Raw genomic sequence first — 71537 nt, 5'->3', positions numbered from 1 at the left:
GAGGGAGGAATTTCTTCCCAGTATCCCACCTAACCCTGCCCTCTGTCTGATCCAAGCCACTTTTCCTTGTCCTGGCACTCCAGCTCCTGATGAACAGTCCCTCTCTGGCTCCCTGTGGGTCCCTTCAGATGCTGCTCTGAGCCTTCCAAGCAGGGATTGGGGAGAGCAGAACAAAGTCCTGGAGGGGAATTGCAGCTTTGTAATCTACAAGGGGAAAGAAAAGCCTATCAAACCCAGCTTGTAAGATTAAATGAGGTAAAATATGCTGTGGGCCTTTGTTGTTTTACAATCCCTTTCCCTCTGCTGTATTGTTTCACCTAATGAAGAAACATGATTTCATTCCAAGCAGGCTGTTACTCCCCACCACTTACCTGGGCTCCCAGGGGGCAGCCTGGATTCCAGGGACACAGGGAAATCTGTGGCTCTGGTCTCTGGGAGAGCTCTGGAGAGGGAAAACTCAGTCCAGAACAGGCTCTAAAGGAGCCACTACTTCAGTCCAAGGCAACACCCAGGTATTGAGACCTAAGGGATGAGCTTGGAGAGTCAGAGCTGAACAGCCTTCATCAGGTCCCAGAGCATCCCACAGCCCCTGAGCTCTGCCCCAGGAAAAGCCTCATTCATCCTTATTTCCCCCTGGACGTCTGTACAGTTGTTAAACCCTGCATACAGCAATGCAGAGCTGTTCACAGTCATCATTCCTTACAATTATGGAATGTCCTGAGCTGGAAGGGACCCACAGGGATCATCCAGTCCTGCCCAGGACATCCCAACAAATCCCACCCTGTGCCTCCATGGAAGTGTTTTCCCAAAGTTCCTGGAGCTGTGGCAGCCTTGTGGCTGTGCCCATTCCCTGGGGAGCCTGTTCAGTGCCCCACCACCCTCTGGAGAAGAAACTTTTCCTGATATCCAACCTAAACCCCCCTGACAGAGCTCCATCCTGATTCTGTCATCACTGGGCATCACCATCCCTGGTCACAGAGAGCAAAGACTGGAGCTGCTCCTCAAGAGGAAACTGCCGACCCAGTGAGGCCTCACTGATGGGGTTTTGTGGTGTCTCTGCAGGGCCAGGAGTTGAACTTGATGATCTTTGTAGCTCCCTTCCAACTCAGGATATTCCACGATTCTGTGATTCCACCCTTGGGATGGCAAAGTCTGATCCACCTTCCCACCTCCCCTCCTCACCCCACAGCCCACCTGAGTAGGTGCCAAAAGCTGAGATGTGCTTCAGCTTCTCCCTAAAGCAATTCCCCACAGCAAACCCAGCACTTTCAGGGAGTCTAAGCTGCTGCTCCTGCTGGACTCACACAGCCAAGCCCTTTGTGGGGGCTGCCACATCCACACGGAAAATCCCCTCCGTGCCAAACTCAGGCAAAACCACAGCCAGGCAGTGCTGCCTTCCCAAGCCAAGGAGCACAGCCCAGCTCCATGAAACCATGGATTATTTGTGCTGCATTGAAGAAGTCCTGGCTGATCCAGCAGTGGCCACAGGCTCATGCATAATGCACTTGCAGCCGCCGATGGCAATAATGGATGGCTGCCATCGGAGCCGCTGGAGCGCAGCGCGGGGCACGCGGGATCATTGATGGAATTTCTTTATTGTTCCACGGCTGCTGCTGCCTTGTGTTTCCCTCGCTCAAGGTTAAATCATTTCTGTTTGGAGCAATCACTGCACTCTGCATTACATGGCGGCAAAATTAATGGGCCCCCCTGGGCCAGCAAACTTCACCCGCCTCTCCTGAGGATTCCCTCAGTTCCTCTCTCTGTTCAACCCTCAGTTTCTCCTCAGTTCCTCCCTCAGTTTCTCCCTCAGTTTCTCCTCAGTTCCTCTTCAGTTTCTCCCTCAGTTTCTCCTCAGTTCCTCCCTCAGTTGCTCCTCAGTTCCTCCCTCAGTTGCTCCTCAGTTTCTCCTCAGTTCCTCCCTCAGTTTCTCCTCAGTTCCTCCTTTAGTTCCTCCCTTGGTTCCTGCTCTGTTCATCTCTCAGTTCCTCCTCATTTCCTCCCTCAGTTCCCTCCTCAGTTCCTCCCTCAATTCCCTCTCAGTTCCCCCCTCAGTTCCTCCTTCCATTCCTCCTCTGTTTGTCCCTCAGTTCCTCCTTCCATTCCTCCTCTGTTTGTCCCTCAGTTCCTCCTTCCATTCCTCCTCTGTTTGTCCCTCAGTTCCTCCCTCATTTCCTCCCTCAGTTCCCCCTCTGTTCCTCCCTCTGTTCCTCCTCAGTTTCTCCCTCAGTTCCTCCTCTGTTCCTCCCTCAGTTCCTCCTGCAGGTGATTCCTACACCCTAGGCCTCTCACTAATTTGGGAACATCCTGGCAATCAAATCAGGTGTTTGGCCCATTAACTACTGGGTAGAAAAGCCTGATAAGTGGGAATTTCTTTCTCTTTCTGGAAGCATTTCCCAGCAGAAGGAAAGGTTGCTGTCCTGGGAAGGGTGACAGGCTGTAGCTTTCCTACTGCAGAGATTTCCAGCAGCCCATCAGAGAGGAGGCAATAGCTGTCCTTGGCAGGCTTAGCTGCTGATGGAGGGATGGGATGTGCCCTGGTCTCAGCACCAGAGACAAATCCCAGCTTCATGTTGGATGGCTGTTTGTTGTTATTTGCTTTCAGGAGCTGTGTGCCTCTCCCCACTGCCTTTGATCTCAGAACAGGCTTTTATCTTCCAACTGAAGGCTTCAACCACTGCCTCTGTCTCCCCTCAGCTTCATTTACTGCCCCCACCACTACACAACTCATCAGCTGGATGTTGTTCTCCTTCAAGGCTGGGTACCAATTCCAAATATCCAACTCCAGGTCAAAAACAACCAGGATCGTGAGGGGATATGGAAGTACATCAGCTCCAGCTGAGGAGCATGAGCATGAGAAGCATTTGATGGATCAGCAGACAACCAAAACTGGGTGTATATTCACCTTAAACCTGAAGCTGGGCCCAAATCCCCCTCAGCTCAGTGGCAGAAATTCCTTCTCTCCCATGTAGCTCAAGCAAAAAGTGCAGATGTTTCTCTCCTCAGAGAGAAGACAAAGATCAGTGTGTCAAAGCCTGGCTTAGGGGGTCCTGGACTAACAGGGCAAGCACAGCAGGACCTTTGGCCCTGGGAGGAGGAGAGGAGGCTGCAGCAGCATCCCCAGCTCGAGCAATGTCACCCAGAACCTGTTCCTGTGCAGCTGCATCGTTTCCCACCTCATCCCCCCTGCTCTGCTCCACTGGTGGCTGAAATGATGTGGGGCTCCTCAGAGGGTGAAGCTCTGCCCTCAGGTGTCCCCTCCCTGCTCTAACAGAGCCCTCTCCTCCTTGAACTCCGGGGTCAGCTTTGTTATCCTGGCAGGATCAGCAGCTCCCAAAGCTCTGAACGTGCTCAGCCATGGGAGAGGGCAGGGAAGAGCTGCAGAGCCTGGCTCTGGAAGAATTCCCTCTGGATAAAGCAGAACAAGAAAGCACTCTCAGTCTCTGGATTTATGTTACTGGCAGGAAAGCTTGAGAACAGCCAGGATGATGTTTCTTTTCATTACTTTTAATCTAGCTGAGATTTTACTTAGAAAAATCCTTTCCAAGATTAGTTTTGAAACTGATTTGAAAACATCTTTTCCACTGTGATCCTTAGCCATTTTTCCAAGGCTGCCAGAGCTCAAGGAATATTTGGACAATGCTCTCAGGCATTGGGAGATTGTTGGGGTGTTCTGTGTAGGGCCAGGAGCTGGAACTTTGTGATGGGTCCCTTCCAGCTCAGAATATTCTGTGATTCTATGGTTCATAATTTCAATGGGAAAAGTATTATTTAGATTGTTCTGAAGTCATTCCATGAGCTTTTTAATGGGGACAAATAATCAAAGAGGGAAATGACTCAGTAATTTGCACAGCTCTTTTATGTGTGAGCTATGCCTGAAGTCTCCTTCTCCCCAGTTTGAAAAGAGCTATGAAATAGTTCTCAGCAAAGCTGCTGCATCCAGAAGATCCCAAAAAGCTCTGTCCCAGCTCCCCCACCTGAGCCCACATGAAGGGATTGCACTTTGAATCCCTGCCAGCCTTTGGGTGTCCATCAGCCCTGCAGGGTTGGGATGCTGTGAGCAGAGGGCCCTCCAAATCCCAGAGGGATGGGGGGACATGGAGATGGCCCAGGAATGTCACAGGAGGCCTGCAGGGAGCCCAGCTCAGCCCCACAGTGCTCCTGCAGCTGCTGAAGAGCCTTGGGACCAAACCATCCCCACAGCCTTGGGATGCAGCGTGAAAACATTGGAGGGGAGCTCCTCCTTCTCCCTGAACCCAAACAAACCCAATGGAGAAGATTTGGGACATACATGTCTGTGACTTTTCCCTCTAACTCACCAACCTCTCCTTCCAACCCATTTGTTCCAACTTCTATGATGCAGGGGGTTGGAACTGGAAAATCTTTAAGGTCCCTTCCAATCCAAACCATCCATAATTCCTGGGAAATCAAGACCTTCATGGGCTCAAAAATGGCAAGGAACAGCCAGACAGCATCAGGTCAGACTTGAACAGAGAACATGGATATAAACCTTGGTACCTGGGGCAAATTCCTGCAAATTTCCAAGGACCGGGGTGGGGAAGAACAACAAACCTTCTGTGCAATGAGGGGGAAGCAGGAGTGAACCTTTCCTAGTGTCAAAGCAAGACAAAAAATAAATATGGTGTCAAAGCCTAAAAGCAGCAGCACAATAAAGGCAGCAATAACTCCTGCTCGGTGACACCAGGCAGCCAAGCTCCACTGGGATAAATGACAGAGAACTTCCTCTGATAAACTAATAAAAGAGATTTCTAGGAGTAATCATTGATTTGACAGGAAGTCAAACAAATCTATCCATCACTGCTGACATGTGTCTACAACCTTCCAAACAAAGCGGCATCGGGAGGCAGAGCTGGAGCCAGCTGCCCACACTGTCTCAAATGCCACATAAAGACAGCCAGCAGCAGGCTCCTGGATCGAACACCCCCTGCCACTCACCCCTGGCTCCTCTCTGATCCTTCTGGATCCGCTTCTGAAGCCTCCAGACATCAGACAAAGCCTGCTTCTCCTCCCACATCCTGCCCCTGCGTGAGGCACTGTCTCCATCTCCACCAGAGATAAGGAGAACAAGGCCCTGGAGTGGTTCCATCCCACGCCTCTCCTGCTCAGTGGTTGCTGGTGATCTTCTCCAGGCCCTCTACTGGGGGGTCTGTCTGCTCAGACTCTGATCTCTGAGGCTCTGTGCACCCCCAGCTCTGGCTGTGGAGCTTTGGCCATGACCTAAATGCCAGCAGAACAAGCCTTGGCCACCTCCTTTGGGTCTGGGAATGGATCAGCCAGCAGCAAGCAAAGCAAACCATCTCCCAGTTAAAGAGCCATCCCACTGGGCTCCCTGGGAGGGGAGCAATGTGGAGCTCAGCACGTCCCTGCAGCCCCAGCAGGGCGAGACATCGTCACCTTGCTCAGGCCCTGTGTCACTGAGGTGTGGCAGAAGCTCAAGGCACCCCAAAACCAGTGCCCTACCCAGACCAGCTCTCCAAGGGCTCTACGTGCACTGCCTGCAGAGGTGCTGAGCCCCTTCAGAAGGGCCTGTTTGAGCAGGCACAGCACACACCCAGCCAGCACAGCAGAGCAGGCAGATGATGGGATTTTGGGATATCCACAGGTCTTCCTTGCCCTCCTAGGAGCTCTTCACCTGCACTCTGCCCAGCAGAGCTTTACACAAGAACAGTCTGAGTGCTCAAGTGATTGATGTCCCAAGCCTCCTTTGCCATTTGTCTTCTTCTGAACATCCCAGGAGCCCTGTGAGATCCCAGACTGGTTTGGAATGGGAGGCACCCCAAAGTTCATCTCATTCTACCCCAACCTTGCACCAGGCCAGACTGCTCAGAGCTCCATCCAGCCTGACCTTAAGGAGCAGCCCCATGTTGTCACTGTGCCAGAGAGCCCAAGGCCAGGTTTTCCCAGCAGGACCTGGAAGCTGGGGCACAGCTCCCATCTTTGACCTGGCAGCAAGAATTTTGCAGGGACAGCACAGCCTGAGTTGATTGGAGCAGTTTGGTTCTGCCCCAGCCTGAGTTAGGATCCCTTCTTGCACTGGGAACCCAAAATCCTCCCCAGAACAAAGTTCAGAGTCCTTTTCTCTTTTCACCCTGGCTTTCTGAGGTTCTTTAATCATCCCAAATCAGCCCCTCCACGCTGCTCTCCCTGGGCTGTCCTGGGCATCTGTGCTGGCACAGGACACAGCAGCAGCAGGGCTGCAGCACTCACTTCAGTCAGCACATCAAAAAGAAGGGAGAAAATCCTGCTTCCAGCTCCTCCTCCAGCTCTGTTGGAGCACACAGCACTAACAGGCTGCCATTGGCAGACAGGGCTGGGTTGGTGTTTTAATTGTAGGTTTTATTTCTAATTTCAAAAGCAGTGTTTGATCCTGGAGTCGTCGAGGCTCAGATATTTATGACAGACTCAAACCCAACCCAGAGCACACACCTTTCTTCAAAACCACCCTGCTGGTAGACGCCTCTCCTTTTAAACACAGCAAATTTGGAACATTTATACACCATTTCTCAAGAACATGAGGTGATTTGAAGCAAAACATTAAGTGTTTGCACAAAATTTGCAAGCCACCCTCCTAAAAGAAACAAGTCAACCAAGTGAAACCCCCAAAGCAGCACCATTTTTGAGAGTGTTGCTCTGCCAAACCCCTTTTTGTTTGTTTTCCTTTAAAAAACAGACAAAACAGCTCGTAATATTTTTATTTTGTTTTAATTGCTAAGAAGAAAAGGAACTGAAAGCTTTCTGGGAAGCTGTGCTGCTAAAGATAAAAGGCATTCTGAGGATTCCCACTGAGCTCTCCTGCATTGCTGACACCAGGTGCCATCTCCATGCTGGGAACTCTCCCCTCCTCAGCAAAATTCCCTTTTCCTGCTGGCAACAGGCTCAGCATGCCCTGGGCTCTGGGAATGGGATTCATCTGGGCATGTCACACCAGCTCTCCCATTCCTGAGATGTGGGAATGGGGGACAGAAATGGTGCAGCTCTGAGAGGAATGAAGGGAGGGTGGGGGACATTATGGAAGAACATCTTCCTCAGGGAATTGGAGCCAGCAGAGGTTGTTCCATCCAAAGATCCACTTGTTTCTTGGCTCCTCCATTGTCTCTTGTCCTCATCTCACCTAAATCTAACAGTGGAGAAGGAGACTCTGCTCCATGCCTCCCATCTTCATTAATCCAGCAACATCTGGGAAACAGGGTTTGTATCCTCCTCCATCCTTCAGTGTGGCTTCCCTGGTTTCTCTGGTGTTTCCTGCTCCCTGCTCCAGGCTGTCAGCACCCCCACAGCTCTGTGCTAGGACCACAAAAGGTCCTGGAATCAGAAACTCCAAAATTACTGCAATCTCTGCATCCTGGACTCATCAGTTGAAAGCACTCAGGCAATCAATGGAAAAGGACTGTTCATGCTCCCTGAATGCAGTGGGGAATGGATGAAACATTCTTGTGCCAAGAGAAATGGGTGATCCAAAGGCTCCTGTGCTCAGCATAGCCACCAGACACTGAGGGAGGAAATTCCCAGGAATGCTGCAGCCCTGCCAAGGAGCAGTGATTGAAATCCCCAGCAAGCAGAGGGATTGGAAACTCCAGCTGCTGCTGGAACCACAGCTGATCCCTGAACTGCAGTGAAGGTTTCCCAACACCTTGTGATGTTTTGGGATCAATCCCTCTGACACAAGGGGGCTGCCAAGATGCAAAGTGCAACAGCAGCAGGTGACAGCAGGATATGGAAAAAGGAAATGCAAATATTTGGGAGAGCAGCCCAGAAGAGAGAGGAAAAGGCTGTTTGAGGCTTGGAACCTCCAGGCTGCCAGGGACAGCAGCTCATGGAAATGCACATTAACAGGGGACTTCCAGCAGCCACCTGGGAGTGGGGGTGTCAGGACCTGAGACCTTGGATAAACACAGTTTGGATGTGGATGGGAACATCCTGGTGCCTGGCTGGAAGGAAAAAGGAAAAGTGAATATCCACATCCCAGCCTTGCTCAGGGGAAGACATGAGAGACAGAAGGCAATGGAGAGAGAATCTCCTGAAATTAGGTGCTAATTCCCTGGAACAGGTGATTGGCACACTCCCACCACACAGGAAACCACCCCAGGATGGTTCACAGAATTCACAGAATTCACAGAATGACTGGGTTGGAAGAGACCTTAAAGACCATTGAGCCCAACCCATGCCCTGACACCTCAACTAAACCATGGCACTGAGTGCCACATCCAATTCTTTTTAAACCCCATCCAGGGATGCTGACTCCACCACCTCCCTGGGCAAACCACTCCAGAACTTTATCACCCTTTCTTTAAAAAACATCTTCCTAATATCCAACCTATATTTCCCTTGGAATACAGGTTCTGTTCCTCTGAGCCACTGGAAGGCAGGAATTGCCTCCCAAGGGAAGGTGCTGCTGGCACGGGTGCCCAAGTGGCTGTTCCATGTGAGGGAGGGGAGCAGGCTGAGGTCCTAATTGGCACAGAGGGAAGGAGGGGGAATGTTGGAGTTCTGGGTTCCTCCTCCACTGTTCTGAAATCGGGAAATGCCAAATGTTGATATTCTCCACAAATATCTATTTAAAACCATTGCTTCCCCCAGCGTTCCCACCCCCGCCCGTGGATGAGCACAAACCCTGGCTCAGCACAAAACCCAGCCCAGTTCAGGAACTGACCTTCAGCTTGGCTGGTTTTATCTACTCTGTGCTCTCGTGTGCCTCCTCCCCATGGAAGTGAGCAAGAACCCCGGGGAAATGTTCTGAGGAGCCATGTGCAGGAAAGGGCAGCCAACCTCCCACTCCCAAAATCCTGACACTCAGTGCGCATTCAGAACCAAAAAATTGGTGTTGGAAAGGTCTCTACACACACTCACCAAACCCAGAAAATGCAGCTCCTAAATGCCAGGAATTACTATCAGTGTTTCTTTGGTTAATATTAAAATCAGGATATTGGATGCAGGAGGGGTTTGAGCATCTTCATGTTGAATTTACAACTCAGATAATCACTTGTAGGATCTCTCTGCTGACTAAAACCCCTCTCCCTCCACACCTAAGGAATAAGTGCCTCCAGCTGTGCCAAAAATTGGATAAGGTCTAATGAAAACTCAGAATTTCTTTGCTAAGGAGCTACAGGAAGCCACCAGGAATGGGGGGAACTGTGGGACTCCTCTTTCCAGCTGAATGGGAAACAGAAGGAAGGTCTCCAAAAGGAGTCCATACACACAGAAGAGTGATCCTAGAAGGGAGGGGGCTGAATCCCACCAAAGGACACCAAGAAGTCTCCAGTGGGGAGAGGGATCAAAGTGGAAAACCAGCAGAGAAATGGAAATAGTCCCTTAGGAAAGTAGGAGTGAGGGAAAGGTATCAGGGTGAGAGTGTCCCAGCTGGAATCCTCACTCCATTCCTGCAGCATTCATTCTCTTCTTTAGCAGGAGGGAGATGTTAGTGAAACCAAGAGACTCCAAAGCTGTCACCAAAGGCAATCTGTGCCAAGGAAAAGCTGCAGGAAGCAGAGAGGGAGCGAGTGTGGCATTTCCCAGAGGAGCTCTGTAGAGAGCAGCAGCCAAGGAAAGGCTTTCAGTGCCTGGCAGGAGAGGATGAGGAGTCTGTTAGCACAATGCCTCTCAACAGGAATTCTGGCCTCACCCAAAACCACAGCTTGGGAGCCAAGGTTGAGCTTTGGATTTTGATTTCACTTTGGTGAGGTGTGGATTAGTTCTTTAAAACCCCTGAGCTCTGAAATATTGGGATTAATGTCTCTTACAAAGAGAAAACACCAGAAATTGGCTGGGTTTTCACTCACGAATTCTCCCTCAAATCCTGAGCTTTGCAGAAGAGCTTCACCCTCCAGGGTGGCCAGTGAGCTGCCCCAGGGATCCAGTGGGAGATGCATCCCAAAAATTTGCAAAAGACATGATTTCTCCAGCTGGTCCATCTGAGCTGGCACCTGTGGTGCCTGCCAGGATTTCCAGCTGGAAACATCAAGCTCTCAAAGTAATTTGGGACATCTGGTTACTTGTCACCACCATCAGAGGTGTTCCCATCCTCGGAATCCTTTCCTCAGAATGTTTTCATAAAGGCTTCATTTGCCTTGGTTCAATAAAGCCACACATTTAAGCAGAGTAATTTAGATATTGATTCTGGTAACATTTAATGGGGATAATTTTGGCAGATGGAACATTTTGGCTGGAAGGAAATGTTTCACTTACAGAACAAACTTCAAGCAGTCAAAAAAAGAAACGTTCTCCAGAGCTGCGCTGGGCTGTACCTGAATATCCCACACGAAAACACGCTCAGATCTGAGTGTGATTCTGTGATTTACAGCCACCAAACTGCTCAGTTCCACCCTCTTGCCGTGAAAAATGGGAGCAGAACCATCTCCTGACTCAGGGAATTCCTTCACAGCCTCAGCTCATCTCTCTGTGGCTCCTCACCAGGGTGCTGCTGCGGGATGCGCGTGGCTCATCAAGATCCAGAGCTGCCCTTCTCCAGAAGTCTTTTCACTCCCTGGAACCTCACCTCCTTGGAATGCAGAGGGTCCCCAAAACCCCCCTGGCTTCTCCCACCTTTCCCCTGGGAGTGTCTCTCCCTGAGAAGCCTTTGGGCAGGAGCATCCTTTGTGGAGCTGTGGTTGTTCCAGCAGAGAGCAAAGAGAAGCTATTTTCTGATAGCAAAGATAGTTTATCTCCCTTGACAGATTTCAAGGCAGCTTTAAAACTCCCAGCAAAATGCTGGATTTCCCCCATTCCAGCCCTGATGGCGGAGGAGAGATAAGAGACATCAGTGTTATTAACCTGAAAATGGGACAGAACTGGGGAGATAGAACCCACAGCCCATTAAAATTCTCCTTGTCCCCCAAGGGTCACAAAAATGAAGTGGAACATTTTAATGATGCCGTGCTGGGAGTGAAGTTCCCTCCCTCCTGACACCCTTCACAGCCACACCCCACACATACAGAGTGTGTGATGAGCCCCTGGTAAGACAAATGATGCCAGATTTCCCATCCCAAGAGGATTCTTCCCTGTGCCTGACCCTGGCAGCCGGCCAGGGCTCTGGCAGGAGCTGCCCCACAAATCACACCTAAATGGTTCTTTGAACGTGCTGAAGTGAAGAACATCCTTTCTCTAAAGCACTCTTGCCTGGGTTGGAAGGGAGATAATTTTTCAGGCATCAATTCACCCTTCCTGGGAACACACAGGCCATTTTCCAAAGTAATTCCAGATTTCCAAGGCCCTCCTTTAGCACAACAGTGCCTTGAAGAGAGGAGCAGACAAAGAACAGGAGCAAATGCCTCTCCAAGCCCTTTCTGCTTCCTAATGAAAATTCACCGTGGTAATTCCTTGCCCTGGGGGAGGACATGCCTAAAAAGCTTCTAGAAAGTGGGGATTCAGGTCTCAGCCCTCCAATATCTCAGGATATTTAGAATTTAGTCTATCCCGCTTCTTTAGCTGTGGCAGGTGGGATGCTGGGTGGAAGAAGGGCAAGGGAGGCAAACCCAAATCCCTTTCTGGCCTCGAGGCGCTCACAGAGCCTGATTCCAAAAGCTGAGCATTTCCTTTCTAGCTGGAACAGGAGCAACATCAAAGACCAGGTAAAGCTTAAATACCTGCAAGGTCTGGTACCACGATGAACGAGGTCCCAGCTGGGGGAGAGGCAGGAACAATAACCTGGAGACAGAGGGATCCATGCTCCAGCAGAATCAGTTGCTGCTGCCTCGATTACCATAAGTAGGACAGACAGCTCTGAAGGTTAATAATGTTTAGCTGCAAAAAAAGAAGCTATGAAAGAATTGGAAATAGATTTCAGGAAGATGAGGAGGTACATGGGGTCTGCACACATGTAAAAACTGCTGGAGGTTTATTTTAATATTACAGAGTATTACTGGGACTCTGACATCAGCTTAAGGGTGGTTCAGGTTACCCTGGATTTCTAACCTTGAGGTTAATTGACAATTGTCATTGAGAATGTCTCCACTAATTGGTGAGCTTGATTAGACTTAAAAATGTTGGCACTCTGTCTCCATATTTGGGTAGAAAAAAAGGCTTCCCAGACTCATCACATACAATCAAGTGAAGTGAAATGACCTTCCTGCACCACTTTGATTGCTGTGCTTTATAAGCTGAATTTGACCATTTTTTTCCTCCTCTCCTTCAATGTCCCAGTGTCCTGGGTTTGGTTTTTGTTATCCAGCCTCAATCTTTGCATTGTGTTCAGTTGATGCCATGAATTAGGAAAGAGATCTCAGCTCTGTTGCCAGCTCAGATTTGTGCAGATTTCCACAGGCAAGGCTGGAAAAGAGGAGAATGCCCTGCCCAGGGCTCTCCAGGCTCTGCTAGGCCAGGCCTTGGTGGATTTTCACTGTTTGTTTTCCCTCGCTCTCCTGTTTGCTTTTCCAGCAGGTATCAGATCTCCTGTTTGGATAAGTCCAGCACAAGCTGGCACTGATCTCAGCAGAAGCTTTTTGAGTCCTGGGATCATCAAAACACCAACAAATGCAGAATGTGCTGAAAATCACTTAGCTCCCTTGTTTTGCATTAAACCAGATCCAGTTAATGAAAAAATGGGAAGCAAGCATGGAGCTGGGGCTGGTTCCTCTATACATTATTCAGCCTGGCACTGCCACACTGCCTTGGCTGGGCTAAACATTTAATTACAGATTCATTTGCTTTTTGGGCTCCCTGATGACATTTAATCCTTTCAGCTGTAATAAATGACTCTGATGCTGGGTGCTCTTTAACCAAAGCACAAGGTTTTTTTTTCATAACTGCTTTTTTATTGAAACATTTGGGGCTGGCTGACTTTTTTTAATCAAAGCTCGGGGTCGGATTGCCTGGCTGGCATCAGCAACCCTGCACTGACAATGGCAGAGTTATGTTCATTGAATATTCTGCCTTCATCCTGTGCCTTGGAGAAATCCAAAGAATGGCTCTGTTCTTGCCAAGCCCCGTTTTACCAACAAAGAGAGGAGATTTTCCTCACTTCTTTTCCCCTCCAATCTTTGCCCACCAGGACTGGCTTTTATTTTCCCACGCTCTGTCATCTCCACTTGTGGAAAGCACCAAAAGTAAATATTTCACTCTCCTCCTCCTTTTTATTTTTTTTTTCCTAAAGAACAGCTGAAATCCAGCCAGACTTGTACGATTGGATTATCCTCATCCAAGGATACAGACATTCATCATCTGCTGACTCCTAAAGTCAGGCAAGTTATGCAGAGCTCTGTGCAGAGCTGCTTGAGTCACTCAGGGGGTGAATGGGGAGTGACAATGACAGAGATAAATTTGGGACCATTTCTAGATGCTGCCTGTGAATGGACATTCCCAGCACAGTGCAGTTCCCTGGCTCTGTCCCAGAAATTCCCCCAAGGTCTGGGACACATACAGATGCACAAATCCTGTAGTGGGTCACAGTCCTGGCAAGGTTTGGGTTGGAGGGATCTTAAAGCTCATCCTATTCCAGCCATGGGCAGGGACACCTTCCACTATCCCTGGCTGCTCCAAACCCTTTCCAGCCTGGCCTTGGACACTTCCAGGGATTGAGCAGCCACAGCTTCTGTGGGCACCCTGTAAGGGTTTCCCTATCCTCTACAGGGAAGGATTTCTCCCTAATCTACCACCTAGGTCTTGGGCAGGGCATGCTCTTCCCATAGGATTCAGATGATAAACTCCTACTCTTTTAGTTTAAAGCCATTCCCCTCGTCCCAGCACTGTCTGAGTACAAAGTCACTGTTCCTCTTTTTTATGAACTCCCTGGAAGTACTGAAAGGTCACAAATTGGATTTGACTTCCTCACTCCTCTTGGGTCACTGGGCAATGCAGAAGTGCTGCAGAAGTGCTCCTGGAAAAGTGGAACATGGATGAGCTGAGAAATTGATGTGAGAGGTTGGAGATTGCAAAGGCACAGCCAGGGGAGAAAATCCTGCTCCAACCTCTGCTCTCATCTCAGCAGGAACATCCAATGGCAACAGAGGCACAAGCTGTAGGTGTCAGCTGGAACAAAGCGGGGGTTTAAGGCCCCTGCCAACCCAAAGCATTCCAGGATTCCATGATTCCCCCCCTTGCACAGGGCTGAGCCCTCAGTGGCTGGATCTGAGCTCCTGCACAGAGTTTATCCTCTGAATCCTTTGGGAAGGGCAGGCCCTGCCCAAAGGCAAGCAGTGCCAAGGATGGGAAGCCAAGGATGGCAAACACTGCTCAGAATATCCCCAACACCCTTTGTTTCCTCTCCTCCTGTCCTGCCCTGCTGACACCCCCAGTTCTCTGCTGTGTTTCTGTTTATTATAGAAATTATTTTATATATATATTATTATAGATAATATATATAATTATAGATTATATATGTATATGTATATTATAGATAAATATATATATCTATTATATATCTATTATAGAATTATTATATATATATATTATTATTATAAAAGCCAGGCTTTTCCTCCACAATCCACAGCAGCACTTTGCTTTCCAGCAGGTGAGAGGGACAAAGGACACCATCCACACTTCCCAGGAAAGGGATTTATTCTGCAGAAACTCCTTTCCTGCTGTCTGTACAACTGCTGGTCCATCTGAGCAGCAGATTCCTACCTCTAGGAACTTAAACTTCCCCCAGACTGACAGAAGGCTGGGAGATAATTAAATACTGAGAAACCCTGGGAAAAAATATGGTGGGAATGGGGAAGAGACAGAGCCAAATGAGTGCCTTGGCTGTGATGTGAGCTGAGAAAACTGCTCCACGTGGCAACCTGTGAGTGCCAAGAGTGAAAGGACATGGAGGAAGGGGACAGGGACACATTGGCTCTCTGGGAAGAGATAATATTATGAAGGGGGAGGCAGAGGTCAAGAAAGTGGGATACAAATCCAGGGGCTCATTAGTTCTGCTGCTTATGGAACAACTGCCTGGAATCACCTTCATTGCTGGCTGCTGAAACAGCAAAGTTTAGCTCAAAATGTCACAAAGCTCTCCAACACCCTGGGAAAGCAAAACACCCTTTTAACAAGCAACAAGGCAGGGAAAGGGCCCAAAAAGCAGGAACAATGTCCTTCACCAAGAGCTGGGGGGAGAACCAGCAAGGGCAGAGTGTCACCACTCGATGTTTAGGGGCTCTGCCAATTTCAGGGACATGTTCAACACCCTGCAGCTGTGACCTGCAGCCACCACCCTGCAGTGCCTCGAGCTCAGAACCTCAGACAGGACCTGGCCCTGGCCCAGCTGCTGCTACAAACCCAAAATTACCCAACTTACTCAGGCTGCAAACACAGAGATGCTCAACAAGGAATATGAGCTCTGGGGGGACCAGAATTAAGGGATACAACAATGAGATGAGGCAGCCTGGCCTTTGTGAAAGAGAAGATTAGAAAGAAGCAACATTCCAGGTCCCACCATTCCATGTTCCACAAATGTTTGGCACATTCACTCCCAATATATCATAGAATATTGGAATAGACTGGGTTGGGAGGGACCTTGAAGCCCATCCAGTTCCACCCCCAGCCATGGGCAGGGACACCTTCTGTAGACCAGGGTGCTCCAAGCCCTGTCCAACCTGGCCTTGGACAATTCCAGGGATCCAGGAGCAGTCAGAGCTGCTGTGGGCAATTGTGCCAGGGCCTCATCACCCTCACAGGAACAATTCCTTCCCAATATCCAACCTAACCCTGCCCTCTGGCAGTGGAGGCCATTCCCCTTGTCCTGCCACCCCATCCCTTGGAAAGAGTCTCTCTCCATGCTTCTTGTAGCTCCTTCAGGCACTGAAGGCCACAATGAGACCATCCCAGAGGTTCTCCAGGCTGAGCAATCCCAGCTCTCCCAGCCTTTCCTCCCAGCAGAGCTGCTCCATCCCTCTGATCATCCTGGTGCCTCCTCTGGACTCTCTCCAGCACTTGAGTTGTGCTTTGAGAACAGCTTTCTCCTCTGCCAATCCTCCTACTCTTTTCTGTCATTTCCCTGTTTCCCACTGTTTCCAGCCACCCATTTTGAACCTCACTGGCTTCTCCTCCCTGTCTCTCTGTGAGTTTTTTGGGCAATAAATATTCCTGGCTGCTCCTTCTCCTTGCTGGTCTCCCAAACACCGAAGAGCTGCGTCTGTCAGCTGAGCAGCCTCTCCCAGCCCCCTGCCAGGCCTGACACAGCCTGTTCCCACTGACAGGGAATGTCTGGCAGCTCCCTGGGAGCCACCTGCCTGTGCAAACAGCCCAGCAACCACAGCATTCCCTGCACAATCCAGAGTGCACTGGGGAGGGCCATCGGCTGGGATCACTGTGGGCACAGCAATGAGAATGTGGGACTCACAGATCCTGGCCTGGTCCAGCTCAGTGGGACAGAGCTGTCCTTCCCACCAGGAGTCCCTTCTGCTGCAGCTCTCAGCCCAGCACCAGGATCATCCCATCCTGGTCAGGATGAAGCTGCTGCTTTGAGATACATCTGGATGATCCATCTGGATGATTTCTCCCTTTCTCCATGCAGCTTTCCCAGCCAACCTAAGAGACCACCTGGAGACCACTCCTCACCTTGGCAGGGGATGAGGGACTTTTGTGTGTGCCAGCCTGGGCTTCATGTCCTGGCTGACAGGGAGAAAGCACCAGGGACATCAAGCACAGCAGCTGGATAATCTTTGGAGAGGATGGCTCAGGAAGCCATGGGATCTGCTGTGGAACAAACTCTCTGGGGAGCTTTGACAGGAGCAGCCCCCACTTTCCAGCAGTGCCTTGGGGGCCTGCGGAAAATCCCAGCCCTGCAGCAGCTCCAAGGTTGAATCCAGGGTGTGCTGCTTGGCTCCAGCACCTAATGGCCATGGCAGCAGCAGGATCCATCTGTCCCTCTTCAGAGGGAAATCTAAAGGTGCAGAGGCTTCTTTCCCAAGGAATTGCACCCCAAAGACAGCATCTCGGTTTTCCTGAGATGAGGAATGTGCCCTCGTGTCAGGCTGAAGGAAATGGAATAGCAATATCTGCTACATCACAAGGAGGCAGGGATTTTTTGTTAACTCCTGAAATGCTGTTTGGAGTCAGCCTCCCCCTGGGGCTTTCCTGCCACAACACCCACCCCAAATTACACATGGGATTTGGCACAGGCTGGTGCTACACCAACATCTCCCATAGGCTCCCTGGTACAGCTTCATACAGAGGGGACCAAATCCTGCTGCTCTCTGCTGTCATTCCTCCCAGCTCCTCTGGCACAGGCCACTTGTGTTGGGTTTTGCTAATCCAGGGCCTGGATAAACACAGCAGCCCCAGTCCAGCCTCTGCCTCAGAATCCACCCACCACCCCAGTGGAAAAGAGAGCAGTGAATCAACCAACCCCCACGTGTTTGTCAGGTCTTCCCTGTCACTTCCCTCTTGACATTTCCATAATCCTGCTGTGCCTGCAATTAAGAACTTCAACAAAACGCCCGCTGCTCTCCTCCTCCTCCGCAGCACCGAGCAGCAAAGCTGCACAGGCACCGACTCCTGCTGAAACCAAACGAGCAAAATGAGCAGCCCAGGTCAGAGGCTTCTTCACAGCTGCTGAGGGATGTGAGAGATAAAAGGCCAGGGGTGTCAGAATTCCCTCCTCGGGTTGTGCAAGTGCAGCACGCAGCCTGATTGCGTATTTATTTATGGGGAGCTGCTCTGATAGCATCTGTCAGAGCTGCTTTGGCTCAGCCCTCCTCCCTCCCAATCAGCACCAGGAGATGCCTTCAGAGCTTGGATCAGCCATTGCTGGATCAAGCCAGGGCCCAGCAGAAGGCTCAGCTGCCTGAAGAGCCCTCACACCTTGGCTCCAGGGACACAGAAAGCTCCAGTTTATTCCAGTGCCTGTTCTTTTCCTCTGGGGTCCTACACAGGGATGGGAGGGATGAAGAGCAGTCTCCAGATTTTCACCCCGAGGTAAGGTCTCCCCATGGCTTCTGCCTGAAGAGATGTCCTCCAGTCCAGCATATTCCTCATGGAAGGGGTTGTCAGGCATTGGAAGGGGCTGGTAGAGTCCCCATCCCTGGAGGTGTCCAAGGAAGGCCTGGACGTGGCACTCAGTGCTCTGGGCTGGGTTCAAGGTGGGGATGGGGCACAGGTTGGACTTGATGGTCTTGGAAGACTTCTCCAACCTCAGTGGTCCTGGGATCCCACAGTCTGGGTCAAAGGTTCTTGGCACACTTGGGGAGAGTCTCCTTTCTCCCTGGAGCAGCTTGGGAAGGGCTTGTGGAGCCAACAGGATGCCCAGCATCAGTGGCACTCAAATGTTCCAACCCAGGCACACCCAAATGTCTGACAGCACTCATGGTGTAACTGGTCTGCACGTGAAGCAGATCTCATCCTTCCCCTCCCCAAACCACCTCACTCACCCTTCCAAGTGACCCAAACTCCACTCTAGGAGCCCTGACTCTCCCTCCTCACCTGGATTCCTGCACCAATTATTATTTCTGCCTGTTTGCCATCCTCTAATTCCTCAAATCCCCCCTGGTTCTGACTGCCCATTGTAATTGTGTCACATGCACATCTCTCCAGCTTAATTCCACGCTGATAAATGTCTTAACTTCAGATAAAGAGTGGGGAGAGCCAGGACCAATAACTGCTCATTATTTCCCCATTATTTTTGCTTTGGTGCTATGCAAATTAGCCGAGGAGCTCTGCACTCCCCTGTTTTGACAATTCAATGGCAGCAGCCATTTCAGCAGTTGCTTTAACAATCCTAATTTGCCAGGTTTATTTCCAAGAAATTCTGCCACCAGCAATTTGTCCATTTGCTTGCACACCCTTTGGCATTCCTTGTGCAAGGCTCTGCCTGCACATCCTGCTACAGAGGCTCCAGACTTTGCAGGTTTCCATCCTGTGATCCTCATTCTGCAGAACACAAAGGAATCATGATTAAAGAAAAATCCAAAAATTACAACTGCAAACTAAAAAGAGCAGGAGAAATCTTTGAATGGGTCCTTTTTGCAGAGGATTAAAGGAGAAAAAGGAGTCCCATGTCTCACTCAATTATTTCTTATCTGTTTTGGGGCTGTAATATGGGTTTGAATAATTTGTCAGAGTGGGATGAGCACATCCATTATTTATGTATTTATCAGTTTTGGAGAGTTACCTGGTGGCCATTTTGCTCTGTGGAGCTGCCAATCAGCTGAGCTCCAGAGCAGCTACAGCAAATAGTCATGGAATATCCTCAGTGGGAAGGACACACAGGGATTGTGGAGTGTCACTCCTGGCCCTGCACAGACACCCCAACAATCCCACCCTGGGTCTGAGAGCATTGTCCAAACACTCCTGGAGCTCTGGCAGCCCTGGGGCTGTGCCCATTCCCTGGGGAGCCCTGGCAGTGCCCAGCACCCTCTGGGGGAAAAACCTTCCCTGATCTCCAACCTAAACCTTCCCTGGCACAGCTCCAGCCATTTCTGGGGTCCTGGGATCAAGCCCCTCAAGCTGGGAACAGCAGTTGAGGTACAGCCTCACACAGATGAAGAATTCCAGAGATGAACCATCCTTGGGAGCTGCTGAAAGACTCACAGAGCAAAAAGGTTTGGCTGGAAAAGCCTCAGGGCCAACACTCAGGGTTGAACTCAGCACTCTCCAATGCAGGAACAAAACACAAATACAAACAAAAATAATATAAAGCAAAGGAGATTTCACACCTTGGGAAGCCAGAGCCCTCTGGAAGTCTGTGTTTATGGCTGCCATAGGAGACTGGAGCATCTCCCCTATGGAGACAGGCTGGGAGAGCTGGGGCTGCTCAGCCTGGAGAAGGAAAGGTTGTGGGGAGACATCAGAGCCACTTCCAGTGTCTGCAGGAGCTACAGGGAAGCTGGACAGGGACTTTTCAGCATGAACTGGAGTGCCAGGAGAAGGGGGATCAAACTGAAAGAGGGGAAATTCAGCTTAGATATTGGGAAGAAACTCCTGGCTGTGCAGATGGGGAGGCCCTGGCACAGGGTGCCCAGAGCAGCTGTGGCTGCCCCTGCATCCCTGGAGTGTCCAAGGCCAGGTCGGATGGGGCTTGGAGCACCCTGGGATAGTGGAGGGTGTCCCATGGCAGTGGTGGGACTGGATGGGCTTTAAGGTCCCTTCCAACCCAAAGCATTCCTTGATTCTACATTGTCCATCAGGAGCATTTGGTGCTGCTGCCAAGGGAGGCAGGGGCAACACCTCAGGATAACAAACAGAAGTTACAGAGCTGTGCTATCAGACTGCTCAGACACAGGCCAGCACCCCCAGTGCATCCCAGACCCCTCCAGCCTGGGGCTAACAGGATCAATGGCTCTGCTCTGGCAGTTCCAGCTGCACTCTGAGCACCAGCCCTCTCCTGCTGGAACCAGGGATGTCAGACAGCTCCCAGTGCACACACACAGCCACAGATTCCCAAACTCAGTCACAACCAAGGGACAGGTTCAGGATCTTGTCATTCCCCTCAGCAGGAGGGGGAAAAAAAATATCTAAAAAAGGAGTGCTGTCACCCAGGCATTTTGAGCCAAGAGGTCACAAAGCCAATCACTCTGCCCTACACAGGAGCTGCTGGATGAGGAGTCAGCAGCCAAACAATACATTTTTTTTCCTTGATTGATTTGCACATTGTGAAAGTTGGGAGTGAGAAGAAGAGAGCAAAGGCAAAGCTATTCTGCCTTGACTACAATATCTGCTTCCACAAAATTGAAAAACTCTTTTTGGAGCACTTCTGAACGTCTCAAAAATCAAGTTAAGGAAAGGTCTGAAATGAAAAGTCAGCTCAACAGAAAAGAAGCAAAAAGAGTTTGCAGAAATGTCAGCAGAAAGTACTTGTCTTTTTCTCCCTGGGGGTTTTTGTTCTAAAACAATCTGGTCAAATCACTCCAGAGTCACGATTAGCATCAGTGTTAGCAAATCTTCATTCTGTGCAAAAACAAATCAAATGCATTAAAATGCCTGCAAGCACAGTTCTTGTGGGAAAGGAGGGCCCAGCTCTGGACTGGCAGGAAACACGTTTAGATTGGAAATTAGGAAGGAATTCTTTACTCAGAGGGGTCTGAGGCCCTGGCAGAGGTTGCCCAGAGCAGCTGTGGCTGCCCCTGGATCCCTGGAAGTGTCCAAGGCCAGGCTGGACAGGGCTTGGAGCAACCTGGGACAGTGGAAGGTGTCCCTGCCCATGGCAGGGGGTGGCACTGGATGGTTTTAAGATCCCTTCCAACCCAAACCACTCCAAGTTTCCTTCAACAGCTCAAATGCAGGTGTTGTGGCTTTGCAAGGACCCCTCCCTGGGCTGGTGGAGAAGAGCATGGGGAAGGAGAAGCAGGAATGAGGGATTCACAGGATTCTCCCTGCCACTGTTCAGTGCTCCACTGACCCTTGGCACAGCAGGAGCTCTGGGGCAGCGCTGCCCTTCATTCCCAATGGGAGCTTGGCAAGGGAGCCGATGAATCCCTCATTCCTGAGCACCTGGTTTGCACATTCCACTGCTGCGTAACCCTGCTGTGAGCACTGCTGCTGGCATCCCAGCAGCCTGTGCTGAGGGGACACTTCTGTCTCTGGTGCTGATACTTGAAGAGAATTCCTGCAGCACTGAGCTCCAAGCACCTTCCAAAATCCATCTGCACCCTGGAGCTCCTCATGTGCACTGCAGCTCTCCCACAAATCATGGAATGGCCTGGGTTGGAGGGGACCTTAAAGATCATTCATTCCCACCCCTGCCATGGGCAGGGACACCTTCCACTAGCCCAGGTTGCTCCAAGCCCCGTCCAACCTGGCCTTGGGCACTTCCAGGGATCCAGGGGCAGCCACAGCTGCTCTGGGCACCCTGTGCCAGGGCCCCACACCCTCACAGGGAACAATTTCTTCCCAATGTCCCATCTAGCCCTGCTTTCAGTCAGTTTGAAGTCATTCCCCTAGTCCTGGCACTCCATCCCTTGTCAATGTTCTCTCTCCGTGTCTCCTGTCAGCTCCTTCAGTTCCTGGAGGGCCACACTGAGGTCACCCCAAAGCTTTTCTCCTCCAGGCTGAGCAATCCCAGCTGTGCCAGCCTTTCCTCCCAGCAGAGCTGCTCCATCCCTCTGCTCACCCTGGTGCCTCCTCTGGACCCTCTCCAGCAGCTCCAGGCCCTTCCTGTGCTGGGCCCCAGGGCTGGGGCAGCTCTGCAGGTGGGGTCTCACCTGAGCAGGGCAGAGGGGCACAATCCCAACCCCTTTCCTGCTGCCCACCCTGGGATCAGCCCTGCACAGGGCTTGACTGGAGGTGGCTCTGGGAGTGACAGCACTGAGCAGCTCCAGGGCTGCAGAGAGCAGCACACGAGGAGTGCACAGAAATGATCAAAAGTGACACTTGCAGGTAAATTCTGGGGTCATCCCACCCAGGGCATGGACAGGACGAGCAGCCAGAGCCAGGAGATGTGGGAAGAGATGCCTCTCTCAGCCACAAAGTTCATGGACTGAGCACTCAAACCCCTGCAGCTCCGAGGGCTGCATCCCTGCCTGGAATAACAATAACTCCCAGGAACGACTGCTGCCTTTGGTTCCTGCTATCGTGGAAGAACAGCTCCTGCTATCACAGCCAAGCACAGAGGGAACGGGAGCAGGACAGAAAAAACACAGCCCCAAGAGCACAAAAAAGCCGGAATTTGCTCAGTTCAGGGCTCGACAAACCCAACCCATCCAATCACTGCACACAAATGTGATTACCAGGGTCTGCCTGGCACTGCAGAAAGGCTTTCCTTCCCCTCCCCTCTCTCCAAGGATTCCACTTAAGGAGGAGGGCAGGGAGGGGGAAGTGAGGAGTGTCCCCAGATCGCGACAATCGGCCCTCGCTGCTTCCAGCTGGGTGTGAGCGGGTTGTGTCAGGAACCGCGCGGGAGCGCAGGCACCGGGGGACTTACCCCAGCCTCATCCATCCATCCATCCATCCATCCATCCATCCATCCATCCATCCATCCATCCATCCATCCATCCATCCATCATCCATCCATCCATCCATCCATCCATCCATCATCCATCCATCTCTCCATCCGTCCGTCCGTCCGTCCCGGCTGCCGCGGGCAAACGAAGGCTGCTGCTGCCACCTGCAGCCCGCAGCTCCGGCCGCGGCTCCGTGCCCAAAGCCGGCTCGGCTCCCACAGTGGGACCGGCTTTGGGCTAACAGAGGGGTCAGCCCTGCCAAGGAGGAGCCCGCCCAGGTTTCCATGGAGGCAGGATCCTGCTGTCCCACGGCTTGTGCCCTCTTGGGGTGCCAAACGATGTGGAGCGCTCCCCTGCTCTGCATGACCCTCCAGGATGATGGGAAGTCCAGCAGAAATCTGGTTTAGAAAGAGGTGGCAGAAATCTTTGAGGAGAACAATGGAGGTAGAGATCACGTGCCTGGATATTGGTTTTATTCTGTTGCCACCCAAAAATAACCCCCAAAGAGCTTTCCCAGAGAAGCTGTGGCTGCCCCTGGATCCCTGGAGGTGTCCAGGGCCAGGCTGGATGGGGCTTGGGGCAACCTGGGACAGTGGAAGCTGTCCCTGCCCGTGGAATGAGATGAGCTTTAAGATCTCTTCCAACCCAAACCATTCCATGATTCTGTGATCCAATGAAAGCCTCCACGTGCAAATGCAGCAGCTCCAGCAGCAAGGGGGTTTTTTTGGTTTTGGTTTGTTTTGTTTTTGTTTGGTTTTTTTGTTTTTTTTTTTTTTTTCCAGCAGGGAGCATCAGGATAACCCAGAGGTTTTGTGCAAAGGGGGTGATTGGAATCTGAGATGTGCAATTAATACTGGAGCACAGATTGGGTACCTGGCAGCTCTCCCAAAGCCCGAGGTAACATCAAGCATCTCCTCCTCTATAAAAAGACAGAACTTAATCTCAAAGGACTCTGGATGCTCACATCCTGGGAAGGCGCAGTGCCAAGAATACAGTTATTTTCTTTACAAAACCTGGCCTAATCCCATTTTACTCCTAAATTCCCCTCTGAAGGAAATTGAGTCTGGACATAAAGAAACAGTTCTGCCCTGAAAAACCCCACCAAACACCATCCCCACCCTATTGAGAGCCTGCAGAGCAGGCACACACAGCCATAAACCTCTGCTCTCCACATGCCAAAAAACAAAATACCAGGAAAACTGAAACAGGAGAGAAAAAGCTGTAAACTGTCCCTTGGACTCTGCAATGACATAAGGAAATAACCCACATGACCCCAAAACAAGTAGCAAAAAGCAATGGGTGTGGTACCAAAGGCTATTTGCTAATTAACAGGAAATTTCACCATCTGTAAAATGCCCCCCAGGTTCACAACATCAATCATTCTCTGCTTTGAGAGGGAAGGAAACGTCCAAATAATTCTTTCAGAAATATGAACCTGAAAGCCTCTGCAAGAGTTAATAAGGGGGATGAGAACCCCAGGGCCTACACACAAAATAAAAGGAGTCCTAAAGCACTGGATTCATATTTCAGCCTGACTTTAGTGCTAAATGTCGACCAATTTTGACAGAAATCCATCACCCAAATAAAATTTGAAGGTCTGAAGCATAGAGTTGAAGCATAAAAATATACTGCAAAGGCACAGTTAAAGCCCAGGTCTAAAATTAGTTGTTTGACACAGGGAGTTTTAACAGTGCTGCAATCCCCCCTTCCTGCACTGATTTTATTCTCTAAGCTCACACAAGACTAAAAACATTTTTTAAGAAGTTATAACTTAAAAGGAAGGATTCTCCTCAGTGTTCTGCTGTATTAGGACAGGTTTCACCATTTAAGACAAGTTTGCCAGGAAAAATGGAAGTTCCCAGGTTTGCTGACCACTTCCTCAGGATTTAATAAAATTACAAGTTGTTCAGCCCAGCTCTGCAAATTTGACAAGAAATGCATTGAACAATTTCAGTAAGTTATTTCTTCATACCAAAGCCGGGTGATATTCATCTCTTCTTTTTAAAAAAGGATGTCTTATCCTCTTCCTAATACAGAGGAAAGATGTAAAGATCCCCAAATCTTTGAAGGAAGGTGTCTTCAAACCCTCCACACTACTCGTGCATGAGAATAAATCCATTGGAAAGAGGAGCTCATGCTTGGAATGTTAACATATTGTAGCATCAATTATGATATTTATCATGCAGGGAATGAGAAGTTAGCAACCATTTATAGCCAAATTCCAGTAAACATTAGTGCCTTTCCCAGCACATACACACACCCCCACGATTAATCACAGGGAAAACTCTCCTCGGATAAATCTGAGCTGCTTCACAGAGGTGGCTTTGTTTTCCCCATCTCCACTGAGTGTTTTACAAGGAATGACCCACCCCCCACCCCATCCCAGATCCTCAGAGAAACCACTGGGAAGACTTTTCCTTGCTCCCTGTGGGGAACTGCTTGTTCTGAGGAGGAGCAGCGATGCTGGGGGCTGCAGGGGCTGCCTGTGGCACCAGTGGCAGGCCAACAGCCCATGGAGGGGTTTGAAGGCACCTGGGAGAGGTGGCTGAGGAGCAGCCATGCCTGCAGGGTCCCCTCTGGTCCCCAGGGGCCAGGACAATTCTCCAGCCACTGCAGAAGGAGATGTCCAAGTGTTTGACATGACCTGGCACAGGCAGACCCAGCATCAGCCACACAAGTGGGGCACCAATGCACAAAATCAAAGTCTTCCTATAAAAGCACAACCCAAAGCTTCATTGGACACAAAACAAGATAAGTGACCTGGAACTCTGAGCCCCAGCCCTTAGCAAGGCCGTTGCCCACCAGCAGCACCAGTCTGGGGCTGGTTTTACCCCTGGAGCTGGAGAGGGACATGCAGAGGTGGGACCTCAATGAGCATTAAAAGATCCCCAGGAGAACACATGGAGCATCCCCACAACCCCCAGGGACCCAGCACAAAGTCCCAGACCAGGGACCTTCCACATCACCTCCCCACAGCCCCCCAGAGCAGGGACTCCCTACACCTTGTCCCCTTGAATCCCAATTCAGGGACTCCCCCTGAACCTCCAGAGCAGGGACTGCAACACCACCTCCCCATAAACCCCAGTCCAGGGAACCCCAAAACCCCTAGACCAGGGAACATCCCCAAACTCACAGAGCAAGGACCCCCACACCACCCTCCCCCTAAAGCCCAATTCAGGGACAGCCCTAAACCTCCACACCAGGGACCCCAACATGATCTCACCCCAAACCCTCAGCCCAGTGACCCCAACACCACCTCCCCCAAAGCCCCAAGCCAGGGAAACCCCCAAGGCTCCAGACTAGGATACCCCTCCACAGCCCCAGCTCAGGGACCTCCCAAACCATCCACAGCATCACCTTTCAAACCCCCCACCCAGGGATCCTCCCAAAAGCCCGAACCAGGGACCCCCAAAACCACCTGGGCCAGGGACCCCCTGGATCCCCCTGCCCAGGGACCCCAACACCTCACACAGAGCCCTTGCCAGGAGCACCTCAGCAAACAGGCTCCTCCCAGGCTAACAGGGAGGTTAAATAAATAATAGGTTCAGCAAAAAATTAGGGCATGTGGGTCAAGGGGGAGATGCTTAAGGAAAACGGGAAGCAGAAGGCTTCACTCCAAAGGGAAATATAGGGGAGACAGGAAAAGACAGAGCACAACCAAAAGGGGGCAGAGGGAGTCAGCGCTGTGCCTGCAGCCTGTGGATCACAGAATCCTTAAGGAATCACAGAATCCTTATGGAATCACAGAATCCTCGAGGCTGGAAAAACCCCAACCTCACCAAGTGCCCCCGTTGTCACCAGGGGCTGAGCAGAGCCATAATCCTGCCCCGTGGGAAGCAGGAGCTGAGCCCTCCTGCTGCTCTCCCAACCATATTCTCCACAAAAGAGGAATTTCCAGGAGGGCTTCCCCCCTCCATTCCCACATCCTCCGTGTTGTTATTGTTTGGGTTCAGAGTTGCCATGAGAACGTGCAGCCAATGTTAATTTAATGGAATTATCGTGTGTGGAAAAGGACCATGGCCAGAGCCTGGCTCCCTGGTTCATTCCCCCACAAGCAGGCCCTGAGCAGATATTCCATGGAATGCTGGCCAGTCAGGGCTTCCAGGCTTAGCTCACCCCTGCACAGCTCTTCCCAGAATTAATAAACCAGGATATTCCTTTCAAAACCGCTTTTCTGATGGAAAAAAAGCCCTGAAGGAGGGCCTGAAATGCAGAGCTGCCTCATCACTCCCACACTGAATGGATCCTTAGCACTGGGAAGCTCAGCTCAGGAGTTTCTGGGCAGATTTAGAGTTTTCCTTTGTTTCTTCCCTCAGTCTCTGTGGAACCCATTGCAGCTGTTCCCTCCTCAGCAATCACAGAGCAAGGTGTGGGAATCAGACCCACACAAGCCTTCCATGACTCAGTTTCCACGTCAGCTTTTTCCTTATTTACCTCAGAGCTCAGGGTGCTTTGAGCCTGGGGGACCAAAGCAAGATTCCAAGGGAAAAGATGGATTTTCCTATCCAAGTTTGGGTGACAGATGTGAGCTCTGTGGTGACAGAGAAGTGCACAGGGCCAGGAGAGAGGACACAGATCTGTGGCTGCCACTCCTGTCTGGGGTCCCTGTGAGATCCTCCAGAGGGATATCCTGGTTTTCCTGCCACCTCAGAGGCAAAACTTGCCATTTTCCCCGCTTCCCAGGGAAGGGAAGCCAGTCCAACAAGGCTGAGGAAGAAAAGACACCAGATGTAGTAGCCCAGGGTCTCTGAGGCTTAAACCAGAGCGTGTTAGTTGTAGATAAGGCCCTTCAAAGCCGTTGTTTTATTCCTTTAAACCACGCTGGCTGCAGCCAGAGCTGTGAATTCACGGAGCAAAGCTCTTTCCCAAGGCCAATATTGCCTGTCCGGATGATCCTGTAATTCCACTGAGGTCCAACTTTTCATTTGGCCTCCCCAACAGACCTGACCTTGCAGGAATATTTTCTTGGCGTGGACCACAGAGAAACTGTGAGGAGAAAGTATTAAATGTTTTCAAAGGAGACAAGAGCAGAAGGGTTTTTTTTTTTTTTGTTTCTCCCTGTCTACTCAGTGATAAAGAGACAAAAAAAAAAGCCAGAATTTCATAAAACTCTGTTAATGATCAGGAAATGCAAAGCCTGACTAGAGAATTATGCTGCTCTTTTGAAGGAGCTTCTGGTGGCTTCTGCAAAAGAAAACAGAGCCAACTAATGCCAATAATAGGCTAAATAATTAAAAGAGATGCTTTCTCTCTTGAGAGTGGAAGCCAACAAGGGGATTAATGAAGGAAGAGGGATAAAGTGAGGAAAAACTCTTGTATTTTCAGTAAAAGTGATGAGTCTATTACAAGTATATTAAAAAAAATGAGATGCCATTGATGGGCCCTGGACTTTCGTCCTAAATTGGGATGTCTCTCAGTAAACCACACCAAAAATCTACCCTCACTGAATGATCTGTGCAGTGCTCACCAGACCTGGGAAAAACCCACCTAAAGGAGCTTCAAGGGGCTTGTGGAACCCCCAATGGGTGGAGAGAAAAAACCAAGATTCTGCTGGCTTACAAGATTCCTTAAGGTGCTGCATGTCCAGGGAATTTTAGCTCAAATAACTTCAGGTTAGAACCACTCACTGTGCCCCTGCAGGATGGTTTGGGTCGGACAACAGGAAGAATTTCTTCCTGGAAAGGGTGGTCAGGCATTGGGCAGGGGCTGCCCAGGGAGGTTTGGAGTCCCCATCCCTGGAGGTGCCCAAGGAAGGCCTGGATGTGGCCCTCAGTGCCATGGGGATGGGTGACACGGTGGGGATTGGTCACAGGTTGGACTGGATGGTTTTGGAGGGCTTTTCCAACCAAAATTATTCTATAATTCCATTATTCTTTTTTGGGGGGGGAGTCTTTTTCGAGCACCTACAAGGTGGCTCTGGCGGGGGGAATGATCCCACTTCTCTTTGTGTGGCTCAAAGTCAGTTGTTTGGTTTCCCTCCATCCTCCCAAAGCTTCCAGCTTTGAGAAAGGCACGATCGACCTCCTGGTGCCTCCCCAGCCACCAATCACATCCCATCTCTGAGCTGTGGCTGTGGACTGCAATCCCAGCTGTACCAAAGCCCAGGAGCAGCCCCTCCTGCTTGATTTCCAGAGCCAGTTTACATCCCTTGCCCGTGGGTAGGAAGTGTGGTTAAAATGTCTCCAAACTTGGAATTATTCAATGCCTGCAGGTAGAGATTTCCAACCCGAGGTCACCCAAAGCAGGATTTCAAAGGCAAATCCCCATTTCTCTTCAGCAAGAAAAATATCCTGACAATATTTGGCTTTGACCTTCTTGAAGTGTTTTAATAAGACTGAAACAATCCATATTAACGGAGATTGAAATGTTTCATTTCCACACTGCTGCTCCAATTGCTGCCTGATACGAGAGGAATAGAGCACAGCAATTTTACAAATGGTTTCAATAATGTCCCACTAAAGTCTGCCAAAAATCAATTTCTGAGCTGAGGGCTCTTTTCCTAGGGAAAATCTCCCTGGGGCTGTAATGCCAGGGTATGTGGAGAGGGTGAGCTCTGAGGACACCCTGCAAACCCCAGTGCTCCAGCAGCTCTCTGTGCTTGGAAGTTGTGACAAAGGGAATGAGACCTTGAGTTGCTTTTGCAACTCCTGATGCTACTGCAGAAGTAGCAACAACAACATTAACAACAGGTTTTTGTCCCTCTTAATTCAAACCAGGAATCCATGTCCTTGCAGAACAGATTCCCAGGCACCTGCCCACCTTTGGACATTGCAGGGATACAAGGTGTGCAGTCCCCTTTATGGAGCCAGGAAGAGCAAAAGATGTTTTGGACACCCAAATCTGCTTGCAAATCCTCCTGGGAATCAGACAGGAGCCTCAGGTCAGGATCCTTTTCACTTAAATTCTGCACTTCCATGGAGCTGCTGCAGAGAGTCCAGAGGAGGCACCAGGGTGAGCAGAGGGATGGAGCAGCTCTGCTGGGAGGAAAGGCTGGCACAGCTGGGGCTGCTCAGCCTGGAGGAGAGAAGCTTTGGGGTGACCAAATCATGGCCTTCCAGGAACTGAAAGAGCCAAGAAGAAATAGGGAGAGAGAATATTTCCAAGGGATGGAGTGCCAGGATGAAGGGGAATGGCTTCCCACTGCCAGAGGGCAGGGCTAGATGGGATATTGGGAAGGAATTGTTCCCTGTGAGGGTGGTAGGCCTGGCACAGGGTGCCCAGAGAAGCTGTGGCTGCCCCTGGATCCCTGGAGGTGCCCAAGGCCAGGCTGGACAGGGCTTGGAGCCCCCTGGGACAGTGGGAGGTGTCCCTGCCAACCTGAGCACCCCCTCAGCTCGGGAGGACAGGGAAGGGTTTCAGATCGCTGCCTGCCAGGTGTATCCTTTCCTCCTTTAAATTTCTCTCGGACTTTCCTCTTTCTCTGCAAAAATCTTCCTGCCACCTCCTGGAAGAAGCTGCAACTGCTGCAGTGCCTCTGCAGAAGGGGAATAAATTCTCTGGATGTGCTGGAAAGCTCTCCAGGTTTGGGAGGAGGTGGGAGCTCCTGGGTGGATTTCCAGCCTCTCCTTTGTGTCTTTTCCCCCTGCCGTTCTTTTCTCTCTCCAGGAGTGCCTGCCTTGTTTTTTTCTTGGCGTTATCAGTGCTAAATGCCGGTGCTTCCCCTCAGTCACTGCTTTCTTTTCAAGGAGAAGACAATAAGGGAATTCAGCTAAAGCGCAGGAAATTAGGGAGAGTAATTAAGATGCACACCTTTGTGGTGTGGCTTTGTGTTCCTGTCCAGCCAACGAGACAAATTTGGGTGCCATTATTTGTGTTACAAAGGGAATGCCAAACAACCTGACAGAAGTCCCCATCAGGGGTTATCCAAACACAGTACATTACCTCTGTCCCTAAAAAGGCAGAAGTAAGAATAAAATTAAATGGTCGATTTACTCAGGTGATGGGAAATTTTGAAGCTAAAAAGCAACAAACTGTTTCTGACAATCAGATAAATATTGGAATGCATTTAGACAATGCCCTCAGGCACAGGGTGGGAATTTGGGACATCCTGTGCAGGGCCAGGGGTTGGACTGGGTGATCCTTGTGGGTCTTTTCCAGTTCAGGATATTCCACTTAAATCATATTCTGTGATACAATTTCAGCAGGTTGATGCCAGTCATTTGGGATAACTGCATTTAACAGCAGCATTGTTTCAGCTGGATTTTTACCGGGGATAATCCCCTCAGCCTTGGACACTCACTTTATCCGACTCCCATATCCATCTCACCGACTCCCATATCCATCCAGTCAGTTTTATTTTCCAGCAAAATCCTAGGGCATGTTGCTAAACACAGCAGTGCCTCATAGGAAGTGCTGAGGTCAGGGAGTTGTGCTGGATAACAACACAATTCATTGGGATTTCATTAGAATTATTATGCCAAAGCTCTGTAGAATCTCACCCACATTTATCCCGAGTTGATCCTGTGTGGAGAGAAGGATCAACAAATCTTCCAGAAAATCTGAGGGGTCTGGTCTTGAGAGGTTCAATATTGAGTGTACAGGGACTGATTTAAACACCAAAATCAGCTGTGTTTTCACATCTGGAGAGCTGCACAGGATATATTCCTTAAACAGGGGGTCTGGGATGTTTCCTGCTCCTCTGCAGCTTCCAAAATACCCCAAAAGTGATGTTGGTGGGTAACAAAAGTCTCCACATTCTTTTGTAGTCAGAGGAGTTATAAATATCGTGGATTTCAAGGTTGGCATCTCTCTATTAAATCCTTTGGCCAGGTAGAGCTTCCCTGTCTTTAAGCAGCTCCTTTGAAGACTGTAGGATTTTTCCTACCTTGATAATAATTTATTTGTTTTTTCATCTTCCCAGTCCCTGCCAGACAGCTTGGATTGCTCGAGAAGAGTACTGGCCCTCTAGAAAAGGAAAGAGGAATGAATGAAACCTCAATTTTTCTGGATCTAATAATGTATTATTGGTTTTAATTCATCTGTACTTTGCTCCAGCACCGATTCCCCAGCATTTCCCTGTTTCTCACCTCCCTGGAGATTTTATGCCCAGTGTAAAGCTAGAGAAGAGATATTTATATTTTCTTTCTGGGGTTATAGGGCCTGAATTGTGTCCCCTTCACATGTGGGTGAACTCAGACTTTCAGGGTGATCTTGGGGGAGCAAACAGGCCCAGCATGGTCACAACACCTCAAGTGCACTGGAATCCAAGCTGGAAGGCAAAACCATCCAGCTTTTCTGTGTGGCATCATTTGGAATTGTTTTTATATCCAGTCTGGGATGGCTTGTACAGCAGATGGTGCCTCAGTGCCCTTTTTGGGAGGGAAGTGGCTCTGAGGGTGGCACAGGGGCTGTGCTGCAGCTCCAGCTCACCTGGATGCCATTCCTGCATGCTCTGGGACAAATCCCTGGGGATCACTGCAGCTCCAGCTCACCTGGATGCCATTCCTGCATGCTCTGGACAAATCCCTGGGGATCACTGCAGCTCCAGCTCACCTGGATGCCATTCCTGCATGCTCTGGGCAAAGCCCTGGGGATCCCTGCAGCTCCGATGGCTGCAAACACCAGGGGACACTGTGAGACTGAGCAGTGGCCAGGCTGGACGTGGCCACAGCCTCTGCCACCCCCAGCCCTGCAGGGACACGGGCACAGCCCTGCCCTGGGCTCCTCCGGGGCTGGGTGACACCGGATCAGTGTCCCCTGCAAGGAGGGGGTGGGGGGGCCAGCAGGGGCCCCACGATGGATGGGCACATTTCCCTACACCCTTCAGAGTAGGATGAGGACACGGGGGGACATCCAGGACAGCCCTCGCCTGCCTCTGAGTGCTCTCCTGCAGCATTCCAGCTGGGAAGTGCAGCTTGGGCTACCCAGGTGGGAGGGCACAGGGCAGCAGGTGTGGTGGGGACAGGGCAGGTGGCACTTGGCAAGTGCTCTGGGTGAAGCCAGAGGTGCTGCTGGACCACTGGGAGCAGGGGAGGTGAATGGAGGGGTCAGCTGGGCTCCCTGTTTGTGCCAAAGGCATCCTTGCATCATTTCTGAGCACAGCCATGTGTTTTGTCCCCAGATGCCTTGGAAGGACCAAGTGCAGGCTAAAAGGGGCTGCAAAGTTTGGCTGCTGGGAGCAGAGTTGGTGCTTTCCCTGTCAGACCTGTCTGATGGCCCCTTGTCCCAGTGCCCTGCTGTGGCAGCACATGGAAGGATCTCTCTGGGAAGGGTACAAGCATAACTCCCATTTCTCCTCTTTGCACGGCCTTTAAATTCCTGTCTTTATTTACACAACTTGGGGGTGTTCAGCCTGGAGAAACAAAGGCTCTGAGGAGACCTTAAAACCCTTCCTGTGCCTAAAGGGGCTCCAAGAGAGCTGGAGAGGGACTTTGGACAAGAGATTGAGTGACAAAACAAGGGGGAATGGCTTTAAGCTGACAGAGGGCAGGGGTATATGGAATTTTGGGAAGAAATTCCTCCCTGTGAGGGTGGTGAGGCCCTGGCACAGGTTGCTCAGAGCAGCTGAGGCTGCCCCAGCCCTGGGAGCATTCAAGGCCAGGCTGTTTGAGGCTTGGAGGAACCTGGGACAGTGGAAGGTGTCCCTGCCCATGGCAGGGGGTGGGACTGGATGGGCTTTAAGGTCCCTTCCAACCCAAGCCGTTCTGGGATTCTGGAATTTGCCTTAGGGGAACCCTGCTCAGAGCTGTTCCATGCCATGGGGTGGTTCTCCTGGCAGGATGGGACCCAGCTGTCACTGCCCACCCAAGCCAGCCCAGAGGGAGCAGGACAGCACCCACCAGTGGATTCTGTGGATATTTGGAAAACAGCACAGGAATGTGGGGAGAGGGCAATGGAACCAAAGCCAGCAGGGCTCAGGTCCCTGGAGGAAGAGCTTGTTTAATGGCTCTGCTGAACCAGGGCCCAGGAGCAGCTCCATGTCCATCAGGTGATGGAATGACACTGGGTCAGCTGAGCTGGCGATGCCAGGGGGTGAAGGCATCTCCAAAGGCTTGGGGAGCCAATGGCTTGCAAGGATGCCAGAGGAGGAGCTGGCAAAGCAAAGCCTCCAGCGGGCTGGGCTTGCCAAAAGCCTCCTCCCACACAGTAAATTCACCCCCAATTAAAAATGTATCTGTTTGCTTTCCTGAGATTGATCACACATTTAATCAGGCACTGCTCAGATATAGAGTAGCACTGAAAGGCAGAGATAATAAAGAAATCATTCTTTTAAAGGAGTAGCTGCATTGCAGATCAATTTCTTCAAAACCTTCATGTGCACAGAAATCCTCTGGGATGAATATTTCATAAGGGGAATAACACTGTTAAATTAATAAAACCCCTGCATGCCTAGTTATGAACTACAAAGATTGCTGAAGTTGTTCTAAAAAAATCCTCCTGTTCGTACTTTGTACATCAATTTATGACAGAGTCATAGCTGGACCCCGAGGGAAATGGAGGAGAAAAAGGGACCCAATTGATGTGAGGAATTTTCAGCAAGTGGGAAGAGTTGCATGGACCCAACTGCCCAGCGAGGGCAGGCAGCCCTGCTGGGAAGGGGAAAGAGGATTCTCCAGTGGGAGCATGGGCATGCTGGAATTAATTATGCTGAATATCTTTCCTGCCTCTCTCTGGCTGTGTGTGAGTGGCCTGAGGAGCTGGAGTGGCCTGAAGTGAGGGATAGGTGAGATCCCAGGTATCCATCTCCAGATATTCCTGGGTATCACTGGAGCCACATCTTCAATACCAGTCCCTCAGCTGGTGGGGGTGGGAGAGTCTTCATCCAGCTGAGGCCACTTGGTCTGTTCAGCTGGAGAAGAGGAGCCTGAGGGCAGAGCTCATCCTGATCCAAAGCTTCCTCTTGAGGGGCAGCTCCAATCTCTGCTCTGTGAGCAGGGACAGGACCTGGGGAGCTGCTGGAGATGTGTCAGGGGAGTTTTGGTTGAAGATCAGGAAAAGACTCTTCCCTCAGAGGATGCTGGAACAGCCTCTCCAGAAAATGGGCATGGCCCCAGGGCTTCCAGAGCTGCAGAAAAGTTTGTACAACGCTCTCAGGGATGCCCAGGGTGGGATTGTTGGGGTGTCTGTGCAGGGCCAGGAGCTGGACTTTGATCCTTGTGTGTCCATTCTAGCTCAGGTTATTCCATGATTCTGTGATTCCTTGATTCTGTGATTCCATGATTTCTGTGATTCCTTGGGACCAGAATTGTGGTGTTCATCTAGATCAGGGGAACCTGAATCAACACAACAGGGGTCTCCATCCTCCTCCCTGGCCATGCCTCCCCAGAAATCCCATCCTGGTTGTCACTGCTCCCTCCATTCCTATGCTAAGACCCTACCTTAGACTTCCCAGGGGAAAATAAACTTCCACTGGAAAATTACCAGCTTCTCCTCCCGTCCTTTCTATCGCTGCAAAGCTCGTTCCCCTCGCGCTTCTGCTCCCCAGCGAGCTCCGCGCTGTCTCGGTGGCAGCTTAGCAGAGCCTTCTCCTGCAGGCTGCTCCCAAACTTGAGAGGAACTCATCAGCTTTTAGCAGGCAAAGACAGAGAAAGCTCAAACCCACCATATTGATCTTCCTTTCCCTTTGAAATTTTCCCGAAGTAGCGCCAAATAAAAATAGAACAAAAATATGTATCCCTGCTTCCCTACTTGTAGCTGATTTGTCTACTTGGCATTATTTTCTTCAGCAGGGAAGAGGGTGAGGCTCACAAAGGGGACAGAGGCACGGGATAAATAAGTAAGAATGTAAAATTGGGTGTTTTGAATTTTTTTTTTTAATGTTAACCAGATAATGTATTCATAATCTTCCCTGCTTACGACTAAAAAATGAGTGCTCGCCTTTTGAAGCCCTCATCTGGCAGGGAGAGATAGCAGATTTCTAAGAGCATTTTTTATGCTCCTTTGATGACTGCGAGGGGAAAAAAAAAATATTCAGAGAGCCGAAATGACATTTTTCTATAAATTTCACACAGCTCTGCAGGCATGTAGGCATGGAGGCATTCATTAAGATTAGTTGGAATTACTTAAGCACCGTGAATTTTCTCCATCAAGTTGGTAACTGGAAGACTGCGGATTAGTTATTGATCAGCTGCCATTAATACTTGGGGCTCTTTCCATGCCTGTTGTTGGGCTTTTTGTTGCTCCTTCCCCCCTCTCTTGTGCGAGGCGAAGCTGTGAAATTCTCAAATTAAACAGACGCTCTTCAGTCTCTCCTTTGTTTTGGGGAACAAAAAAAAAAACTCGAACAGAAAATAGAACTCCTTTGTTCCTGCAAATCTTTATCTGCTCTGCTTCACTGCTTTCCTCCCCCCTCTGCTCCCTACAGCTGCCCAAACTTGGGGTGGCTCTCAGGCCTGCTGCTGCAGTCCTTCCAGAGAATCATGGGGTGGTTTGGGTGGGAAGGGGATGTGAAGACCCCCTAATTCCACCCCTTTCCATGGGCAGGGACACCTTCCACTAGGCCAGGTTTCTCCAAGTCCTGTCCAACCTGGCCTTGGACACTTCCAGGGATGGGGAGGGCAATGCCTTTCCAGCAGGGCCTCACAGTGGGATTTCAGCCCTGCAGATGGATTTGGAGAGGCCACAAGTTGGAATTCTGGCTGTGTACAGCTCTGACCTTTGTGAGAGGCCCTGGAGGTAGCAGGGACGCACTCTCAGCATCTTTTTCCCACACAGGGCTATGTGCCAGGCTACCAAGTCATTTCCCAGAGCTGTGAAGATCCCTGCTGACCCCAGCCCACCCACAGCCAGGGCCTGGACTGGGCACCAGCAGCTCCCAATCTCATTGCTGGTTATGGGATTTGGCTGAGGCTGAAAACTGAATTTGAACTGCGTGGGACCTTCAAAGATCACCCTCTCCATCTCTCCAGGCCACCTACTTTTCTCCTGATCTTTGATTCCTATTGGAAAGCTCCTGGGGTTTAGTGATGCCCATTCCTAGTGAGAGCACTGTGATGGAGTTGGGTTTTTCCCAGACAAACTTCAGCCCTGCCAAGCTGGAGACACAGAAGGGTTTTGTACATTTAAGCAACAGAGCTGTCCCAGAACTCCAGTGGGATTTCCTCTTCTGATCCAGGTGCCTGACCAAGGCCTTCAGCCCTGTGGGGTGTGATCCTCCCCACACACTGCTCTGCTAAGGCACAGCCCTTTCTCACAGGAGCCAGGTCTCCTCTCCTTTCCCACAAGGTTTTCCTGAGCCTCTTTGGCACCTGGACACCAAACCCTGACCTTCCCTGGAGCCTTCAGAGCCTGCAGGACCTGCACAGCTGAGGGTGAGGAGGTGCCACCGGGGCAAGAAGGAGGAGGCAGCAGCAAACTTGAAACGCTCACTGCAGGATAAATCCCAAAGGAATTGCGCTTGGCTGGACCTATTCTCCAGCCAGCAAAGCTCCAGTCCCACAGCACCTCTGCAGGGAGGTGATTCTGGCTGTTCTGTGTCCAAACCATCAGCTCCTATCACCTTCACCTCTTCCTTCTCCTTTGCCAGAAATCCCCTGCCCCAAATCCAAAGAGCCCTGTGGAGGATTTGCCACATTTCTCATTGGAACAGCTGCTCCTCAGCAGGTACTGAAATAAATGACCAAGGGTGACTTTGCAAATGAGCCTCCAAAGGAGCTCCAGGCAGCTGCTGCTGCAGGAGGAAAAGAAGGCTTTCCTTTCCCTTCCTCTTCCCCTTCCTCTTCCTCTTCCCCTTCCCCTTCCCCTTCCCCTTCCCCTTCCCCTTCCCCTTCCCCTTCCCCTTCCCACAGCTCCTGAAATGGCTTCTGTTCTTCCACAAGGATCTGCCACCAGCAGGACTGGAGTGGGACCTTCAGGGTGTCCCCTCAGGCTGAGGGAAGCTCAGGGATGGGGTGGGACACACTCTCCATTATCCAAACAGGGACTAAACCAGTTCAATTCACACACTGCTGTTTCAAAACTGCAGTTTAAAGAAGGGGGTGTGACAAACAGGAGAGCCCTGTGTCAGTGACAGGGAGAGTGGGAGTCTCTTGCAGCTCCGAGGTGATGGCTCCATTCTCATCAGGGTAATTTGCCTCCTCCTTATAGGGAAGGCAAGAGTGTCACCTTCCCCAGGCCCAGGCCTTTTGGGGTGGGAAGGAAGATGTGCCAGTTCAAGCACTACACCTGGAAGAGCCAGATTTGGGCCCAGAATTTTTACTCTTTGGCCTTTCTAGGCACCAACTTCCAGCTTTACAATGGAATTTATGGAGCATCCCTGGCATGTTTCTCTGTTAAGACCACTGAAAGTGAAATTTGTCATTCCTCTGTCCCTTGCTGCTCTGTAATGCTCAGGGAGAAGCTGCAGGGCTCCCTCAGGACCTTCTCTTTAGCCATTCCTGTGGTGCCTAAATTCCCTTCCATGAGGTACAGTCAGGAGCAGAGGGTTTATGGGGACACTGTCAGCTTTTCAGCAGGATCCTGGAGCTCACAGAGAGCCACAACAACTCCAGAGGCCCTGACTCTTTGTCAGCTCTATTGAACCCATGGTCAGACTGAAAGAGGAGGAATTTAGGTGGGATATTGGGGAGGAATTCCTCCCTGTGAGGGTGGGCAGGCCCTGGCACAGGGTGCCCAGAGAAGCTGTGGCTGCCCCTGCATCCCTGGGAATGTCCAAGGCCAGGTTGGAGGGAGCTTGGAGCAACCTGGGATAGTGGAAGGTGTAGTGGTGGAAGATGGAATGAGAGGATCTTTGAGTTCCCTTCCAACCCAAACCATTCCATGAGTCTGTGGTCCTAATTGTGAGGTGGCTGGGATGGTGAAGGTGCTGGAATGGGACTCCAGAGGCTTCCATCAGGAAGGAAACGTGTCTGACCTGGAAGCTGTCCTTTGTTTAGGCTGTCTGGCAGCACAGCAGTTCCTGAGGCTGGGAGGAGAGCTCTGAATTATCTCTCCTCAGGGATGTATAAAGTCCTGTGGAATGTCCTGCCTGGAATGTCTGCTCCTTTCCCTCACAATGGCCATTTCATGGGGTATTTGTCCCAAGGGGTGCCTGGACATGGCTGGACTCACTTTATGCCCCCCTCTCTGGCTCTGGTTCTCCAGGGACATTCCACCCCTGGTGTATATTCCCAAGTCCTCCTGGGATCTGCACAAAAGCCAGGGAATATAATTTATTTCCTGCTGGGTTGTCACATTCCCTGCTTCCCATCTGCTGTGTGTCCCAGGGAATCCCAAAGCCCTCTCTGGTTTTGCTGAGCTGCAGCAGGAGCCCAGGGCACAGGCTTTACTCCAACCTGAGGGGATGCAGGCCCAGAGCAAGCTGGATTTGCATTCCTGGCTGGGTCAGCTGTTAAACAAAGAAATGTTATTTCTGAGAGGCTGAGCAATAAAAAACATGGAAATGAAACAGCGAGGTAATTCCTAAGGGAACCATGTCACAGGGAGAAAATCCTGGAGCATTACTTTTTGCACATTCCAAATCCATCCCTCTCTCTCCTCTCCCTTTCCTTCCTTTTTATTTTTTTTGGCAAGAAAACAGCTCATCAAGTGAAATCGAAGTCTAAAAATCTCTGTAAAAATCCTTTATGCTGGGGAAAAGAATATTTCAATGAAAAACAAGTCTGCCAGAATTACATTCAATACTCCTAACAAAGTTAAAGGAGATATCACTGGGAAACAGCGTCCCTTGATGGAACATGGTTAGGAGAGCTGGGAAGGATGGGAATCCTCATAGGGAGAGGGAGGCAGAGGAGGACTGGAAACATCCTGGTCTGTGAGGAGAAAAGAGAAATATCAAAGGTTTTCCAAAGCCTCCCCGTGTGTGGAATACTGAGGGTGGCTGAGGGCTGTGGAAGGAGGGGATAGGATGAGTTTCCCACCCCACCCATGAGCTGTGGAGCTGTGAAACAGGACACAGGCACAGTTTTCCAGGTCCACAGGGAGCCAAGCCACCAACCCACTCCCCACACCAAGTCTCTGGCTCCTGAAGCTTTGGTCTGGACTAAGGAAAAATCTCCATGAAGCTGCACCCTGAGTGTCTGGGGCCACTTCCCACACTCCTGCTCAGAGCAGGAAGCAAAGGGAAGCAGATTGAGCCTGGCAAAGGTTCTGAAGCTGCCTGGAGGAGTCCACAGGAGCCCTCCTGGTCACCCTCAGCATCTCTGGATACTCCCTGAACCAACAAGAAGCAGTTCAGGCTCGCAGCCAAAACTCACCTCAGGTTAAATGCAGGGTTTGTTGTTCTGGAGGAGCAGGGAAATTGTCAGCACCACAGACACCTTCATTAAAATCCAAACCCTGAATTATTCAGCTCGAAGCAGCGAGAGCTGCAGCACAGGTGGGAGGGATTTCTCCTCCCTCCTGCCCAGCCAAGCCCCTGCAGCCCTTGGCTCATGGAGCCACCACGGCAGAGCCCAGGAGCTCCCTGGTTTTGAGCAGGATAGCACACGGCTGTGGCCTCTGGCAGAGCTGTATTCCAAGGGAATACAGGGAAAAACACAAATCAAAAGCATGGGCAGTGTTTTCCCAGCCTGTGTGGCTTCATCTCCCGGTTTTCCTCAGGAAAAATGATTTCTGGAGGAGCAGGAACAGTTTTTCACACTTGGAAAGTCAGTCTTTGTGAGAGCTGCCAGTTTTTAGTGGGAATGAACGGCCACGTGGTTCTGACCATCAGCACATGAACTCCCACCCAGGGAGAGTTTTCCAGGTGTTTTTGGCCACATGAAGTTCCTCTCCAAGGGTGGAATAGTTGAACAACAGTTTGACAAAAACCTCTCACATCTCACAAAAAACCACCCCACAGAACCACAAGATCATGGAATTGTTTGTTTTGGAAAAGCCCTCTGAATTCATTGAGCCCAACCATTTCCTCAGCCAAGGCCAAGGCCAACACTGATCCATGTCCCCAGGTGTCACATCCACAGGATTTTGAAATCCCTCCAGGGATGAGGACTCCACCAGTGCCCTGAGCAGCTGTGCCAAGGCTGGACAACCCTTTCCATGGAGAAATTCCTCCTGATGTCCAGCTTGAACCTCCCCTGACTCAACTTGAGGCCGTTTCCTCTCCTCCTGTCCCTGTTCCCTGGATCAGAGCCTGACCACCCACTAGTTCTCCCCTCCTGTCAGGAGTTGTGCAGAGCCACAAGGGCCCCCCTGAGCCTCCTTTTCTCCAGGCTGAGCCCCTTTCCCAGCTCCCTCAGCCTCTCCTGGTGCTCCATTCCCTTCCCCAGCTCTGTTCCCTTCCCTGGACACACTCCAGCCCCTTAATGTCCTTCCTGAATTGCTGGGCCCAAAACTGACTCCAGGATTTGAGGTGTAGCCTCAAAATAAGTCCAGACTTGCCAGTTACATAAGTTCCTGTATTCATTAACTTTCTGAAATAATCAGTATTAAATGTTCTTTTTATTTTTTGGCTGAAAGGGGACTGCAGATATTTTTTGGAGTTCAGTCGTCATTACATCCAATTCCTCTTTCTTCCTAGGGGCATATGCTTGGTTTGAAGCTGTGGGAATATCTTCACTAGTGCCAATGAAATATTTAGGACTGTCTAAGTAGATTCAGCATAAATTTTCCCTAAAATATGCCCCCAAACAGAAGAACAGATGGGTTTTGGTGCCGGTTGGGGCAGACCCTTGTCTCCACCAGCCTTTACTTCCTTGGGACATGCCCAAAACACAGCAGCAGCTCTTCCTCTCAGGGGTTTTTACTTCTGATTCCAAGCCTGGAGACCCTAAGCTCCCTTTCCAAGTCAGTTTCTTCCCAGCAGCCCGAGGACACTTTGTTTTCCCAAAGTACCCATGGAAAACATGGAGTGGTTCCATGAGTACTGCAGTGCCCAGAGGAGTCTGCCTCCTGATTTAGCAAAATATCCAGGCAGGGATGAACTGGGATATTCTGATATTCTCAGGAGCCACTGGCAGAGCATCTTCATCTCTCCCTGACTGCTGATATCCCACAGCTCTTCCAGAAAGGGAATTATCTTTGAGTTACAGAGCCTGTGGCTGCTTCCATGTCTTGTGGAAAGTTCCCTGCCCATGGCAGGTCTTGGGAGCTGGATGATCTCCAGGGTCCATCCCAACACAAACCATTCTGTGATTCCGTGGGGCATGGCCAGAAGACAGGAATTACTCCCTGAAGGAAGAGCCCAAAGGCTGCCACATGCACATGGACTGGCAAAGCAGTGGTGGGACCACAAATTCTTCAGGAATTTGATGCAAAAAGCCCTCACTGAGCTAAGCCTGTGGATTACAGCCCCTGCTGGGGCTCCCTGAATCCCTGTCACAAGGTGTGCTCCTCACCCATGTAAACGTCCCATTCTGTGTTTGCAGCCTGCCAAGTTTTCAGCCTCACCAAAATCTCCTGGCACTGATTTCCAGCAGCTAATTGTGTGAAAAAAAAAAATAAAAAAAAAAAAAAGAAGTCTTCCCTTTCATCAATTTTCTATGCACTTCCCTTGCTCTCAGCTGAGGAGAACAGAAGTTCCCAATCTGCTCACTTTATTTCACAGGATATTTTGCATCCCAGCCTGGCCACGTACGGCATCACCATCCTGTGGAGCCTGTTCCACGCTGGCAGGGGAAAAGCTGCAGCGGGCAGGGAGCTGAAAATGATCTGGGAATATCAAATAAATGTGGAAGCAAAGCAAATAATGCCGGGCAGTGCTGCTGATGGGCTTCCCCCCCCCCTCTGAATTCCTATAATGCCTCTGTTCCTCACGAAGCTGCCACAGAAAGCTGTGCTGCTTTCCAGGGAATTTGCTGGAAAACCAAAGACCACATAGATGGGAAGGAAGATGGGCCTCATGTCTGCCTTATTGTCCCCTCTGCCTGCAGGTGACTCCTGCAGAGGGGACTTCTCAGGCTGCTTCTCTCCCCTGCACCTCCCCGGGTGGATCTGCCAAGTGTGTTTTACACATGCACCGGTGCAATTCCTGCCTCCATTTGTATTCCATCTGTCTCCAACAAATTCTGAAAGCCTTGCCTGGGCTGCCTCATTTGTATGCACTTAATCTGGCTTTATCCTGTTTTATGGAGCGTCTTCTTTAAATTGATTCAGGCAAAAGCATAGCAGGGGCTTTGCATAGATTTCGCATGCATGACATTTCTGCACAGTTGGGCCCATTATGCACCATCCTGAGCACATTCTGCCCGTAAAAACTCCATATTAAACCAGGGGAAAATGCAGCAAAATGAAGAGAGCCACGGGAGGAGCGGGGTGAGCAGAGCTGACCACTCCCTGCTTCTCCAGTGCAGTTATGGGAAGCAGCTCCAGTGTTCAGGGGCATCAGATTTATGCCCTCCTCTGTCCAGAGTTGTGTCTCACTCTGAGAGACACAAGCTGAGCTTTGTGGAGCCTACACCCTGCCTAATTCCAAATCATCCTCATCCCCTCTGTGACTCCTGCAAAGGTGTGTTGGAGCTGGGCACAAGATCCAGGGGGTTGGAGTGGGATGGCAGCATGGTCAGAACATTGTCACCTCATCACATGGCACTGGGAGCACAAATCCCTCCCCCATGTGGTAATGAACCACACCAGGAGAGGAAAAATAACACTGCAAGAGTTGGAGCAGGGAGTGACAGGACAAAGAAAATGGATTCAAAATGACAGAGAGCAGGTTTGAATTGGGAAGGAATCCTTCCCTGTGAACATGGGGAGGCCCTGGTTGTCCTGAGAATCTGTGGCTGCCCCTGGATCCCTGGAAGTGTCCAAGTGTCCAGGGTGGATGGGGCTTGGAGCCACCTGGGATAGTGGAAGGCATCCTATCTCCTGGAATGAGATGGGCTTTAAGGTCCCTTCCAACCCAAACCATTCTGTGATTCCACCATTCCGTGAATTCAGCCTCCGTCATTGCAATCCAGTCCACCAAACCTGTGGAACTCCAGTTTTCACCCTTCCCAGCACACACATTCCCTAGCCCTGAACTCTGAGCAGCCCCAGGTGTGCCAGGATGGATGCTGGGGGTTCAGCGTGGCCAGGCCACAGCCAAGGGTGTAAGTCACTGTTTCATTAGGGGGAATTAATCCTTCTTTAAGGGCCTGCTAATGATTTGACAATATTATTGTTATGTTAAGGTTGGGGGAATTAGAGAAAGAGCACTTGTGTGAATATGTCAACACATTAAAAACGCAGCTCCATTTAGGCAGACACTCAGGTTAATGTGTTACATATTAAAAAGTCCAATTTCCTTTGCTGGCTGCAAATAACAACGGAGATTATTGACACTGAATGATTTGCAATGTTCTCGATTGCTTTTCCCCTCTTGTGTTTGTGTGCTCTGCCTGATTTATAATGATTGGAGCTCTGGCTCTATAAATTTTCCCTGTTAGGAAAATGTGGAACTGGGTTTATAAGATACAAGAAGAAAGGGGAAAACAAAGCGTGCTGCCATGCACGGATACGGGAATGAGAACGGGATCTGGTTTTTTATAAACACCAATAAACCAGTTCCCCTAATTAAATCAGCATCTTGCTCCTCTGGTAGGAGCTCAGTGGATCTACCCACAGGAGTTTCTGCACCTCTGGTTCTGCCTGTGGTGTCCTTAAGGAAGGTTCCAGAGACCCCAGTGGGACACATCCCAGTGTGATGCATGAGCACAAAGGGGTCCTCAATGACCAGCCCTGCTGGGACACAAAGCCCCACCAGAAGCCCTATAAATGCCCATCCCTCTGCCCAGGAGGAGCAAAAAGCCCTGTCACTATTGGCCTTCCCTCTGCCAGACCATGGAAGGCAAATCCAACACTTTTCCCCAAGTGCAAATGGGAGAAAGGGAAAACCAGAGGCTCTGGGGAGCAAACCAGGCACAGGTGGAAGGTTTGCAAACAGCTGATGACAGGGCAAGGTTTGTGTTGGTTAAAAGCAAGCAAAAATCCTAAAACTGCCCTCCCAAATCCCCAGCCAGAGGAAAACCTGCCCCAGTTTTTCCCAGGATGGTGCAAGCACTGCCATGGATAAGTTGGGACTGGTGGCCAGCCCTGATATCCCAAAGTTGTGGCTTTGTCACCTGCTTCAGGCTAAAGCAGGGTGTCACAGGAGACTTCTCAGAGCCACCCTGAGACACAAGCCTGTAAATGTGTCAATAAGAGGTGAAAAACCTAAAACCCCACGGGTCCGAAAGGCATTTCTGCAGAATATGGAGGGCACAAGGGAGGGACAGCTCAGCTCCTCTTGTGGCTACCATGGCATCCTGTGATAACATCACCAACTCAGGTGCACGTTTTGGGTCTGAAAAACCAGATATTCAGATTTAAAGCTACTGCTCTTGCTGCTTGCATCAGGTAGATGTGGAATTGTAGTGGTTTGGCTTAGGGAATCCACCTGCTCCTGAGAGCAAAGCTGGGGAGCACTTTAGGTTCTGCCCTCATTAAATCAGTGTCAGGTAATTATCCAGTCTCTCTGAGGACTCACAAATATTGGAGCCTGGAGAGGCACTGTGGCCATTTCTGACTTCCAAACTGGGTAGCAGAGGGTGATGGCCTTCCCTGTGACACTGCTGCATTTCACCCCACGTCCTTGCAGGATGGTCCTCCAGGAGATGTGGAGCAACTCTTGAATTTAGATGGCACCCAAAGCGTGCTGAGGAGAAAAGGCAGATATTTATGTGTCTGGCTGAGCTGTGACTCAAAGCCCCAAGAGCTGGGTGCACACTCCTGAGATGAATTGAATGCACAGTTCAAAATTGACTTTATAGACTCCTCATCAATAAATCCTCAAAGGCTCTGGTATCAGAATCCAAAGCAGCTCTGGAAATCATTAGATCTGCAGTCAGTAATTGATAACACGCATTTCAAACGTGGAAACGAATTAGCCTTTGGCATAGGGGGGGTTCAGACTGTATCCAATTTCATTAGACAAGAAATTCAAATGATCAACGAGTGGCCTTTATTGTTCTGCTCAGGGAAGGGAACCCTTTGTTATCTCTTTGCCTTTTTCTGCTTGGCTACAAAGTTTCCAGAGCTCAAAAGAAACCTTGTGGTTTAGGAAGATGCTGACATCTGATTTCCCACCTCTCTCCAGAGCTCAGGATTTGGGATTGGGCACACATAGGGTGCTTTGCACCCATCATTAACAGCTCAGTTTCTGCTGGCAGTGCCACAAAATGCCAAACAAAAACTCTTTCCCAAGCCCTGATAGGTGAGGTGTGAGTAAAAGCCCCTCTGCCAGCCACGTACACATCTTCTCTCACCAAATAAATGTTTACAGGCCATCTCCCTGCTCAGAAACTTCCAGACATTGCTCTCACTAACTTCAAAACACACAGAAAAAGCAAATTTTCAACCTCCTGTTGGACCAGGGAGCGTGGCAGGAGCAGCTCCTCCATCCTGCAGATGAGCTGCAGGATCCAGACTGGTTCTTCTCCCCCTCCATCCCACTCCCAGCAGGAGTCTGGCTATGCCTGAGCACATTTTAGTGAGCAGGGAATGTGGAACAGTTGGTGGTGCTGCTGCTCGGGCCAGTGGAAATAATTCATCTTGGGTTTCCACAGTGAAAGAAAAGGAAAAGACGCCCCCTCCCAGCATTGTTTTGGTTTATTTTAGCTGCACAACGAGGCTGACTTGAAGTTGCCCATCTAAGTGTGTCACAAGGCAGAGTTTGCACAGTTTAGGCTTGGTTTCCTCTTCAGAAGAAAAAGGTCAGGAAAACTAAAACATAGGAGACTCTCCTGTAAAAAAAAAGTAAAGTAATAATTTTGGACCAATATTTGGAGGAATCATTCACTGTTTCTGCTTCAGTTCCACCCACCAGCATGGAGATATTTTTGCCTGCAAGACACACCAATCCTTCAGATGTGTCCCTTTCCCAGAACGTGCTGCACCTCCCTCCCCGTTCTCCTCCCTGGACCCACGGAACCAAACCTTTCTTTTTGCCTGCACTAAAATTGTGTTCCCATGGTGTGGCACGTTTTCCCTGTAGTGTTCTCTTCTGTGGCTTAATCACCCCTCAGTTCCCTCAGTTTTTCCTACCTTAGTGTATTTTTTACCTCTCTGCCCAGTCCTGTTGCCCCCCCTTGGTTCCCTCCATCCACCTCCTTGGGAAATCTGGGGAACAGTGCCTGGGGACCCCTGCCCAGCCCAATTATTCTACAGGTTTGGCCTCCCTGTTTTACACCTCTGGAAGGATCCAGACCTTCTTCACAGCCATGGGAAGTTGGTGCTTAAGGGCTGTGCCTGATGGGTGACATCCCCCAGACCTTTCCAGCTGCTGTTGGCAGACAGGATCTCATCCCTGCGGTCCCTCTGGAAGACTTTGCCCTTATCCCTGCTAAATTCTGTTCTGGTTTTATTTTCAGACCTTTTTATTACATTATCAGCATCCTCCTGTGTTCAAACCCTGTCCTCCGGTTCCTCTACAGTCCCACATTTTCGGAAGTCTCCACCACATCCCCCAGAAGTGTTCTGCAAGACCAGACCTGAGACCAGCTCCTGCAAAAGCTCATTTTTAAGTGTCTTGAGATGTTTTTTGGAGGTAAGAAAATGATTCCTCTTCTCCTTGGATATCTGACAGGCAGACAGACCTGATGGGACTCGTCAGTCTCACATCTGCTCTCCTCAGGGTGGTCACACAGACTTTAGGGCTGCTGGAGGGAGAGACAGGCCCCCAGCTTGGTGATTCATGGAATTCTGGTGTGGGTGACCTCCAAAAGTGTGAAAAACTGAGCACTGGGAGGACTTTTAATTTGTCCCAAGCCGGCAGCAGTCTGGAGGAAGAGACGGATGCTGTCCTGGCAGCTCCAAGCAATCCATTTCCTTCCTCATCCCTCTTTAATCAGATAAAAAACCTGTACAGACTCCACAGGCATAAATCTGAAATTCGTCACATTTATAGGAGCAAAAAAGCAAAAAAGCAAAAGAAAAACCCCACAGCTCCTCTTTTGTTTGCTCTGGGCAGCATCCCAAACTCACCCCAAAGTGCAGGAGTGATCTTAGTTGGGCCATTAGAGGAATTGAATCCAGACCTCTCCAAAATATCACTGAAAATCACAGAGAAACCCAGATGGTCCAAGAGAACTCAAGTCAGGCACTCCAAAGTGAGGAAATCTGGGATTTGAGGTGCTGGCAAATGCTCTTGGAAGAGGGATGGCAGGACCTGGTCAGAGACACGGCCTGGGTGCTTCCTCAGCACCGTGCTCTTCCAGGGGAATGAGGTTCTAATGGATTCCTTTAACCTGTCTGAGTCACGAGGGTGTTTTTCCCCTTCCCTTGCTCTGAGCTCCAGAGGGAGACGCCTCCCCACTGGATCATGCCAGGACCCTGCTGTGCTGCTGCTCAGCAAAGCAAACTCCTCCTGGCTGAGCTTCAGGAGGGTGGGAGGTTGTTAGAAATTCTACTTGAAGAAGGTCCAGAAACATCAAAAGTCCTCAGTGGTTGCTGTGGACCCCTGGGGTCATCCCGGTGTGCCAAAATCAATAGTGCCCTTCCATATTGATCCTGAAATTTGAGATTAAAGCCGTTTTCTGCTGCCAGCTGCCGGCTGGAAAAGCGAAGGAGGAATGAGAAGTTCTCACCAGAAGAAACAAAAGCAAAGCAAGAAGAAAAGGGATTGAGTTGTGCTCCTTTGTAGGGAATAATCAGCTTTAAGCAAGATGAGGTTTAGGTCTCAGCACGCTGAGCACAACCAGGGCTGGTTCATTATCACCCAGCCAATGAGTTTGCAACGCAGGATTAACAACATCTTAAACAGATGCTTCCAATGAACTTCCCAAAATATATGGGGTGGGGTGGCTTTTTTCTCTCTACCAGGGATTAGAAGGCTGGAGGGTAATTAGTTCTGAAATATTTTGGCTGGATTACTGCATGCTGCTGTTGGAAGGGATGTAACTCTCTCTCACCAGTCTGCCTAATTCGTTCCATTTTGTATCTCAAATTCATTTATATTGTCTGTGGATTTGCTGAAGATATAAATAGAACCAAATCCCAGTTTTCACTTGGAATTTGTCAGTGCACTTTTTTTCCTTGAGAGCCATCTCAAAAAGCAATTTTTGAACTTTTTATTTTTTTTGCTGTAACATTGCAGAGCCAGAGCTATGCCCCAGATTTTCTCAGATGCCCCCTGGTCTTGCATTTGCAGTTTTGAGGTGTTTGATCTTGGACAAATCGGGAGAGCCACGGTGATTTTGTTGATGAAACCCTCAGGAAATGAGACAATTTGAGACACAATGAGTAATTTGGCATGAGGGTAACCTTGGACCCACTTTCTGGAATGGTTGAGCATCCAAACAGGATGATCAGGAAGCCCAGCATGAGGTGGCAGCACTCAGCACCTCTCAGGGACAGCCACTGCTCCCACAATTGGGGCACTCTTGCCCCAGGCCAAGCTGGAGACCATTCCTGAGACATGCAGAATTCCTGATCCTGGTTGTTTCCTTCTTTGGGAAAAGGAAGGGGGCTGGGCTGGATGAGAGGCCATTCACCTCCGGGGAGCTGTGGTTCAGCAGATGGAAATCTCACTCCTGTTCATGGGAACTGCCTGGGAGTGCGGTCCCTTGTCCAGGGTGGACTTGCAGGAATTAGTCAGGAAGCACTGCAAAGTTGCAAGGCTCCAAAACCACTTGTCTGCTCCCAGGGAAATTAAATACCAAGGAAAACTCAGCCCTAAATAATCAAATGAGTGACTCCAAATGAGTTATGGTCCCTTTCCTGTTGGATACTGAGTGTCAGCCAGGCCTGGAAGTGGACAGGGCTTGGGAAGATGGCAAATCCCAATAACAGTCACAGACATGTTGTCTTGCTGGAGAGGAGGGGGAATTCTCCTGTTGGTTCCTCCAGTGACATTCCCACCTTGTCTGGGCTGAGATGTGCACGCTGCAATGGCATTGCTTCCCACTGCAATTCCAGGTTCTCCTCCAGTCCAGAACAGCAAAGATCCCCTGGGCTGGCTGAAACCCAGGCCTCTCTGGGAATGAGAGAACCCCACATTTGCCCTCCAGGAGCAGGATAAGAGAACTAACATCACACTGTCATTTCCATGTGATCCACAATTCCTCTCCAAACTGAATGTGTTTAGTCCTCAGAGTGTTTTTTGCCAAGGACAAAATCTTCCTTTGCCAGATGCTAATAAAATGAGCTCTCCCCACACCTGATTCTCCCTGATCCCATCAGTCCCTGCAATTCCCTTCACTCCAGCATCAGTTGTTGCTCTTGGTTCCAGAGAGAGTGTGAAATATTTACAACAATCCCCCCTTTATTTTCCAGGTCACCCTATCACTGGGATTTGGCAACCTTCAGGGAAGATGAAAGCAAAGGATCTTTATCACGGAACCCAGAAGAATTTACAGTCCAAATAAACCAATTTGGAGGAGCAGGAGACGGGGCTTTGGAGGTCTGAGCTGTAACTTGTCTGCATTCCACTGCCTCAGAATAAAATGGGATATTTATAGGAAGGAAAAGTGTATCCATTTAGGCTGACATTTGGAGGCAACCTTCTTGTTTCTACATATTCATGAAGCAAGGAGAGTGTGCGAGCATCTCTGCAGCCAGGAGAACACTCCTTCCCAGCATTTTCCACATCATTCTGCTTTGCATTGATTCCATTTTGTCTGGGTTTGTGCGGCTCCTCTTCATTACATGGGTCTGAGATGCAGGGATGTGTGACAGTGGTGATCTCTGCAGCGGGGAACTGGTGCTTTGTGTTCAGTCTTCAGAGTGGGTTTTTTTTTGGTGAGTGTTGCATCCTGGTGTTCTGGCTGGCAGTGAGCCCAAGGCCACGGGCTGTGCCCTCCACATCTGGCACTGAGCACCATGCCATGCCCTCCACATCTGGCACCAAACACTGCCACAGGCTGTGCCCTCCACATCTGGCACTGAGCACCATGCCATGCCATGCCCTCCACACCTGGCACCACTGTTCTTCTCCTCATGTCTCAGATTTGTCAAGTGTGAGTGCCATCTTTGAAGGGTGGGGATCCTTCACTAAAATATCCCATTTATCCAGGCGTGTTCACCCTTTCCTTAATCCCACTTTCCACCCATGAACCCAGAGGTGCTCTGTATCTCCCTGACCTTGTTTGGAAACTTTTCTTTGCCCATCTCCCTGGTGCCTGAGCTGAATGAAGCATTTGCAGGAGCCTGGGGCTGGGGCTTCTGCAGACCCATTGCTCGTGCACAAAAAATTGAATTATTTGTTCCTCTTTTCCCTTTCTTTGATTGCCCCTGCTCATCTCCACAGGTCTCCTGCTTCTGCTGTGCTTGGAAAGGGCTGTGGTTCCAGTTTTCCTGCCTGTCCCCTCTGTCCTGGGCAGGATTTGTGCTCCTCTTCATCTTCCCTGGTGCAGAACAGCCTCTGCCTTTCACTTCTTCAATTTTTACCTCCTTGTTCTTCCCAGAGTCCAACTCATGAGGAAATCCAACCACCCGGAGCCTTCAGAAACTCTCACAAACACAGAATTTCTGCCTACCCATCACCATTACGCCCAGGTTTTTATTCTATATTTTTCTCCTGCTCTGAGGCTGGTTTATATGTGCATATATTTGACCTCAGAGGGATTATTGCAGCCACAAGAGTAAATAATGCAGTGGTGAATTATAAAAATGAATACCTGGAGATGAAACCTGCCCTATCCCACTCACTGCTTCCTAATGGGAATGCCTGTGATTTATGACCTTCTGATAAAGGCATCCTGATGGAGAAAAGATGCAGTTAGAGGCAGGCAGGAAAAGGTGTCACGTAGTTTATGGGCTTTGAACTTTTATTCTGGGGCTAGAAACACAGATCTAAAAGGCTATTTATCAGAGCCAGGGGAAACATGAAGATATTTGCTGATATTTTTAACATATTACTTTCAAATATTGCTGAAAAAGTTGGGTTTTCCAGCAAGAAATTTCTGACCAGGTTGTAAATATGTTTTCTCCCCAAATATTGATATTTGTTCCCATTTATTTTGGCCCTGACAACGAGGATTGCTGCAAAATGCAATTTTTTTGCTCTTAATGTATAGGACGATGTATCGATACTTTGGGAAAATGAAGATGTTGGAGCCTTTAGGCCTAGAAGTGATAAATGGGGACTGTCTAGGGTGAGATAATTACAAAAGAGTTGCAATTATTGCTGAAAATCCGGGCTAATTTGCATGCAAGGCTGCCAGGTTCTGTTTCGAGAAGGTGAACGAGCTGGATTGACAAATTTGTTAAATCTGCTGGAGAAGCACAGTTTAAAATAATAACAATAATTAGCAGTAATATAATTGATCTATTTTGCTCTGTGCATGACAGGAATTCACTTCCAATTGAACCAGCAAATTAAAGCAACATTTAGCATACTAAACAATATTGCTGCAGAAAACCTCTATTTATATCTGCCAATAATTGTTATTTAACTGGGAGGGATGCAGCCGCTCCGCAGTCACCTTGGGGTGCAGCAGACATGGGAATTGCTGGAAAACTTCAGGAATTTTCCAATAAAAGGGACCATATCTGGAGCATCAAGACAGGGCAATCATCCACTGCTCCTTGTGCTGTCAGTGAGCTGGGATTTTTTGTGTTAGGAGGTTAAATAAAATTCAATTTGGTGGCCCAGCCTGTGTTCTCTGGTTTGAAGTTGAATACATTAAACGTGCAAGTGTGAGGAGAGGATGGATTGAAACACCCACCACAGCAGTCAGTCTGTCGTGCCCCTCATGCCATCAATGTCCAGGAGATTCAGTGGAATTCAGCTTGATGTCCATATGGATATCTTCTGGTTGGAAACCAAATAAATTAAACCTGCAAGTGTGGGGAGAGGATGGATGGGAAAAAAACCCACCACAACAATCACTTTGGGGGGAAAACAGCCTTTGGAAATGAAAGCAGTGAAAGTTCAGCAGGATCCTGGGAAAACAAAAGGGGCAAATCCTTTTTTATTCCTTCTGGAGTTTTTTGGGTGGAATTAGGAGGTTTTTCCATCTGGCTGTATGAGGATGTATCTCTGCTGTCATTCGGAGCTGAGTTATAAAACTCAAAGCTGGGTTTTGGACCTTGTCAGGTCCAAGCCAGAAGAGACAAAGCTCAATGGAAAGCTCAGCTCAGCAAAGCCTTGCCCAGGGCCAGGCTTGTGCCATCCCAGGAGAGCTCTGCCACCCCAATGCCCAGGCTGCTGCCCAGGCCCTGGCTCTCCCAGCCTCTGGAAGCTGCTCCAGAGGGCAGGTGCAGGAGGTTGGCACATGGGCTGTGCCAGCTGTGCCCAGGCCATGCTGTGCCTCCTGGTTTGGACAAGACAGAGCCTTTCCATCCTCCCTGCCTGAAGAAAAGGGTTTGAAGAGATTCCACTATGGCCTGGAGGTCGGCGTGTCCAGCTGGAGCAAACCGGAGCTTTCAGCCACAGTGCCCTGAGGAGATGCTGCCCACAGGCCCCTGCTGATCCCTTGGTGACCCTTCACAAACTGGGTCATTAAATGTCTCAATACTAATTTTATTCTGTGAATCAACCCCTCCACAACACTTGGCAGTTTTGTCCCTCCCCACTCCCTCCCTTGGCTTTGCCTCCCTTTGACAGGAGGTCAAGGTCTGCAGTGCAGACAAACCCTGTCTGAGGGGTCCTTGGTGAAGTAGGAACAGGTTGGATTTTTTAATATTTTTTTTCCAGTATCTGACCAGGAAAATGCACCATCCTGTCAGTGTTCACCACAGGCAGCTCCTCTCTGGTGTCCTGGCCCATGTATTCCCATGTGCTCCCTCTTTCCAGGGGGAAATGTCTCCTTCCCACCCCATCAATTCCCAGGAAGCTGGGAGGTGTGTTGTGGAGGAAAGCAAAGTTCTCCAGGGGAAAGGAGCTGCTCTGCAGCCCAGGTGGTCCCACACAGCCTGGGTGGGGACAGGAGCTGGGTCCTGCTGTGCCTGGAGCCTCCAGGTGGAATTCTCTGGGACAAATCATTTACATCCTTGGGTGGGGAGCTGCTGGAGAGAGTCCAGAGGAGGCACCAGGGTGAGCAGAGGGATGGAGCAGCTCTGCTGGGAGGAAAGGCTGGCACAGCTGGGATTGCTCACCTGGAGGAGAAAATCTCTGGGGTGACCTAATGGTGGCTTTCCAGCACCTGAAGGAGCCAACAGGAAACATGGAGAGAGAATATTCCCAAGGGTCTGGTGTGCCCAAACAAGGGGAATGTGTTCCCACTTCCAGAGGGCAGGGTTAGATGGGATATTGGGAAGGAATATGGTGCCCAGAGCAGCTGTGGCTGCTCCATCCCTGGAATTGTTCCAGGCCAGGTTGGACAGGGCTTGGAGCCCCCTGGGATAGTGGAAGGTGTCCCTGCCATGGCATTGGATGGTGTTTAAGGTGTCTCCAGGAGAGCTTCTCTCCCTTGACACTCCCTGGAGTCGAGTCAATAAAGTTAATGGAGCTCAGAGAGGGAGTCATCCAACCAAAGGAGAGTTTTAATTCTTGTTCCCATTTCAGGAAATGATGAAAACTGTCACAGACTCTGCTCTCACCAAGCGCTGTCTGAGTCCTGGTGGAAGATTTCCTTAGAGACCCTACTTCCAGCCCAAGGAATCCCAGCCCCATGGGAGCCCCAGCCCTGACAAGAAAATTGTTTCCCCCTCCTAGACCTGGTCTAAACCTCATCTGTATGCCAGAGCTAATCCCACCATTTTGATTTAGATGGGATATTGGGACAGAATTCCTCCCCGTGAGGATGCTGAGGCCCTGGCACAGGGTGCCCAGAGCAGCTGTGGCTGCCCCTGGATCCCTGGCAGTGTCCAAAGCCAGGTTGGACAGGGCTTGGAGCAACCTGGGACAGTGGAAGGTGTCCCTGCCCATGGCAGGGGATGTGACTGGGTGGCTTTAAGATCCCTTCCAACCCAAACCATTCCAAAGCAACTCCTGCAGTCTGATTCAAAGTCTGTCCATAGGGGTCCTTCTGCAGACTTGGCTGGTGTGTGGATGAGACCTTCAAGGCTCTGGCAAATTTCTCCTTCCCAGCATTGCATCCCACCCCTAAGGGAAATACCAGGTTGAAAAAGTCAGGACAGTGCCCAAACTGAGCCTGAGAGGTCCTGACAGATCTCCATGGCACATGTCAGACTCCACCTGGCTCCTCATTTAATAAGTGACCTGCTTTCCCAGGGACTGACATTAGCGAACAAGCTGCTTAATTGTACTGATTAATTAATGCAGGGAAGAGGTGTGACCTTGCTGTGGAGGTGGTAATGTTCCTTAGTGCACCACGAGGGGATGGTTTCAATCTGTGACCCCGGAGCACCTGGATCATTCCTGCCTGTTGAACAGACACCAGAATCCCCTTTCCTGTGGGGAACGTGGGCGAGCCAAGCACTCAGAAGAGGAATTCTCTGCTTTATGGCACCAGGAGATCAGGAGATAAGGACTGAGCAGGAAGGGCATGAAGTGCATGCCTGTCTCCAGGAACATCAGCCAGCCACGTGCCAGGAATTTCGGGGAGGAAGCTCTGCTCTGTCCAAAGGAGGAGTTGAAAGGAAAGCAGAGGAAACTTTGCCTTTTGTTCTCGGGTGATGAGAGTGAGGGAGGGGGGAGATGGTTCTGAACGTGAGGCAGCAGCAGCAGGGCAGGGAATCCACCCTCTTGGGGTCTGGGACCACATCCCGAGTGTTGGGATGGATTTACAGCCCACTGAGCTCTCCTGGGGGTTCTGGAGACCCAGCAGGCCTGTGGATGGACAGGGGAGCATGTAAGAGCCTGAATGAGGGATGTGGGACTCCCGACAGCTCTCCAAAATGCAGTTTATTGTATCCAAAATGCAGTTTATGGTATCCAAGACATTACAGCAGCCCAGGGTGGTGGGTGACAGAGCTGTGCCCACAGCTGTCAGCTCCAGCTGCAGGCAGGCCTGGAGACCCTTTGGTTTTGGTTACAATGCATTATAGACTTTGCTGAGCATCTTAATACAGTAGAACCAATCTATACCTTAACTATTACCTATAGCCTATCATAACTACTATAATTACCATATTCATGTTACTATTCTCCAATCACTAACAGTCAGTGTATTACAGTTTAAGCCAGAAGTTGTTTTTCAGTTTTCTTGCAGTGGAAAATTTTGAGATCTTTTTTCTACTTGCAAATTTGCTGACTTGTTTGCCTGTGCTATCTTTCTGCTTGGTAAAAACTTCTTGTTTGAGGTGGGTTTATCCTTTGCTCTAAGTCACAAAAACCCCTTCTAACTAACAGATCCTTTGCCTCCTTGGTTAGCCAGTAAGATTGGCTCAGCAATTCTTTTCTTCTATATCAAAACTTGCTTCCATCTCTATTCCTTCATCAGACTCTACATTTAAAAATCTTTCTGCTAAGCATCCATATCTGTGAGACTTTCTTGTCAAACTTCCATCCTTCCCCACAGGAGCAGGAGCTGCTCCTCAGCCTTTGGCTGGGTTGTGGCTGTGACCAGGGGCTTGGGCACCTTCCCCTGCCCCATTTGGTGGTGGCAGTTTGGGTTTGGTGCTGATGACAGGGCTGGTGGTGGCCCTGTCTCAGCACTGACCAGGCCAATCCTTCAGATACCAATCCCAGGGAGCTTTTCCCTCCCTCAAGGTCTGGTTATAAAGGAGGGATGAGGTTAAAGACCCAGGCACCCTCAGCATGGGCTGTGTTTTCATCCTCGGGAAATGAATTCAGTTACTGCAATTGCAATTCCATTTCCTACTTCAGTCCTTGTCTTTCCATAAGATCAAAAACACTTTGGTGACAAATTGCTCTGATTCCTTCTTCTCTTTTTTCTACATTTGAAGCAATTTACCTCTGCAAATTCCTGCTCTGGTGCCTGTTAACCATCCTTCCCCTCATCCTGTTATCCCTGCACAGAGCTCAGCAGCTCTGCCTTCTGCAGGACTCTTCCCATGGGAAGGTCAAAGGGGTTGAGATGCCACCACCATCATCCTGTTTTCCCACTCTCCTAGCCTTTTGGAACAATCTGGATGCCTCTTCCTCCTTTTCCATCATGATATAGACATAATGGATGCATTTTCAATATTCAATCTGACAATGCCTTCTTCCCTAGACCTCCCTCCAGACCTGCTCCGAGCTTTTTGTGGTAAATCCAGCACCAGATCCTGGAGGAAGCGTCTCAGGCGAATATTGTGGAGTTTCTTCCCCCGTAGGAAAATGCAGTCGGACTGAAATCAAAACATTTTGAAGGAAACGTGTTGATTTCGACTGGGAAGTATCAAAACAGATTGTTTCAACTCTCTCGGTTTGTTTTGACAGTATCAAAATGTTTCATTTCCATGAGGTAAAAACATTTGGGGTTGATTTTGCTCTCAGTTTCGTTTGGATTTTCCCTTTCCTTGAAATCATTGTGTTTTTGTCATGAAAATCTTGAATAGAAGCTTGTGGAAATGTCCAAATCCCCAAATGGGAACCCTTCAGTGTTCTCCTTCCTCCTGGGCACCCCCAGCCCATCACAGCCCCCCAAACAGGGCAGAAATAAACCCAAACCCACCTCTGGAGCCAGGGCTGAGGAGAAGGAACCACAGTCAGGTGCCTTTCCTCACTTTATTTCCTCACATCCTGATGTTTGCTGCCAGCCCTTTGGGGTGCTGCTGGAATTCCCCACCCTGTGCTAAAAAAGCTTTATGGAAGCCATGAAAGCCAAGCCACATCTTCATTTCTCACCTCGGCTGTTAACAGCTTTTGTTCCTGGAAGGAAGGAAGTGTTTTATGTCCTTCAGTGAGGCAGATCCATCAGCAGACTAAGGAAAACAATTAAAGCAAGGTAACACGTAGGAATTAACCTTTGGGGGTAGACCCAGCTCAAATGACTCCTCTTCCTCGGCCTATCTGCATCCCAAGGTGGTGATCAATTTCTCCCTGCTGCTCATTACCATGCTCTAAAGACTGGAGAAAATTAGGAGGGAGCTTGAAAAAAATCCCCAAGCTTCAAAAGGTTTGATTTCGTGGGGCCCATTTTTTTCCCTGCTTTCCCACTGGCTGATTTCCCACACTGCTTTTCCCGGGCATTTGGGGATGTATTTGCCTCTTGTGCATCATCATGGCTTGGGAAAAAAATGGGTTTCTTTCCAAAGTGACTTTTTTTTTGGTGCCTCTCAGCCATGCCTGAATGATGTGCATTGCTTTAGGTGGGGGAGATGAGGGGTGAATGACCTGCAAACTCGACTTCCCCCTCTCCGTGGGGATATTACTAAAGTGCCTCTTTCTCTCTTCTACCTCTGAGTGTTTAAGGAGGTTTGGTATTTTGGAAACTCCTTTCTTCCAGCAGCTGAGGTTAAAACTGGCAGAGATGAGAAAGGCACATCCCATAAGCTTTATTTCTGCGAAATCCAGAGAGTTACAGGAGTTTGGGTGGATGGGTGCTGGGCCTGGGGGGAAAAAGACCCAAAAGTGGAAAGCAACAGGTCCAAGGCCTGCAGAGAGCAAAAGGAGGCGATGGAGACCTCAAAATAATGCACAGAGTCCTTTGTCTAAGCACAAAGAGCACAAGTGCAGCTTCTTCTGAGAGCCAAAGCAAACCCCTGTACCTGGAGCCCTGCCCGGGGTTAATTTAATGGGTCCAGCCCAATCCCTCACCCCACAGCGCTGAGGCCAAGGGGTCATGTGGAGTGTGAGTGGTTTAGGAACACTTTAGGAGTAGGCTATGGGCTGGAATCCCTTAAACAAGCAAAATGCCCAGCAGAAAACTTCTCCCCACCACCATTAAAGGCAAGCTCGTGCACACAGTTTTGGGGGTGCAGATGCCTCTCATCCCTGGCCCTCCTCTGCCCCTCACCACAGGACACAGCCAACAGCCTTGGACAAATGACAGCATGAAACCACATCCCTGGCTTAAAAAGGGGGAGAAAGCAAGACTGAGAGGGAACGAAATGGGGCTGCAGCAGGAGGGAAAACAAACCCTCCCTGAGCTGTTATTCCAGCCCCGGTGGAAGCCCAAGACCACTCACAGGAGCCCTCAGAAGTTCATAAACACCTTTGTTTGTAGTTTCCACTTTGACTTTGCTCGGTCTGGAGGGGACAAATGCGTTCCTGTCACTGGCTGCTGATTCTGCTACTTCTCCAGGAAGAAATGGCTTCGCCTTCCTCCAGCGCGTGCCTCATAAAACAGGGATTAAGAGCACTTTTTCCAAACATCGTTTTTGTAATAGCACGGCCCCAAACCCCTTCAATCAGCAAACTTGAGCACGGCTTGACAGCCTAAACTGCCATTCCTTAACCCACAGGACAAGAAGTGCCATTTGCACATGGCTGAGTGGCGAGCAGCAGAGATTCATGTTGGCTGCTAATTGCCTTTGGCTCCCAGCCACAGCACAAACCCTGCAGCACCCAGACCATTCCTCCTCCCCATCCCATCCTGGGAAATGGCTCTGCCCGGATTTCAATGACTCAGGGGTGTGTGGAGCCAGAATTCTTGCAGGAAGGTGGGCAAGGAAAGGACAGCCTGGAGGAAAAGTTCTCAGGCAATGCCTCAGGAGGTGTCCCTGATCATTGGGAGCTCCTGGGCACAAGGCTCCAGCTAAAGCCTGCTGTGAATATCCCTGGATATTCAGTTTTCCATATCTTTCCATGTGTGGAAAGAGCACATGGAAGAACTCCTCTGGCCTCCCAAATCCTCGAGTGGAAGGTGTCCTTGCCCATGGCAGGGGTTGGAGCAAGCTGGGCTTTAAGGTCCCTCCCAACCCAAACCATTCTGTGATTCCATGACATTCCACCCTAAACCACGTGTCCCAGGGCTGCTGGAGGTATCTGAATCTACCTGGGATGGACACACAGGATTGGAGGATAACACAGAGGAATTACAAGGTCCCATCAGGTGACTTTCAGCAGCCCTGAGGTGGGTGCTCCTTCAAATGACCCCATCCATCTCCATGGGCAGCTGGAACCACCTGCCCCAGGTCCTTTTCTGCTGCAGAATACCCCAGCCCAGCCCAAAGCTGGGCCCAGTTCCAGCCCTGCCTCATTCCCAACCCCTGATCCCTCAAAACTGAGTCAGGATTGAAGGGATATCTCCACCAACCCTTGTCCACAGAGCACTGCAGGAGAAATGACCAATTCTGGGATCTGGGCCAGAATCTGCAGCAAATAATGCGAACAAGGCTTGGGAATGTTCAGATTTAGCAAAAACCTGAGCAAGCTTCCTTGAAACTGGGGAGAGGTGGGACCTTGAGGGTCCTTCAGGGGAGAGGAAGGTGATGTTGGCAGTGGGGTGAAGGAGGTGACTGTCCAGGGAACCCAGGTGAGAGATCAAGGTGGGGGTGCAAGGAGATTATGAACTGCTTCACTACACACTCTGCCACCCTCAGAGGAAAATCCTCGTATTAGTAGAATTTTAAAAGTGTATAAAATAACTTCCAAAACTTATTTGTAGAAATAAAATTCTACAAATAACTTTTGGGGTGCTTGGTATGAATATTCAAAAAAAAAAACCAAACCTGGGACTTCCAGGAGTCTGCACAATCTGCCCTAAGTTATTGATAAACTTCATTATTTAAAAGTTATTGATAAAATTCATTAAATCCTCAGATGGTTTATGTTGGAAGGGACCTTAAGGATCATCCAGTCTGCCCCTGCTACTTGTTGGATTTGTCATTCCTGAGGAGAGATTTTGATTTCCTGTATCTTTCTGCCCTCATTGGTGATGTTTTGTAATGAAATACGACTGGCATGGATTTTCTTTTAATGGATTTAATTGAAATGATGGCAAATCATTCCAGCTGAAGTGTGGGATATGAAATAGGAGTCTACTCCCATATTTACACTCCTAACAACACAAAATGTGGGGTTTCATGGCAACAAGGAGCTTTCATGGAAAGAGCCCAGCACTGCCTCCAAACAGTGATTTCAGTTTATTCTGTGCTCGGTACCTCCAGGCAAAACAGCACACGCAGGCCCTAAAGCAGGAGCAGAGAGGATCTGGCAAAGTTAGCTGCATCCACAGAGGATGGAACCAGCCAGGCATGCCATGAGGATAATGCCAGACTTTCCAGCTGAGTGACAGGGAAGGATCCACAGGGAGAACTGAACAGTGTTTCCCTGGGGGGGGGACAAGCCAAGCTAAAACTCCCTGTGCTGAGCAGGCAGAGCTGGAGCTGCTCCATCAACCCCAGGGACCAGGCTTGGGTCAGAATTGCAGAATTTTAGAATTTCCATCAGGAATTGTAGTAATAGGATAAGAAGGAATGGCTTCAAAATGAAATAGAGCAGGGTTAGGTGGGATATTGGGGAAAAATCCTTCTTGTGAGAGTGCTGAGGGCCTGGCACAGGGTGCCCAGAGCAGCTGTGGCTGCCCCTGGATCCCTGGAGGTGCCCAAGGCCAGGCTGGACAGGGCTTGGAGCAACCTGGGATAGTGGAAACTGTCCCTGCCCATGGCAGGGGTGGAACTGAATCATCTTTAAGGCCCCTTGAACCCAAAGCATTCTGTGATTCCACAACTCTCTGAAGCCCTGGAGATTTGCTGGCACATGATGGGATAGCAGGAGCACCGTGTGGTGCTGCCAGGGTTTGTGGTGCCTATTTTCCCAGAAACAGCTGCAGAAGCCGGGTGTTCTCTGTGGATTTGGGAGTGCCACCACCTCCCTGCCCTCTGCAATGCTCCTCAGAGTCTCCTCAGGTCACAGTGCCCTGACCTGCTGCCTCCTCCGGTGCGTTTGACAATTAAATGTGAAGGAGGAGCTGCTCCAGGAAGAACACTCTGCTGTTTTGGGGCCAGATCAGCACCTTTTAATCTTTATTAGTTGAAAGAGGATCCTCTTACCCTCACCAGGAATTCCTTTGCGTTGTCACTCCCAGCTCCCATCCTGCTCTCATTCAGGGGGTGATGCAGGAGGCTCCTGCAGCTGGAACCAGGCTGGGGCTTTCCTTCCAGTTCTGGGGGGAAAATGCAAAGAGAGGGGTGCAGTGGCATGGAGACCTCAGAGAAATGGGGGAACTAATGAGGAAAATTGTCAATCCCAGCCGAGAGAGGCTGCTCCACCTGGCAAAGGCTCATACCAGGGATAAGTCAGAGATAATAAATCTCCTCTCCATTACCAGGGATAGCCTGAAAATATAACTATTCTATAGCTGAAAATATAACTATTCTATAGCTGAGTGGGTCTTCTTCCTGCTAGAATAACCAGCATGAGACAAACAAAAATTCAGAGTGATACCAGACTTAGAAATCAGTTAGTTCTGACTCCAAGTCAATGTTTTCCTTCATGCCTTTTACTAATTAGCATTAAATCAAAACAGATTGTTCAAGTCTTTAATGTGTTTCCCCTTATTTTCAAAGCAGGATGCATTTCTCTCCCTTCTGGATTAAAAGCTCTTTTAGGGAAAACATCTCCAAATGCCTCATTTCTCTGCTTTTGTTTTCTACCTGTTAGGAATAAAAGCGCTTTCTTAATAAGCATGAGAGATTTGTGCATCAGGAGCAGAGATTTGATTTGTGAATAGCTGCTTGGAAATGCTCTTCTGAGGCATAGCAGATGTGTCCAAATAAGGGATCAAACCTATTCAAATCAGCTGTGAAAGCTCTGTGTGCTGCTCCCAGCCCAGGACACCTGGATAGGGTGGGTAAGGAAAGGACCAGGTCTGTGGTGGTAATATTCCCTGGCTCCTAAAGGAAGTGTTCCCTGAGGATTCACTTCTGGCTGTAAAATACAGTTTTACTGACCACTTTTCTGATCCTATCTCCTCACAGCAAGTGGTGGGAAGAAGCAGGAGCGGGGAGAGGCTCCTACTCCATGGATTTACCTCCTCTGCCACTGTCAGGGATGGAGGAGGACTGAGCTCAGTCCTGGAGTCATCCATAAACCACCAGCAAGTCAGAGCAACCCCTCAGCTGTTTGCAGGTGCATCCACCATCTCTGGAGTCCTGGGGACACAGAACAAATACATTTATATTCCAGGGAAACCAAACAAATGGGAAAATGTTTTTCTGTGGAAGCAGGAGCAAGGGTAGCTGGCGGCGGGAGCACAGCTGCTCTCCCAGCAGAGGGATAATCATCCCACCTGCAGATTCCTGCCCTGCCACACTCCTCTGTGGCTGTAGGCACACAGAAGGGACTGGAGCAGCATTTTTATCCTCACAGAGGGAGCTGCAGCTGAGGATTTCAGCAGCATCACGAGGCCCTTGCAGCATCACAGCCTGGCTGGGTCCTTCTCATGGAGCTCCAGTGACCTGGAGCTGCTTTGGCTCAGCCTTCACAGGCTGGGAAGGAAGTCTCATTTCAATCTGCCTCAGGAGGGGACCTGGGAGAGTGGATTTCCTACAGGACATGAACTGGGATGTGTTCATAATGCAGCCTGTAATCCCTCAGGCTGTGTCAGCCTGCAGGAGACAGCAAACAATTCCACTGCCAGCTGGCAGAGCATTCCCAGAGGGAAAGCAGCCTCTCTCCTGGTCCTACCTGCAGCAGGAAGGCTGAGCTGGACCTGTGTGCTCAGACACAGCACTGGGCTGGCTCAGATGAGGACAACTGTGTGACAGAAACTCAGATGCAAATCCCTGCCCATTCCTGGGCTGGAATCCCCAGTCCAAGCAAGCTCATGGGACCTGGAGGTGGAGGACAAGCCCAGCCTCTCAGAGCCTTTCCTCCTTTGCTCCCCAGCCCTTCAGCTGGGGTGGCATTTCCTGCAGAGCTTGGCAAGGAGCCTTCGACCCCCAGACCTGAGTTTTGATGGGAAGTGCTGCTGGTGGAAACCAGGCAGAGCTGTTCCAGCACAGGAAGAACACTGCAAGGAATGCAATGCCATGGAGAGGTTTAAAACAACCCCCAGCCAGGGCTGCAAGAGAAGCTCCTGCCTCTCTGGGGCTTTCAGGGGCCTCAGCTCCTTCTGCCCAGCTCATGTGCAGGAAGATCCTCAGATGTTATGGACCGGACAAGTCTGGGCAAAAGTTCTCCAGAGGTGTCAGAAGCCACATTTGTGACTCCCTGCCAGATTTCAAATCCTTGTTCTGAGCACTGGAGGTCTGAGTTTCTCAAAGAAACCGGTGTCAGGATTTGTTTAAAATGAATGAAACTCTACTTTTTTCCTGATCTTGTTTATATTGATCCATCCTATGAAATCAAGGAACATGTAATCAGCTTTTCTATATATCACAGGCTGCTAAAGGTCACCCAGATATCTACATCAAGCCAAAATGTGAATGATGGCAAATATTTCCACCCTAAACACAGAATATATCTCTTACAGCCAAGGACAGAAGAGAGAGGGATGTTATCAACATCTATTTTATTGAATAGCATGGAAGAGAAAAGCCCTGAACAATCACCCTGTGCCTGCCCAATTTAATGAATGCCACTTTTCACCTGGAGCTCAGCTGGGTTCCTAAAGCTTCAGGTCACGGAGGGATTTTCCAGACCTGGATGCTGTCATTATATCACATGGGTTCTTTTACCATTACATTGCAAGGGTTCCCTATTGCTAGAGTTTCCTACCTCCTTGATGTTTCTTGCAGGCAGCTCCTCTGGGCACTGACTCTTCCTCATCCTCACAGCAGGCAGCTGAGGTTAGTTTCCCTCTCAACCCACCAATCCACTCTTTTATAACACTCTTCTGATTGGCTGCAGCTGTGGCCTGTTAACATCAGGCCTGCTCCTAATCTCTAATAATTAACCCAGCTGCAACTCTTTAGGGGGTAAGATTATTTTCTATACCACCTTTATTTACTTATATTCTATCCCCCTACACCTAGAAGCTTTGGGAGCAGATTTGTTGAACCTGTTCCCTACTTCTTGTTGGCCTTGAAGCAGTGATGATCCAAACCTGACACGCCACCCAGGAGATGCTCCCCAGCCCTGCCCAAGCACACCAAGGACTGTACATGATTTTGGGAGGTGAGGAGTTGAGAAGGAGCTGGAGCACACCAAGGATGACCCTTGACATCTCCACTCTGTGGCTTCCAGCTCTCAGGCTACAGAACCCAGCTCTTCCTGTGGAAAGGGATGGGCAATGGTCTGGTTCGCTTTCAGGATTGTCCACAGCCCTGTCTGCTGCTTGCCCAAAGTCTGCACTGATTTACAGCCTGTGCTGCTGGAGATGCTGCTGCCTTTGTCCCCAAGTCTCATTGGGAATGACTCAGAGCTGCAATAGGTTTGTCCTCAGCACCAGCCTTCACCTTCCAGTCTGGTGTGAAGGGTTGAATTCCAGATGTTGGCAGCTCCTAATCCAGGAGCTCATGAAGGCTGAGGAAGCCTGGACAGTTTATGATTTCATTCTAGAGGAGGATGAGATGCTGAGGCTGCAGAGCTGATGACTGAGGCCTCTTCTTCCTCCTGGGTGGGATTCCAAAAGCAGGAGGGACCTCTGTGGCCATGAGTGCTGGGCTCCACTTCTCCCCACCCTGCCCAGATGTGATGGAGTAGGGCCACATGCCAGATGTGTTTTCAGTCTAAATGCTGAACTATTCACTAAGGAAATTAGGAAGTACTAGCTTAGGCAGCCAGAGTTTCTGGATAGTCCTTGGAATGGCTTCTCCTTCCAGGCTGGAGCCATGTCCATCTCCTTGGGACGGGAAAGGAGCACTGGTTCCTGCCAGCCTTCAAAACTGCCTTGTAAAGAACAACAAACTCTTGGATGGTCGAGGTAGATGTGGGTTTGTTTTTCCAGATCCTTTTCCATTTGTTTGTAATGCCCACAGACATTCCAGAGGCTGCATGGCTGAGTGCTTGAATGAGAAAACATTTCCTGGAGAAAATGACCCATGGAACGCTCCCAGAGCTCTGGGACACAGCAGCAGAAGAGGCAAAGATTACTAAACAGGCAAAAATTCCATCCAGGTACAGCTCCAGCTCCCAGCAGGTGGTGGGAATAAAAGATGATGAAGGCAGAGATAAATGTGGTGTCTCCTGACGGTGGGAGATGAAAGCACACTGGAATCAGGCCTTTGTGTCTGTCTGTTCTCCAGGAACTCTTGGAAAGAGGGTTCTGCCTGTGTTTTGTTGGAATAGAAGCCAGACTGCATAAAAAAGATCATTAGGGGCTGTGTTGTTTTTATTATCTGTGATTTTTTTTGCCTCGTGCTAATGAATCCCAGACCATCCCAGCCCAAACCTCGCTGGGGGGAGAGCTGGAGGGATCCCTCCCTCTGCCAAGGCTGAGCTGCTGAGCATTTAATCACAACCAGGAGATGGGAACCAAGCCCAGAGCTCTTCAATGGCCACTTCCCATGGAGAAAGAAGGATTTGAAAGCATTCCAAAGTGTCCAAAGGCAGCTTGGATCCAGCTGTTCCAAACAGGGCTCAGAGGTGAGCACACCTGAAGACACCAGTGAGACCCCTGGGGCCCTTCCCATCCTGTACCTGGAGCAAGGAGCAGGAAAACTGGAGCAGAGCTTTCTACAGCAACCTGGGCTACAAAACCACTGGTATTCCTGGATAATCCTTCTTCCTGTACAAGAACAAGAGGATCAGAAAGGACATGAGTGGTTCAGGCAAGCAGGAGGAGATGGGTTTCACCCATTCCCTGGATGCTGTTCATGACAAAGGATATGGTGACTGCTGAGAGTCCACTTGGATCAGGGAGAAAAATCCATGAATACAGAGAAACTAGGGCCTCCAGTTGCTCCACCTCTGGCTGAGGTTGGATATTGGGGAAAATTTCTTCACTAAGAGGGTGGTCAGACCCTGGAGCAGCTGCTCAAGGCTCTGGGGGAGTCATGTCTGTGGAGGGATTTAAAAAACATGGATGTGGCACTTGGGGACGTGGGTCAGTGGTGCAGGAATGGTTGGACTCAATCTTGGAGTGTTTTTCCAACCTTAATGATTCCATGATTCTACACATAGACAACAAAACCCTTGAGCTGGAGTTTGTGGGGATTGCTACCTGGCTCTGAACTCAACCCACACTGGAGCAGATCCTTCACCCAAACATCTCTGTTCTGCCAAGGCCCAGGGTGCTGATGATGCTGGTACAGCCTTTCTCCCTCTCCCTGCTTGGTCCAGGTCCTCCCCAAATCCTCTAAAACTGCCCTGGAGGCAGGCTGGATTCTTTATTTACCAATCCCAATTCTCACAGCTGGGAAAGTCCTGCTGTCCAATGGATCACACCTTGTCCAGTGAATGCAAGCGGACATCGCTCCTTACTCGTACATCGTTCAGTACATGGCCAGAATATTTCTGCCAAGCAGAATTCCTTACAGAATTCCTCACTGGGACCTGATGCCAGCCGGTCAGGAAGACAAAACAAGTCTTGCCTCATGAATATGGAGCAGGGAGAAGGCTGCTCCAGGGAGGGAGGGAACATGGGGAGCATCAGGGATTCGTGGAGCGCTCCAAACAGGAGCGCAGCACACCAGAACTGCAAATGTCGATGATTCCAGCAGGCTGGGGGCAACACTTGGGGAGAAATGGACACTTTGGAAAGGCAAATTCTCTGCTGCCTCAGAGCTCATTCTGAGCTTGGCACCAAAACGAGGGAAACGCCTGGGGCAGGCATAAGGATTCCTGAAATGTTCCATTTATCCGTGGTGGGCTGGTGGCTGCTGGCCGTGTTTATGGGTATTAACCCCTGGCTGGCTGAAACGATTGGCATCAGCAACTTCCCAGTGCCCTTCCCACTCTGCTAAATCCAACAGCAGAGAATGGGATGTGTCCAGCACATGGCTAATGTGGGATTGCAGCGGGAGCCCCGTTGGAAATGGAGAAAGCCCTGCAAGAGGTGGTGTGAATTCATTAGGAGCCCGTGTGGCTCCAATGGAGAATATGGAAGCAGTGACCTTCATACAAAATGTATCGTGCAATGCTCTCTATTAAAATAATCATAAACACAGTCAGCAGTAAGCAAAACAATCCAAATGTGCCTGGAAAACAAATGCAGCCAGGGGATGGTGGATGGAGCAGGGATTAAATTTCCATTTAGGTATCACAGGCCATGAAGGGGTTTTTTTTTGCCTTTTCTCTTTTCAAGCAGTGTTTCCAAAATCAATAGCAGGGGGAGGGAAATGGGGTGATTTGGAACATGGGGAGGAATTGCTCTGGTTTGTCACTGCTTGTGTTCTGTGTTGGAGCATCCATGAGGGGAGCAGGCTGCTGAAGCCAGCCCCAGTCAATATTTGTCCGGAGCACAGGGAAAATCCTGCAGTTCTGTGGGCTTTTGGATCCCATGCTTCCCCTCTGCCAACATCTGTCCTTCCCATGGGGATGAGACCAAGGGATGCAGGATCAAACCACCGTGGTACAGATGACACAGGAACACACAGAGCACGGCAAAGCCAGGCTGGGATCTGTGGGATGGCAAAACAGAGCTGCAGAGAGACTTCCAGAGGGAGGGATGAGGCTGTGCCAGACCCTGAGCTCCTTCCAGGGGCTGTGGCAGTGTCAAAGCTGGAGTAAAAGACTCCTTTTGTCTGCCTGAGATGCTACAAATTAAGTCCTGCTGTAATTTTCAGCCCTGTGCTTGCAGGAAAGGTGATGCCCCAGAGGAGAAGCCCAGGTTCCTTTGTGCATCAGGCAGAGAAACTCAAGGCCAGTGTCTGCTGAGAATCCCAGACTGGTGGCTGCTCTCTGCTGGATACACCCAGCTGTCCCCAAAAACGGAGAGCTGGGAGCATTGAGCAGGAACAGGGTGGTCATGGCAGCTCAGTGAGGATCATCATTCCCAGAGGGTGAGCAATGAGCTTGGGAATGTTCACAGAATCCCAGGAGGGTTTGAGTTGGAAGGGAATTTAAAGACCATCCACTTTCTAAAGTAAGAAACAAGGTCACCAGCCTGCTGAGCATCTGACCTGCCAATGATCAGGGACCCCATTTCTGAACCTTCAGAGAGTCCCAGCATGGTTTGGGTGGGAAGGGACCTTAAAGCCCATCCAGTCCCACCCCCTGCCATGGGCAGGGACACCTTCCACTGTCCCAGGCTGCTCCAAGCCCTGTCCAGCCTGGCCTTGGACACTGCCAGGGATCCAGGGGCAGCCACAGCTTCTCTGGGCACCCTGTGCCAGGGCCTCCCCACCCTCACAGGGAGGAATTCTGTCCCAATAACCCATCTAACCCTGCCCTCTGGCAGTGGGAAGCCATTCCCCCTTGCCCTGTCACTCCATCTCTTGGAAGGAATCTCTCTCCACATTGGTTGTCAGCTCCTTCAGGTACTGGAAAGCCACAATGAGATCACCTGGAGCTTTTCTTCTCCATGCTGAACAATCCCAGTTCTCCCAGCCTTTCCTCATTATCTTGGAAGAGTCTCCTTCCCTGTCGGTAATCCCCACGTGGTTTCACCAGTGCCCACCTTGATTTGAAGCCATGCCAGCTTGGAGGTTTCCCCCATTTTCCACAAGTTTTTTCAAAACCTTCAGTTTTTCATTCCAGACCCGTTGCAGTTTCTGCAGGAGCAGACTCAGAGTGTCTCATCTGCTGCAGTCCCTGCTTTTCTCTTCCATGCCCTCAGGCCCTGCCTTAGCTCTTCCATTGGATGATGTTCCCACCATCCCTTGCCAGGATACCTGCAAAACCACGGGGAGGATCTCAGGAGTCAAGATGGAGACAATTCCCCTCTCCTGCCCTCATCCCACAGCCTGAGTGCCCCATCATTGTCATTCTTCATCCAGCTCTGTTCTGTTCCCTCAGCTCTGCTCTGCCTCCAGCACAAGCCCTAGGAACAAAATCATTTTCAGTCTGGGCCTTCCTGGATCAGCTGCAGTCTTTAGCTACACAAGGGAAGGACAAGGAAGAGAAAAGGCTCCAGGGACAGCCCTTTGTTGGAGGTTTTAATATATTTTGCCAGTTTCAGTGAAGTTTGAATTTCTCAATTTTCATTCTCTCCTGACATTTCCCAAATTTTGTGCCACGTCTTTTTTGCATGATCAGCCTTTTTTTTCATCCTTTCTGCTCCTTTCTCCTTTTGGGAAGGTTCCCATCTTGCTGCTAATATGTTTAGTCACCCTTCCATAGCTGGAATTTTTTGCAACATATTTTCCCAGTTACAGACCAGCCAAGTTCCAGATTGCCTCCTTAACTTTCAGGCCCCCAAATTCTCCAGCAAGTTTCTACCAAATTTCCTGTATTTGCCCATGTGATTTGAGAGAGATCCACATTACTTTCTTCCCCTCTGCTTTCAAATGATTTTCTAATGGTTTGTCACCACAGTTGTTTCCTGTGGCCACCTCAGCAGCTATAACAATTTCACCAAGTTTCAGGATTCTGAGATGACAATGAATTTGTTGGATTGGATCCCATCTGAAGAAACCTCATCCCATCCATAGTGTGATTGCTTTTCTGATCTCCCCTTTCCTTTGTGTGCCAGGAGATCCTGGGCTGCCCTCCACGTCTGGCTGCATTCCCAGCACTCCCAACTTGTGTGGTTCAAACCAGTGTCCAACACATTCCCACTGGAAATCCTCCCCCTGCCCTTCCCTCTCCCCTGTTCCTCACCTGCTGCCCTTGTGCGCCCTCATAATTGATTACAATGCTCATTGTATGATCTCATCTGCAGTTTCTCCCTTCTTTCCCAGGGAATGAGGCAGGTTTGACATTTGCTTCCAGAGCCTTTCCAGTGCTCCCACATCAGTGAAATCACTCACCCTAAAAAGCACTTCTTTAAGTGAGCATTACCAACGAGCTGCCATCGATGCCTTCCCCCTGATTAGCACTAATGAATCTAACAGGCTGCTGTTATCAGGATCCTCGCACATCATATGGTTTATTGATGGACTTGGGTGCCTATTTGCTCTAATGAAAACCATGGAATTGCAGATCCATCATGCCTAAGTGGTGATGGAGCCCAGAGCCAGCTGTAATTGTTGATTCCTTCACTGAGAAGGGGATTTGAGAAGCTCTAACTACAAAAAGCCATCGAGTTGTTTTTTTTTTTTTCTCCTAATGAATAACCCACTTTCCCATAAAGGCAGAAAATTCACACTGATAAAGGAAAATAAATGTTCATGTAGAGCATAATTAGTTAGTGGGACTTGTCACCATGGAAAGTTATTCAGCCCAAGGATGGGAGGAGTGGAAAAAGCTCAGGGATTAGATGGACAGGCAGAAGGCCACAGCTACAGCCCTGGCTGGAAAGGGGTGGGAAGGACCCAGAAGTGCATCTCCCAGGTTTGATACATTCTCCCACAGACCATGATGAGCCTTCAGGTGGGGCAGGAAAGACAGAAAGGCTTGTGCCACTTTCTAAAGGAGCTGGGGAGAGACAAGGTCACCAACCTGCTGAGCATCTGAGCTGCCAGTGATCAGGGACCCCATTTCTGACCTTTCATGGAGTCCCAGCATGGTTTGGGTGGGAAGAAACCTTAAAGCCCATCCAGTTCCACCCCTGCCATGGGCAGGGACACCTTCCACTGTCCCAGGTGGCTCCAAACCCCAGTCCAACCTGGCCTTGGGCACTGCCAGGGATCCAGGGGCAGCCACAGCTTCCCTGGGCACCCTGTGCCAAGGCCTCACCTCCCTCACAGAATCAGGAATTCCATCCCAATATCCCATTTAACCCAGCCCTGTGGCAGTGAGAAGCCATTTCCCCTTCTTAATTCTTATTTAAGCTGCCACATTCGCCTGTTTATAATGAAATAACTTCCTTCAGTTCCTTATACATTAAAATGAGTTGTTAACAATCTTATCTATAATGTGAACTCAGCAGTCAGTATTAGAATAAATGCAATAAACAACTGGCATGCTTCAGAAAATTGGGCAGTTTCAGCTGAATATTTTTTAATCTAAAGAAAACCTTGGGGTCTGTAAAAATCTGAACTTTTTCACACTTTCTGTAAAAATTCAGAATAATTTCCCACTTTTTTCCCAATCAAAATCTGGGTGCTAAGGGTTGTAGAGAAGAGGGTGATTGTAAAGGCTGGATTATATTGGATCAAAATGTGTTTCCAGGTGGGACAGGGAGGTTCAGGGGTCGTTGTTGGTCACACCCATGGTCAGCACAGGTGTGGGGGTTTCATTCTTGACCTGTGTCCAGCAGGAATTCCAAACCCACTCAGGCTGTCCATGCACATTTC

This window comes from Molothrus ater, chromosome 10, assembly GCF_012460135.2.
Source record: "Molothrus ater isolate BHLD 08-10-18 breed brown headed cowbird chromosome 10, BPBGC_Mater_1.1, whole genome shotgun sequence".
NCBI lineage: Eukaryota > Metazoa > Chordata > Aves > Passeriformes > Icteridae > Molothrus > Molothrus ater.
This window is presented reverse-complemented; position numbering follows the sequence as displayed.